General features: G+C 45.1%; 1 protein-coding gene and 1 long non-coding RNA gene across 3 annotated transcripts; one reads left to right on the forward strand and one right to left on the reverse strand.

Moving 5' to 3' along the window:
* Nucleotides 1–28,680: 28,680 nt before the first annotated feature.
* Nucleotides 28,681–32,312, reverse strand: CDKN1B (cyclin dependent kinase inhibitor 1B). 2 transcript variants are annotated; one of them, XM_052690517.1, is made up of 2 exons: nt 31,337–32,312; nt 28,681–29,820 (listed from the first exon to the last, which is right to left on the reverse strand). In XM_052690517.1, exons 1-2 carry the CDS (start codon nt 32,304–32,306, stop codon nt 29,780–29,782), a joined length of 1,011 nt encoding a protein of 336 aa, XP_052546477.1. In that variant the 5' UTR covers nt 32,307–32,312; the 3' UTR covers nt 28,681–29,779. The 2 variants fall into 2 exon arrangements, with proteins under 2 accessions (XP_052546477.1, XP_052546476.1); XM_052690516.1 differs by lacking the exon at nt 28,681–29,820 and adding an exon at nt 30,805–30,935 and having other exon boundaries at nt 31,337–32,297.
* Nucleotides 32,279–33,429, forward strand: LOC128084458 (uncharacterized). Its single transcript, XR_008208559.1, has 2 exons — nt 32,279–32,988; nt 33,162–33,429. It is a non-coding gene; the product is annotated as an uncharacterized LOC128084458 (long non-coding RNA).
* Nucleotides 33,430–72,089: the final 38,660 nt, after the last annotated feature.

Consider the following 72,089-nt stretch of genomic DNA (forward strand, 5'->3'; position numbering starts at 1 on the left):
TCCTGCCACATCCTCCTACCTGCCTGCCATTGATTTCATGCCTTTCTCCTCACTTTAGTGCCCACAGGCTTCTGCTGGAAGCACTAATGAGAGCAATGTGCAAACAAATGTGAAAAAATAATCTCTAATGCTGCAGGCTCAGAAGCCATCAGAAACCAGAGGATGTTTTCTGGCAAAACAGCAGCAATAAAAGCTATTATCTAAATAAATGATGTCTCAGGGCATACAAGCTTAGCATTAGCAAGGAGATCATGGTCTGAAGGCACTCTTACCACTGTTTCTTACCACTTTCAGGGAAATACTGACACAAGAACCTGCCATTACATTACACACTGAAGATGCTGGCTGGTATTTGGATCTGTTGACCAAAGTTCATTCAACATGCAAAATTACTGGAATCTTTGCATTTCTTCTTGTCTTTGTAAAGACGCTTGATTTTGCTAAAGAGTAGTTAAATGCTATCATCCCCATTTTACACAGGAGGTAAAAACACCTAAGAAAGGTTACACTCAAGTGACTTCTCTCTGGGCATGCAGGAAAACAGAAGTATAACAAAGCTACAAGCCTGAAACAACTCTCACCATCAGCAAAACGATGACTTTCAGCCCATCTTCTTTGACTACAGATCCCACAGGGCAGTCACAGAGATGCAGTGTCTACCTGCCCTCCTTTCAGTGACCATAAACTCCTTGCAGCCCCCATGAGCCTCCTCACTGCCCAGGAACAAGCTGATGCGTGGGGACATTAAGCTTTTAAGAATGCCACCACACAAGGTTTTCTCCCTCAGCTGCAGCCATTGGGGTCCATACAGCAAAGGATGAAAAGCTCATTGGGAAGCATGGGGGCTTCTCAGTTGTTGCCACACTTTGCACAGAGTGATTATGACAGTTGTCTAGAGGGTTGTGACCACTCTATATGACTCATACTGGAGCTGGTGAGGTGGAGGAAACCAAAACCAATGGCGCATTTGTTGCTGGCCCTGATAGACCTCCTATTGATAGCTCTATCTCACACTGGGACAGCTGCTTCAATACCAGAAATTCTTCACAGCCCCTCTAGCCCTCATGGTGCTACCAGGAAAGCTCCAGTTTCAGTTAAGAATTCAATGGCTGGCAAGTGTATAAATCATAAAAGTAGCTTTGTTCTGTAACACTTCAAACCTACTCGGTTCTCTCATATTGCTGCAGTTTGCTGGCACTTGCTGTTCAATTTATATAAGCTAAGCTGTGCAAACTCATGCCTTTCCAGCCTGTGGACAGCTTGTTATACTGCACAGAGATGCTGCTCCTTTACTCCATGCTGTGTTTTCCTGACAGCAGGGCCTTTTTGGGAGAAGCGCAGCCACTTATTTTTTGGGAGATTTTATTTCACAGGAAGCCCAGACAACTGCAGGCTTTTAATACTGATTGAAACTGAGTAAAATCAGGAGGCTACATCCGAGCTGATTACTTTCAGCAAGCTCTGTGCCTCAGCAAGGGTTGGAAAGCAAAACAAGGGCACTGGCAGCTAGATGCCAAGGAGGAGGAAGCATGCCCTTTGCAGACATAGCCTCGGGTGAAGGCTGAGCTTCAATTTGTGGATACCTCCCCAGGGCGCTGCCCTGGCAGCCAAGAGAGAGCACGGGGGCAGAAGCTGCCATGCCCCTGGTCCCACCCTGCCCCTACCCACCATTTTACCCAGGTGGGAAAGCAGTGATCCGTGGGCAAGAGGGGTGGGACCAGCCTTTCATCTGGTGTGAACTTCTGCAGTGCCTTTGATGTTCTTGGGTCTGGCACGTAGGTTGGAGTGGGAGCCCCATAATAGTAATGTGAAGCCAGTGGAACCTGCTCAGATGCTCAGATCCTCTGAAAATCTGGGGTGTGTGGGGCTGCTGAGCATGGAGATCTTTTGAATAGCATGACTTGCGGCTGTGCAGATGCTCAACCTGCAGGCATCTAATAAACGAGCAAAGAATTTGAAAGAAAAACAAAAGCTTTGGTTTTCAGCAAAATTTCCAAATTTCTTTCTGATGCAAAGCACTGAGTTCTGTCATTATTCAGAAATCTGTACTTATGCTCAGCAGTTTAAGCATTTATTCAGTCCAGTCAAAGTGTTTCCAAATAATTCTTTTTTTTAAAAAAAAAAAAAAAAACCTTAAAAATACATAGGAGGGTAGGGGTTGCACAAGCTAATTATCAGCTCCAGCTCAGCACACTTTGCCCTCTCACCTTCTTGATGTTTGAATTGCTGGACTCTCCCCTCTTGCAGGTTGTCAGAGCTGCCTGCTAGGAAGACTTTTGATTATTTTCTAGGACTCCCCAGTGCTCAGCAGTGTGGCACACATCGTTATGCTGAGTGATAAGCTGAGCTGGGACAATCAACCACCACAGCTGAGAGCCATCCATATCTGGGCTCCCATGGCCAAAGTAAGTCATCACACATGACCATGATAGAAAACTGGTTTTGTAAGTGGAATGTAAAGCCTCCATGGATCCCTAGAGTCCAGGGGATGGCTCATCTTGTGAATTTTTACCCTCCATCCCAAGGGCCAAGAGGGCCCATGGGTTGGAGTGCAATGAAAAAGAATCATTATTTGGGAACATGGATGGAAAAATTGAAGTGGCTAAGAGACATATTTCAAAGCTCAGGCTATGTATATATATTTACAGATGTGTGTCAGTGTATGTATATAAATAAGCCTCTCTTTCCATCACAGAGATGTACAAACCTACATGCCCACACACGTCCATCAATTGTCCCTTCATTAAGTGCAGCCCAGTGATACATTGCTGCCTACACTGTGACACTCCTAAGTAGAGATGGACAAAAGCCAAAGAGCTAATTTTACTTGTTTCCAATTGGGCGATGCCCGAGCTTTCATGCTTGCTGGGAGACTGCAGTCCCATAACACTGCCAGCCCTCTTGCATGCAATGTGTACATCCCATGTTGCTGACAAGTTTAAAAGTTCTCAACAACCAGACCGTTTCACCTCTCTCCCTCCATCCAGTCTACCATACCAGACATCTCACCACAATTTTTATTGCGCTATTAGTGACATGTAATGATGCACTGTTTACCAATTGCAAAATCAACACGGACAGGCCTGTTTACACCTACTGAGGAAGGTGTAGCAATTGGACTCAAACTCTCATTTACCAACGTATGTCCTGAAATCAATGAGATCCAAAGGGACTCAGAATCTCAAAAGTGTCAGTTAGGGTCACAGAAATACTCGAAGGCAAAGAAAAGGCCTAATAGGGGAGAAGAGGAAAAATAACGAAGTATCTGCCTGTAGGACATAACAAATGTTTCCTGCAGGAAATTAAAACTTTTAAGTCACTGAATGTATGGTATTGTGCATGCCCACCTAAGCCTGTGCCAGGAAGAAGAAATAAAAGATATGGGAAAGGGAAGGGAACAGGAGCTGGTACAGGAACAGTGCTTGATAACCAATGGTTTGTGCTCAAGTTTCAAACCCCTCCTCTTTCAAACCTCAGGCCGTGAGCGCTGCTACTGGGCTGTGGCAGCCAAGGCTTGTGCCAGCACTGTGGGCACTTGTAAACCATTTGAGTGGGTAACATCCTGATTCACGGGCCATCACACATTTGGGCACCCACATTTTGCACATGGAGCAAAGGGACAACACAACCACCCTGCTAATCCCAGAAATGCAAAGATCGCTTCCTTTAGGGTGGATGCAGTGGCAGTAACAGTCCATGGTAGGACTGTGAGTGAGCCAAAACCACACAGAAGAATCACTGTGTATAAGCAAGGAATCTGTAGGTGGGTAGGGAAGGGCTGGGAATAGATGCAAAGAGGATAAACACATTGCTCATGTCTCATAAACTCTAAAAGCCAAAGGAAGTTTCCCTAGGGGTAGCCCTTGATCCTTTCTGTAACCTTCCACACCAGAGTTTTTTGATGCTTTCTCCTTTCTTTTTTTTTACTTTTTAAGGATCCTCCCATTTCTAATTAACACTGCATTCTTACCACCCTACAGGATGAGGCCTTCAGTGGCATTCTCTGCATAAGGCCAACAAAATACAGAAATTTCACCCATTTGTTGCTGCTTCTCCGAGTTGGCAGGTAAAACTCTGTCTCACTAGGAGCATCCATGTTGGAATGAGCAGTCCATCAGACCCTCGGCATCTTTTGTCCCTGGTTTTTGAGCAGGAGACCTTTATTATGTGAGGTACTAGAGCCTTCCTTACCATTGTACCAGTGGCTCAGAGCATCTTCAATCTTCTTAAGTTCTTTATAGAGAGAGCAGTGAGGAGCTGGAACAGGCTGCCCAGAGAGGTTGTGGATGCCCCATCCCTGGAGGTGTTCAAGGCCAGATTGGATGGGGCCCTGGGCAGCCTGGTCTAGTATTAAATGGGAAGTTGGTGGCCCTGCATGTGGCAGGGGATTGGAGATTCATGATCCTTGAGGTCCCTTCCAACCCTGACCATTCTGTGATTCTGTGATTCTGTGACATGCTTTGGATATTACTAGCACATACTTACTGTGGGTACCCAAGCAATGCAGAAGTGTGTGGTCAACATGCATGAGCATTTGGATCACTTTGCATTCTCTGTGTCCTCCTAGCAAACACCTAGCAACAGAAAGAGAAGAGTAAAATCAAGAGTGATAAATCACATCCATACATCTTTGAGCATGTTGGGGAAAAAAAGTAGGACATCTCTTACAATAGTATTTTAAAAATTTAGCACCCTCTGACTTTGTCATCACAGCTCTATATTTTAAGAAGATGCATATTATGATCATGTGTCTAGCCCTGGCTCTAATGTGCTATGTTTATTGCTTTCTGCTTGGAAAACACCTCCGAATTTCTGAATTTTCCTTGCTGGGGATAACCTTCTGTATTCTGTGGGATTTACCTTCAGAATAACTCAGAGCACTGAAAGTCTTTTTACTTTACCATACCTCAGATAAGCTTTAGGCAGAGTCCATCTCAGTATAAACTGTATTTTTAGTATGTATTTTTGTCACTAACTAATTAAGAGTGGAGCTGTAAGTAAGAGATACCAGGCTTACTCTCTGCCAGATTAGCAGTAATCCAAATAGCACTTTGTCAGCAGCCTGAACTTTGTGTCTAAAAGGCTGAAATGAAGATGCAATGAACATCTGCCCTCTTCTTCAATAGCAGAGTAAGGCCTAAAGTGACAGGTCTCTCCATTCAGCTCAGACATTTCGACCTGAGCACATCTCTGTTCTGGAGAAAGCAGAAACTGGCCCCTGGGATTCCAAATATCAGGACTGACAAGAGCATGAACAGGCTGCACTGGGAGACCCACAAAGATTGGGATGAGGCTGGAGGAGATACTGCAGCATCCAGGCTTGGAGGAGGAGAGGAAACATTCACTGAGAGAAGAAAACATGATCCAGATCCACCACTGGGAGCGGTGCTTGCAAGCAGCAACACTGAACAGACAACCCCAGAGCCAGCAAGAATTTTTAATAACCAATTTCATTGAACCCAGATAACATGCTCATAAATAAACAAGTAAATAAAGAACAGCTCCTCTGAAGTTGCACATGAGTTTTTGTGTTAAGCATGGAGCATGGTGACAGGATCTGTCGGGATCGGTTTAACCTCATGCAGCAAACTTCACAAGGCATTAGTCAGGGAAACAAGGAGTCTTAAGCCAAGCAAGAAAGCCTCCTCCTGACAAAGTCAATGGCTACTTCTCTTCATGTGGTCCTCTTTTCCCTCTGCTCCTTCACCCACAAATCCAGTCCAAAGCCAAATATTGAATAAGACCCTGTTCAAATTATGTTTGAATGTGACGTGAGTTTGCATGTGCATACATGTGTGAGACTAAAACCTGCAGGTGGACAAGAGCTGCAGGATCAAGACCTCAGATGCCATCTGGCGTACCCTATTTCTGTCTTTCAGGAGGAAAATCTTGCTGAATGGGAGGCTTCTTTTCACCAGGGCAAAATGCTCAGGATCTACGTTTTAAAATAACTAGGAAATACTACTGAGAAGAAAGAGTACTTCTTTTTTCCTAGAGTTATGTATTTTTTACCAAGACAAATAGTTAGAACTAGGGACACATTTTAAAGACTCTTCAATCTCTCTTCTCAGTGAAGCTACAACACAATTCACTGACCCTATCAGAGTACTGCATTCCTCTTCAAAGGGGCACTGTGTGACAAAATGATAAGTATACTCAAAAGAAATAATTACTCTTGCAAATTGACAACTGTGGCAAAATGAAGCATGTAAATGACCTTCATGAAATTAGAGAGAAATAAAGCAGGAGACAATTTTGAAGGGCTTCAAGAATGCTTGTAGCTTCTTTGGCAGGTGTTTTCTCTCAGGGGTGAGTGGGACAGCGAATAATCCCAGAACATTAAAAGTAGGCAGAATATCAGAAAAGACAACATCACCTCATACTTTTACACTGCCTGCCAGGCTCAGGTAAGCATTAAACCAAAGGAGAGCATTTATCTTGGTTTACCAAATCAGTTTGTTACTACAAAAGGCATTTGCTCAGTGTTTCATCCATCGTACAACTAGAGTTTTTCTATTTCTTTTCTGTTCAGGAAAAAGCCTAAGACTCAGCTGTCTAAGGTGAGGGGATAGCAATGTGGCTTTGCTGAGGAAACAAAACTTACTTCCTTTCCTGCCCTTTTTCTCCCCGTATTTGGGGAACTCTGCTATTGTTCTTGCTTTGTCACTGGTGGGTAAATGAAGGCCTTGGGAGCCAGGATAAAGTAATCTGTGAGCCACAAGAAGCAGAGGACAGCCACCTGAAGCTCAGAGAGAAAACCAAGAGGTTTGTCTGTTCTCTCTTCTCCTGAGAGCTCCCCATCAGGAAACACAGTGCCTTGGCAGATCCCACTCATCAAGAACAAGGCCCTGACTGCACACAGCCCCAGGTCCCAGATTCACTCCCATCCTTTCATGCCTTCTGCCTCCCTTCTCTCTTTCCTCTCTTCCATTCCCACTTCCTGGTTCCCTCTTTCTAAATGGTGGCCTCTGTCCATCATCCATGGTGAAGTTTAGGAAGGCTCTGCAAAACCTACTCAGGCTCCGTATGCACTAACAAATACAGGTTCAGAAATGACTCGTACTTTGGAAATCTACAGATAAATCCTGGCTTATACTCAAAAGGGGAAGCAAATTCAGAAATGTAGGCTTCCATCAAAATCACTCTTTTTTCCACTCTATACAAATTCCTGTCCACAATATACATGGCTGGATCCAACAGAAAATTATATTTCTGTAGCAATGCCAGCCACTCCTCTCAGTCATCCATTCCAGTGCACTTTGCAAGAGGGCATCCTTGCCCAGGAATCCCCAGTGGCACTATGATTTCATCTGCAGCAATAGCAGCCATGTAAATTTTATTAATAAAGGCTTTTAGTCTTTAACTCTCTATAGAAAGAAGGGGGGGGGGAAAGAAAAAGAAAAAAAAGAAAAAGAAAACAACAATGCTGTGAAGTGGTTTGCTGTGTTCATGTTCTGCACACCATATGCACACAGGCTGGCAGGCAGGACTTTACTTGTGACGTGAGTTGTGGTCAACAGAGGAAGCTAAAAAAGGAACTCAGGGTTTCTATTAACCGAATGGGGGGATATAGCTTACTGGAATCTAGGATGTGTTACTGCTGATTTACATACTGCATAGGAGATGTGTGCCTCAGAGATATGTCACAGATCACCAAGAACAAGCCATCCTGTAAACTGAAAGCATCTTCCAAGAAATGCTGAAAATCCGAACTGCTATTGCTCAGAATATTCATGGAAGAACTACATTTGCTTTCTTCCCCCTCTGAGATGTTTCAGGCATGGTATACAATTTTGAGAAGGACCAAAAATCAACTAGACATGTTGACAACACAGAGCAACAAGGTCATGTCTCCAAATCTGGCAGAAATCCTGAGCTCTGAACCCTGAATGAGGAACAGCCTCATGCCCACTATGAACCTGGCCCTCCAAGGTCTCAAGAGACAAAATAAAGCCTTTGCTTTAAGGAATTCCTTTGACTTCCCCTTAGCAGAATTAGACTTTGGATAGATAGTAAGAACTGAGTCCTTCCAGTTTGTAAACATTTCATCATAAGAATTTTCTCTTATCCTTCTCATTGGGGTTAATTATCTCAGTAACAGCATGGTTTCTCCTGAGAATCACTGTGTTTGGAGATTGTCTTATCTGTTTGGAACAGCCACGGTTCACAATTCTCCTCTTTGGAAATCCCCTGACTTAACTGAATTTGAAAGGGAAAAAAAAGTTACAGTAGTGTTGCTTCGAAGAACTGGTGCAATTTCTGTAGCATCCTCATATCCTCTGAGTAACGCAGCACTTTCTCCTCCGTAAGAAAAAGGTAGTCATTCATTCTCACAGAAATTCTATGGTCCTGTCCAATCAACACTTTTACTGATGGCAATGAGACTGGCGTTCTTCTTTCTGAAGATGATCACAATGCTGCCAAATCTGGGATCAATATAAGCTACAATCATTTGTCATTTGTATTGGGTTATGAGTTAAACCCATGAGTTGGGCCACAGATCTCACCACCTCTCAGGCTGATCCCTGCAAGAACTTGAAAATGTTTGAGTTTTTTTTCCTCTCTGGTGAACTTACTGTCTCCATCGCTGAGGAACATTAAGATGGTCAGTAAGGTAAAATTCTCACCTCAGTTGTGTTTGGGGCATATTAGGAGCTAGGGATGAGACAAAACAACAGAGTAACCCAAGCTGCTGTCATGACGTCAACCTCAGGATGGCTGAGGAAGCAGCTTAATCTCACACTTGCACAGGAAACTCAAGGTTTGAGCTACCTCAGGCAGTGCCTCTAACCCCAGATTCAGTCCCTTATCTGCCAGGCTCTCATCTGGGTGGAATAAAGCCAGTGAGGGAAATCCTTACTCTTCTGTTTCTACCGTTTCAGGCTGTACAGACCCAAGGTTCCAGTTTTGCATTTTTCTCTAATTATACATAAAGCTGAAGACCAAGAAAACAGTTATTTCAGTGAACTTGCTAACTGCTGCCTCACTGGCCGTACAATATTAAGTAGATCACTACCTCTTTCTGTAAGTGCTTTTTATGGGAAATGGTTGGCTCATGTAATTGTCACATACAGAGAATTAAACTCCATTCCCTACAGAAAGGACAGAATATTAAACACGACACAACACACTCACATCAGTGACTTACCTAACCCTCACTGCTTTTCTGTGTAGCCTTTCCTTTGCTGCAAATTGTTGTTTCATGGCACATGCCACAAGAGTACATATGTTTTCTGCCAGCATCTCGGCCAGACTTTAATGCTCACATTCCTTTTACCTGAATTCCCTCTGCAGGGAAGTGCAGACATTAGTCTTCCCTGGCAAAGAATACTCCTGTGCAGTGCAAAGCAGTGGCCGTGCTTCACACCAGAAGCCTGTAAGCGCAAGGAAAATAACTTGTGTTATAGGACTGAGGGAGTCTGTAAAGCATGGCAGGTCCTTCAAAGCAAGAGACAGTTTCGAAATGCTAGACATTGAGATTTGCATCCCTCACTCCCTCTCCCCCCCCCCCCCCACTGAGAGAACCAAAATGAGATGAGAGCTGATCCCAGGTAGGTTGCATTGCCACAAGAATATCAGATGCATGGATATCAGGGCCAGCATGAAGAGATAAGGCCAGGAGGGAGAACTACTGAGGACTTGTCCCTCCGTTGATGGACAAAAAGATGTATAGGTCAATATCAGTGGAGGTGGGTGGATGTGACTAAGAGCTGTGTTCAGAGCCAAGCCTGGGAAAATGTGTACCAGAGGAGAGACAGCAGCAAGCTACAAGGAGCTGAGCTTGCCAAAGATGATTTTTTAACAGCCAGCTCAGAAAACAACTATGATTTTAACAACCAGCTCCACGAAATAAGCCCAAAGTGCCTTTAGCACAGCCCTCACACTAACGGCATCTGAACTGTCTCTGAAAGCCTTCCTTGACCCTGCTCTGCATTTAAAATGAATTCCAAGGAACATTATAATCTGGACAAAGCAGAACAGAATTAGATTTAGGAGAGAGCAATGAAGGTGACTGCCCAAGGCCCAAAGATGGAGGGGAGCCGCACTAATGCACATCATCAGCAGAAGTCAGCCACTTTGAGAGGCAGGCAAGGAGCTGCCTTTGCCCTATGCCCCCAGAGTTTAATGCTGGCTGTGCTGTGAGAGCAGCAGGGCCAGGTCAACATTGGTTTGTAAGGCAGGAAACAAAGACTCCACACAAGATAGCAGTGAGGTGACTTAAACATTTACAGGCTTGCTGCAGGCAGGGGGTTAGGAGAAGTCAAGTTTTGTGCAAGAAGGCAGTAAATTTCCTGTTCAGATCTGTACATTGTTTTTTTTCCCAGAAGTAAAGCTACTACTTTCAAATTCATCATTGCCCTGGTGTACAGAGCAGTGTCTGGGTGATTCACATCTGTTGCTGTGTGGCTGGCTGCAAGCATCACAGACACTTTCAGTCTAATTTTGCCATGAACAACTTTGCATGAGCAAAAAGTTTTGAAAACCTCTTAGGATCATTGCACATCTTTGTGCTCTGGGCACATCCTACCACCCGTTTCCCCTTCAGACTGAAAAAAGACGCCAAGAGGGAGGGGAGCACCACGGCCACATAGATCACTAATGTTGGTGTTGTGCTCCACCAAGAAGCTATTCTCTAGAGATGTGGAAGAAGCCTGGTAGCAAAACAAGCTCTGGGTCACATTCCAGATGGCACAAGAGTGGGCAGTACTGAGAGGAATGAGAAAAAGTGAAGACATCCTGGTTTCATTTGCAGCCACAATAACAGTTCACAGGGTGAACCTGAACCCGACCCAAATTACATTAATTTGCATCACAATGAAAACACACTGTTGCAACAGTGGTTTGTGTCCTGCCTCCTCCACCCTACATGATTTTCTGGAAAAAAAAATAATTTCTATAGCATGAAGTTTTGCTCAGTACATCACTTCCTCATTCGTCCCCAGCTACTTCTCCATCCAGGGCTATATCATCTCAGCCCTACTCTGGGGTATGAAATGCCATCCCCAAGAAGAAAGAAAGGGCTTCAAGTGCATGGGGAGGGAAAACTAAAGAGAAAACCACTCATTCTTCCCACTCAGCTTGGAGGGAGAGCACAGACTTCCCACAGGGGAAGAACATGCCTTGTGCACCCCAGCTGACTCTGAAACCTTGTCATCTGGTCTCTGGTTGGCATGCAGTTACTTCTGTGTCCTATAAGGATGTTACCCCCTTAGTCCACTCAGAAGAGAGAAAGGAAATACTCAGAAATGTGCCCAACAAGTCATGTTCTCAATAAAACATTGAACAAAATTGGCATGCAAACCTTACTTATCTTGATATATGTAAATTCATTGTGAAACTTCAGTTTAAAGAGAAAGATTGCTGTGCTAAGAGGGAAATGAGTGGCGTCGTGCCAGCCATGCTGCTCACAGGTGCCTGAGGTCCTCACCAAGCATCTCTCAGTACCTTGTACAAGTATTGGCTGAAAAGATCTTTAATGTGTGCACGATACGATGGCCACCTCTAGAGCTTGGTTCTGGGCTGGTATAAGCCAGTACAGATTATTTTGGTTACATACACAGAGGTTTACACCACTGCCACGTCCCACAGACAGAGCAGAAGAAACTTTTCTTCTGAGATTTAACAATGGGTCTTTGCTTTCCTGCTTCCAGGTATTGTGATGGAGTTGGTAAATCAGACTACAGCATGTCTCTGAGACACACGCCCTGTTTCTGCCATACCCCACTGCTTGCCAATGCTCCTTGCTACTAAGAATAGGCCACAGGTAAAACATCAGCATAGTATGGATCTGATTGGTCTTCAAATCCTTGTCCAGCAATATATTTCTTCCATAGCCTCAAAAATAATGTCAAGTCTTTGATTCTCATAGAAAACTCACACCGTTGTGTCTTTCACATCACTATACGAGGACATAAAGCATCACTGGGCGGAGATCATGCACAAAATATGATATATGAAGGTACCTTAAATGCCTACACAGCTCTTGACACAGGTTTCACGGCCCTACTGCACACTTGCAGACCCGTGACATTGGGCCACACATGCAGAGCAAAGACACAGTGAACCTTAAAGAAACTTCAGCTATCATGAGAAAATTTTGATGCAGACACAAGAAAGATACCTCCAAAAAAAACAACAAAACATAACTTAGTAGCCCTAAAGTACTGCTGTCATCTGTAAGAGATTTCTTTTGCACCTTTGTCTCAAAGCTTGCTGAGCAACACTGATGGACAAGCCTGGTCAAGGGTTGAGAAATACTTTGTCTGAGGGACACAGATGGTCAAAGTTGGCAAAATCTTTTGTCTGAAGATTTGCAGGCCAGGGAGAACAAGAGAGAGATAAGCCACAGCTTAATGACTGGGAAGCAGTCTTTTGTGTGGGCCTATCTCAAGGAAGATGGCCATCTCAGGAGGCACTCCTGCACATGACTCCCCAAGCACCTAGGAGAAGCAGAAGAAGGATAAAGAAGGGATCAACAACCATGAGGTGTGATGCCTGCCTGCTGATGGACTCTCCTGGGCCTGCTACCTGAGACCTGCCCCTTCCTCCTGGACTTGCTCTGTTGCTGTACCTGCTTGCTGCCTAAGGCTGGCCACCCTGCTGCTGCTCTCCTCGTGTGCTTTTGCCTCGGACCATTTGAACGGCATGCAGCGGAACGCTGCTGAATCTTGCTGGTGATTATCCCTGCTTTATGTAATTCTTGCTTCTTTCCTATCTTTTCTGTTGCTCTCTTTTCCTTCCCCATCACCCTAATTGGTAATAGTCTCCGGCCTCCCCTTCCCCATCTCCCTGATGATTAAGATTTGTAATAAACTGGTTGGACCAACATTTGAACCGTTGTTTCTTAATCTCACATTGGGTATACATATATCAAAGAACCTCCTCTCCCTCCTTTAAAATGGAGCAAAACACCATCCCAGCCCATCTGTATGACAGAAATACGTGTGTTTCATAAAAAATTCATAGCCATCACTGGCTATAAAACCAATATAAAGAGGACATCCTACCCAATCATTGCAAGGTCAAAGAAGGGAGGAACAAATTGGGCTGTCTCTTCAACCTTACCTGTGACGCTCCTACAGGCTCCCATTGCAAGATGCACAGCAGCTGGCCTGCTGACTATGGCATCTCCTCAAGTTCTGAGACCACGGCAAGTCACACTATCTGATCTTCCTTCCACAGCCACAGATTCTTGACTGGACTCACCAATACCACTTGCACACAGGAAGTCAGCCAGTGCTTTGATTCATACTGGGGAGCAGTGACCAAAGCAGAGACGGGATAGACACACAGTGGAGGGTCAGTGGAGGTCCCAGCTACTTTTTGCCACCAAGCTCATGGCAATGACCCTACTGCATATCTAACTTCCACAGCCATCACAGAGCCAGAAGCTGGTGCTTTACGTTCCAGGTACATGACTCCATGGCCCCCAGTGAGCATCACAGGCCCATTTGTCCCCAGATGGTGGGCTTGGCCCTGAAATTCAATAAAGGTCTTCAGAAAGATCTGAGTTCCTCATGACTTATACCGTGTTGTAGGCCCTACTGCCACCCTCAGCTGTGTTACTGGCCTCTTAATCTTGATTCATTTTATTCCAGTATTGGTCCCTACTCTGCTGATGAGACAGAGGTTATGCTTATTGGTACTCCTGTATAATAAACAAAACCCCCAAAAGAATACCACGAGCATGAGCACATATGTTGCAAAATCTGAGCGAATTCTCAGTCACCAGAAGTGTCTGATCTGCCTGTCACTACTGAGGTGCCTTCCTCTCACTAGCACCAGCTAACAGAAATGCTGTGCAGTGCTGTGTCATGTAGCCACACTACAGCCCACTACCAGCTGGCAGGTGAGAAGGGAGCATGGGATTTTATCAGTGCTGATGCCCAAATGCGGAAGCAAGCAAGCATAAATTAGGAAACTACAGCAACTCTTCTTGTGGTGTTGTGTTTCTGCTTGTGCAAAGAGGAGGAAATGTTTGTAAAGCTCATTTCCCAGAATGAATCGCCTCTGATGGAAGGAGGTCCTGTTGAACTTCCCTGTGCTCATCTCACCTCCACAGAGCTTTTCTGCCTGCACATGGGCAATGCAGGGTCACCTCTGGGGACTCTCTTTGCTGAGCTCCATTCAGTTGGAAAAAGAAAATGGATAAAAAGAGGTTTTAGAATCTGCCAAACCATCCCTTTGCCAACTCTGATAGAGTATCACTGTTGTTTTGCACTCAACTTTTACAAAAGCAAGAAAACTTCCCATTCTTATGGCACAGCCACCAGTTTCATAGGCTTCACTGACCAACATTTGCAAGGTTTTGTCCTTGTTTGCACTTTTCCTTCAAGGAAATGATAACATGGGGTAGATATCGTACAAGGCTGGTCATAGATTGTTGAACATGCAGTCTCAATAAAGGTTTTGAAAAATAACTTCCAGTGACTCACAGCCACATGACTTTGCCTAGTCTCTCATTCCTTCCTCGGTGTTATCTTATAGTCTAGTGTTGCAGTGTCAGAGCAAGGCATCTCCCAGGCCACAAGAAGTGCCTAGAAAAGCCCTGGAGATGGTGACAGCAGCAATTTTCTAGCTCACAAAGAACAAACTAATGTGTGGTGTTTTTCATGGTAACAGCTGCTTCCTCACTTATGCTGAAGAAAGTCCTGCCAAAGCTTTTCTATTTTACTTCTTACATAAGAAGTATATATATACTTATATATACTTATACTACTTATATATACATATATATATATATACACACACACATTTGTTTGTTTATTTATTTGCAGTGGCAGAAACCACTCAAATTTAAAAAAAAAAAAAAGAGGAGAGAAACCAGTCCTGGACTCCACCGTTCAGCTCAGGCAAAGAATGCTGGAGGTGGTAGCTGCCAGGATGACATAGGGATAGTGATGCATCTGACCAGGAGTCTTTGGGTAGCAAAGAGCCATGCAGCATGTAGAGAGAAGGGCGTATATTTTTCATACACACAACTTGTTGTTCAGGGTGCATACGCCCAAGCTGACGCACACAGACAGCAAAGCTGCAAATTTTGCCTGTGTGTCTCAATTAGGTGGAGCAAGGAACTCTGCCTAGCAGAGGTCACCCAACACTTTCCATAAGAAGAATGTGTTTCAGTTTGCTTCAAGTTTGCCAGATTTCAACTGTTTGGGCTGGATTTTTTCCATGCATGCTGTCTGCCCCAGGGTAAGTGTTTTTTGGGAAAGTTTCAGCAAAATGATTCAGGTTTTCTCAGCACAAGAGTAAGGAGAAAATATATTTTGACCCTATTAAGGGCTACAGATATGAAAAGAGCTCTTTGCAGGGTTCTATAATTGCTCCATGCACTGGAAAAGGAATATGGTATTTGCATGGACAAAACTGGGACTTCTGCTGGCCCTGTGTGATCTTGTTCAAATCAGAAGCATTGTAAGCTTCCCAGAAACCTCAGTTTGTGCAGGAGACTTTCCAGGGTTTGAACATTCCACCTGTGTGTTTCATCCATAAGTATGAACCATCAAGGAAACAAAAGGCATTTGAATAAGGGGATGGGATATCAATGGGCTATGAGGGGACTGTGGTCCAAGCTCTGAGCTCTGTGAGAACTTCCAGCTCACAAAAAGCAAGTTGAAACTAACCAGTTATTGCTAGAGAGGCAAAATCTCCAAACCCAATAACTTCCTTCCTGGTCATGTGCTTAGACTCTCTTTTGGGGTAGCATAGTATAGCTTGTACTCTGGTAATGGTGGCAACCAGTGCTACAAAGACAAAAAAAGGAATGGGGCTATGCCTGGAGTCAAAAAGAGCATAGACATATCCCCTGGAATAAGAAGTGATGTCTTCAGTCTCATGTCTACTCATGGCAAAACCCATCAGTCAGCAGGCTTTCCTCTGGGAATGGCTCCAGGCAGAGGTTAACCTAAAGAAAACAATCCCTGACGCCTCCCTGGCTGCCTTAGGAAATGTGCTGTGGGAAACAAACTGCATACAAAAAAAAAAAAAAATCCTAACCGGAAAGTGAAGGTGGCAAAGTCAAGCCCCCAGTAGTTAAGAATTCCAAAACTGAAGTTATCTTGTGCTTGGCTCTCTTTCCTAAGCATTTTTAAAATGCGCTCTGATGAGATGTGCTCAGGTATCAGCATATGCAATATTGTTGATGCTGCTCTGGATATTTTTTGCGAGTAAACGGAAATTAAGCACTACTCTAAATAGAGTTCAAGAAAGCAATGAGTTTCACAATTCAGCCTCAAATACCTGTATTTTAGTAAATAAATAGATAGGAAGAACAAGTATCATAAAAAGATGAGCCCCATCACCTTGCAAAGCCCCATTACCTTGACAGAGAAACGCCTAATTTATACAAAAATGTCATGGTAAGAGCAGGAAATATCACAGCAATATCATTCTTGTATATACTCTCATTTTGCTGAAGAATTAGTACAACTGTTAAGGAATGTCAGGATTCATTAAGCAGAACTGGAAGTACAGCTGATACTCTTGGGCACTTGCTGGAAACTGCAAGAATTGATGGGAACGCCTTAAATATTAGCCTTCCTCTGATCGTTTGAAATGATTTTTGCTTATTTCTCCTTCTGCAAGCTTTCCCCATCCAACCTGACTGGAAATATACAAGCTCAGCTCTCTAATTTAATAATACGTTAATTGATAACAAAGGAGGAAAACGTGATATTGGCTATATAATTCATGTTTTATGGTGTCCCTGGGAACTGACATCTCTGCTGGTAACCTAGGCACTGAGATTATGGACTGTACACCATAATTCTGCTTCTAAGAGTCATGGACATTTTATAGAGAAAAACCTTTTCATTAATGAGTCAGAGATTATGGCTGCTGAAGATATTTTTGGTCCAACCTAGAAAGACAAAATAAATAGGAGATCTTTGCAACTCTGTATTTAAAACAGGCCAAAATTCCTAAGTGGCATTTCTGCAGATGTTCCAGGCAGAGAAAAATTGATCATTTTATCTTCACTTGAATTAAAATAAGTAAGTGGGCATCTGGATTCCTATCTAGGAGAAAAGATTTACACATTTGTCACTAAGAGAGGCTTATAAGGTAGAGAATACTGTGTGCTTTATATATCCAAGTGAAATGCTGTTTTGATCTGACAGAAAAGTACCTGGTTTTCCTTTTAAATTAATCATTTCTCTGGACATGGCCCTGCTGTTGGTTATTCTTCCCTGCCTTTTGGGAACAGGTAGGTAGCCACTGCAGAGTGCTGCACTAACAATATCAGAACAACAAATCTACAAATGGCTCTCATCTTCTGCAAAATCTCAGTTTGTTTTCCCAAAAACATATGCCTTGTGCAACCATGCAGCGTGTGAGTGAGTCCATGTATCTCTGGTTATCTGTCCATTCTACCCTTCCTCTTCACCCTCCTGGAAGACTTTATGCTGTTTAGGGATATTTCCAACAAAAGTGGCAGAGTGTCTCGAAGTTGGTATGAAAGCTCCCATTTTGTGCAAGCATGTGGCCAAGTAGAAGAAAGGAACTGCCATGATAGGCCTGGTGATGGACAGGCTGGAGCAACAAGAAATTAACTTACCCTTTATTAGACATTAGAGACTACGGGACCAAGGCTAAGCAGGCAAATTTCCACCAATGACAGAAGTTGCACAGTGAGACACTTCTGCTTTTATTTTTATGCCAAAGGAACCTGCAGTGAATGTTTTGATGGAAGTCGGGATGGATCGAGAAAAGAGAAATCTAGGAAACTGCATGCTTCTTGTGCCATGACTGCACAGTTATCTAAAAAGCAACAATCTTTCTACTCCTCATTCCATCCTCACCTTGACTAATTTTGTTCTTTAATTATGACTCCTGGCAACTTTCAATACAAATGAGTATTTTTCTCCTTTAGGTAACGCATGTTCTTGGCTCCAAGGAGGAGATTTGTCTGTCAAAATGTTAGCTAATTCTTTTGTATGTTAAGTATTAATTCTATTTATCTTCAAATTATTTTCAAATACTGGAGGCATTCTTCTCTGTATTGGAATGAAACAAGTGCTTAATTTCAGGTTTTCATGTTATTCTTGCTCAGATACGAAGCCAAAAATGAGTAATTAAATTCCCATTTAAACCCCATTTCCTTAAATACACCCATTCTCTTCCCACACACAGCCTCTGTGCTAGCCATGTATTCTCTCACATAAGGCCCACAGCCTACAGGGACAGGTATAGGACACAACCTTCCTGCAGATGGCCTATAACCACATTATTATTATTCCACCACTTACCAGAGAACACTAATGCGTGTATTAATGTGCAGGAGACCAAAGGTGCTCAAAAGACTTATTTGTCCTCAGCAAGGGAAGAATTTCTTGTCCCTGAAGCAAGGGATGGAGTGAAAAGCTTACTGCCACCTAAGGACAAGACTTTGCTCTCCTCACTGACTTCCAATGACAGCCTCCACGAGTCTGGAACTACCACATCTATATTTCTAGCAAAAAGAAAGCAAAGGGTTAAACATGGAGTGATATGAGGGAAACATAGAAATAAAGGTGATTTGATTAATACATATATTCAGGGCCAAAGGCAGTACTAGCAGTCTGGCAGCATGTTTCTGTGCTGACGTGCCTCTTGGTCCTTCACTGCCTCCAATATCCACTGCCACACTCCCTTACCAAGGGCTTCTCCCTGTGAGCCAAAGAAAGGGAATTGCAACATTTCTTACTGCCAAGCCATGACTCCTCTTGAATGAACTGAATGCAACCATCACTTGCTTTCATTATGCCTAGAGGAAGAGAAGTTTTGGATAAAATAGTCACCACCAGCCAGCTCTAACCCCTGCTGAAACATCAGAGGATGTGACTTCAAAGCTTTGAGGTATTCAGTATCCCAGATCCTAAAGACGCACTTAAGGGTCTGCAAAATGGAGGCAAAACTTTGGCAAGGGGCACAGACACAGACTCTTGTGCCCGTAGCAACATCAAAACATAAGCATCAGTGAACTCCAGCATCCTTCTCTCCCAAGGCTCCAGCAAAGGCCTCCTTGGGACAAAGGGTGGACATCTGAAGAGCAACTCGCACTTCAGAAATAGTTTTCTAAACTACTTGGAGGATGAAGTCTCCATCAGCAGGAAGGCATTTCCAGCCTTGTGCCACTTCTGCTTTTTCCAACAGGCAGCCTGCCTTGTGGCACACTGAGCACCATGGTTGTGAATCCATGCTTTCAAACACTGGGGAGGAACATAACTCACAGTCCCTGTCATGATCCTGTGACTAGTGATATCCAAAAAGTGAACACAACTTTTTAACAATCAACAGTTCATTGCTACCTGCAGCAGCACACTCCATGAAGTGCAACAGTCTGAGAGTTTTTCTTCCTTTGTCTTCTCTTATTCATACTCAAAGAGCACAGTCATGAGCAAAACCTGCCACCTTACATTCCCACCCAAGCTAATCCTGGAAGAGTCTATGGAGGTCTGAACAACATCTTTCTGGGTTTTCATCGTGTTTCTCAAAGCCTGTTGGATATCACTACTAAGAATACTCAGAAGGGAAGTAAATCCTTTAGAAAACTTTGGTTTTAGTAATCTGCTCGGTGAGAGGCAACACCACCCCTAATTAGAAGTGGGGAGGGAAACAGCTTTGCCTAGAGCTTGTGCTAAGTGATAAAGGAGCTTCCTACTCAGCCAAAGAGGAAACTGGGAGCCTGAGCTCTGCCATCTGGGCCATACCCACTTCACAGCCATCCCATGCCACCCTGCAGCCTTGTCCTGTCCTTTTTAATCTTTGCTAGTGCTATCTTCAAGAGTAGCGAGTAGCTTTCCAGTATCAGCCATAAGGAACAGTCATGAATACTGCCTCATTCTGGCCATCAAAAAGCAATCATCTGCTAAAGACTTTTCATTTATTCCCTATGGTGCCAGGTTCAGATCTGTGAAAACAAGAAAACTTGCTAATATGTTTTCAGATTAAATTGACCTTTTCTTCTCTTAATAAATGTGCCTAAAAATAATAAGAGTTCAGTTCCAGGTTGAATTAAAATTGTAGAGACAATAAGGACATATTCTTGCAGAGAACATAAAGACGTGCTGGATGACTGGGAATAGTAGGTGAGCAAAGGGTAACACAAAGACATCTGAGCACTTGTAGGACTTCGTGTTTCTCTGGAATGATTCAGCCCTACCCAACAAGCTTTCCCCCCGGATTTTCATTTTTTCCTGTGCTCCAGATCAAAGGAGCGGCAGTGAGGGGCTGATGCCCCTTCTCAGGAACCGTAGGTCAGGAGGGGATTAACACAGAGCCACTTTGTTTTGCCCTCTGCTTCATCTCCACTTGTGTGTATTTTCAGAGAGAAGTGGCTGGTGGGGCAGCTGAGTCCTTCATCTTGCACACTTTCTGCCAGCAGAATCCCCTCTGAGAGGGGAATTTGCTGCTGCCAGTCTGCAGCCAAAATTGCATGGTATCCATTGATACTCATTTGCCCAGAAAAGTTCACTTCAAAGGCAACAGCTGCTCTTCAAAGAGGCAACAAATTGCAGTGAAGTGGAGAATCAATGCCTTCTCCAGACTTGGCCAGAGCTCCTGCAAGGCATCAGAGGAACCTGGGCCCAGACTGCACGGTAAAAACCCGAAGTTGAAGAAAGGTGGAGGAAGCAGGTTGTTTATAAGTTTTCTTAAACAGAACACACACACACACACACACACAACTTTTACACTTTCTTCAAAAAGCAATATGTTATTTCTAACCCATTTCTGTGGGGTTTTTTTAATTTTTTTTTTTTTTAGAAGATTAAAGATGAGACATTATTTACTTTTCCTGAGATCACACAGAAAATACCAATGGTCGTCTGTCAGTTCTGAGCATCCCTGTAAAATTATAGGTATTCAGGCTCTTGAGAGGTAATACTAAAAAAAGTGAAAACTGATTTTTTGCCCATCATCTAAGCCTATGAAGTATGCAATTCTTTGAGGCTCATGTAAAAAGAATGTAAAAAACTATACTCAGATTTTTCAACGTCATCCAGGTGTCCTCACTTCCTTTTAGTCTTTTAAGATTGCTGCCCTATGTTACCATCATGTATTACTAAAAGGCCATGTGACACAAAAGAAGTCTCCAGACAGAGAGACATTCAGGCAGCCAGGAAAAAACTCCACCATCCTGTGTTCTATTTTATACAACTGCAAAAGGGTTTGTCGTATGTGAGAAATCTACACATTTATCAACTCAAAACACACAAAAAAAACCTCAATTTACATTTCATGTTTTTCATAACTTGCTTGGCCTGCTTTTGTTCACTGTCAAAAAAAAACCCCATATATTTGCATTTAATCAAAGACTTCAAGTTCCTATTATCCCACTGTCTCTCTCCCTGCAGTCTCTTCCCCTTTCTTACATCTAGGAGAGTGGCTGTGCTTAGGACCCAAACTCTGCAAATAAAGCTCTAAGGAAGAGCTTTATCACCAGGGATTCACAGATTTGGTTCTGGGTGCTTTGATCAGGCTCTCAATGGGGAAAAAGGCCATTGTGTTGCACAGCACTTTCCCTGAGAGCATCGCACCACCCTCAGCACTGAGATTGCGCCTGAGAAGGCCTAAAAGACAAGGAACTTCTGAAACATGAGAGTCTGACATCTTACCAAATGAAATGCTGATCTGTCTATTAGTTTTATCCTCCATAGTCTCTCCACAACTACCAAATGCTGTCTCACCAAACACTTCATCTTTTTCTAAAAGGATACATGGAGTCTACAGAAATGGGAACTCAGCACACTGGACTGTTTAGCACATGAAGAGAAAGCACAAAACACGCAAGGTGAGTACTCACAATACTTGTTCTAGGCTTCACACAAAACCCATGCAGGAGGACATCCAGGAACAGGGGGAAAAAAAAAAGAAAACCAGCTCAGAAGAACATGCTCCTAGTTGAAGTAGGCTGCTGTGATGGCAGTACTGGTTGTCTGTTGAATTGTAGCAGTTAGCTCTTTTACATGCCTGGTTTGCACCTCAGTAAAGCTTCCACGAGCACATCTCATCTTTTGTCACTCTGAAGTAATATGGAACTCATAATGCAGCATGAAACTGTAGCTTCATATCAAAGAAAATTTCTCCAGATGGCACTTCTCTGCTTCATGTTAATTACCCCCCAGTGCTTTCTGTACCAGATATGCTCCATTTACTAGAAAAATGTTTCTCTTTCCTAGTCCAGCTAGGTTTGCAATACCACCCACCTCACCACAGAATCTGAGCAGGTTCCAGAACTGTATTAAGCAACACGCCTAACATCTGTCACATGTGGTTTTTCTCTCTCTCTCTTTCTCTCATCCTCCTGCCCAGTGAAGGTCTATGAGTTCAGTAGCTTGTTTCACTTGGCAAAGTATAGTTTTATTTTTAAAGGTGCTTATGGATGTTCTTTAGAAAGTCAGCACCAGGAAGCATATCCTAAACAGAGAGCAGAAGGAAATATGCCTTACATTCTCCTTGGAGGGAATTTCTGCTGTGTGGTCTTGCACCAGTCCTTCAGAAGCCCTCTGTCTCCTGGAAAACAAGCTTACAAGTTCACCTGGATCTGAAGATCAGTTCTGAATATGATCTATGATCTTCAGAAAGGAACTCAGATTATTATTTTCTTTTGTAGCCAGAAGGTGCTTAACATTGTGCGCCCAGAATATAAATATAAAAACCATGAGCCTTGATGCAGTTCTCCTGCTCCAAGCCACTGAGATCACAAACAGAAGGCAGATGTTCATCAGAAGAAGCACTGATTCCTTAAATCCCATTAAACCACCTGTACATGATCAAACAGTATAGCCGTCTGGGACACACTTGCTAATTGCTGAGTATGAATGAGGAGCATACTATCTGCTCCATATCCACCCAAAAACAAATGGACCCAGAATATTTGTGCTGAACAAATTAGCTGCAGTAGAATTGCCAGGTCATGGTCTGATGATTGAGCACCAAGTGAGAAGGCCTGGCTAACCCAGGGAACTCAAGAGTAAGCAATGCACCTGAATGACTGGAAGGGATGAAGTCTGGATCCACCCCTCCTCACCCTCATTTAAGAGCCAACAGCCAAGGGAGTGGTATCTCTTTGGACAGTGACTGCATTCCTCTCAAGTTGTCACTTGTTTTTGGAATGGGTGAGCCAATTCTTCTTCTTTGTTACCTGCTGTTGTTTCACGGCGCTTGTCTCTCATTAGAAGGCACCGTCATAATCTTCTTCCACCATATGTTAGCTAAGCAAAATTGGTATGATTGGTATGGTTGACCTTAGACTAGAGCCACACTTTAGAGTGTAAGGTAAGACATGACATATTGGTACCAAGAGACGTTGCTTAACAAATAAAGAGGTGCAAATACAGATAAGAAGAGGTAGCCAGAAGGGCACTAAGTAGCAGGAGCAGGAAACTGGAGGGAGCAAGTGCATGCTTTTACCTTGTCTTTTAAATGAGCATGGCAGAGGGCTTAACTATCTGCTTGTAGCTTTCCGCCCCCTAGGATTTCAACTTATTTTTCAAGCTTCTTTTCTCATTGGAACCTCAAAGATTTATACAGAGAAAGGAAGGAACAAAGAAGGGAAGGGGAGAAAAAAAAAAGCCAACACAGCATTTCAAATACTCAACTTAGAAGGAGCCCCACGTTCTAGTTACTGGCCAAAAGAATTCTGGAGAATAAACAGTGAATTTTTCACTCTTTTTCATATGATGCAACAGCTCAGAAGGACCCAGGTAAGCCAATAACTCATCACTCAGGACATTCCAGAGAGAAAACAAACTTTGGTCCCTCGGGGAAAGCAATAGATGTCTTCAAAACAGTGAGGCCCTAACCATGCAATCATTGGCAAAAGGGAAACAGTAAAGGAGAGTGTAAGAGAAGGACGTGAAAACTGGTGACGGAGCAACTTCTTCGAGTGAGTTTTGAAAGAAAGTGCTTTTGCTGTGGAGGTCTCTCAGCATGCTGAGAGAATCTACTACTCCAAGCTGCCCAGGGATGCTAAGCAGGTTTTCTGCCTTTTCACCCTACACACTACATTACTTTCCTACAAAAATACTGCAACATGGTAGATGTCTGTGATGTCTCCATGAAGAAGGCCGCTTGACAGACAAACACAAAACTATAGGCCATCAGCACTACTCTACCTTCTGTTTTCCCTAACTACACAGCTTGCAGGTCATTTGTGGAGCAGACTTAGCTGGCCAGAAGTGTGAGATGAAATCTGGAAGGTAGAGCCTGGGCTGTGCTGTTGGAGATTCCGTGACACCATCTTGCAAGCCTCCTTGCTGTAAGATAGATGGCAGTTTCCCTTCACAAGGCTATTAGGTTTTGCTTTGATGCAAAGCCAGAAGAAGACAGTACCAGCTTCCAGGCAGCAATTTTGTGGCAGTGCTGCTAAACTGCTCCTTCTCCCACCTACTGTGCTGTTAAGAGCTGTTGGTGCAGTTCCGTAATGAGCTAGACCAGAAATCTTTCCAGCTGAAAAGGAAAAAAAAAAACAACAAAGCATCAAAGCAGAGAAAGTGGGAAATCTCTGCCAGCTCCATTCCCTGATCCAGTTCCTCATGTAACTTTCCTGGCAGGATGAGATGAGTGGGCTGGATGAGGAAGGAAAGGGATGCCTAAGTCCGTGTGTAGGCTGTACCAGCTGTGAAACTACTGCCTACATTGCATTAGGTGAAACTGGAAGGTCAGGATTTCAAGGCCTTCCACTCCCAGACTGCTATGACTTGCCCAGCTCCACCTGCTTGCAAACACCAAGCCCTCTTTTGCAGTACTTATGCTCAAATACAGGTGGCTTTGCTGGAAGAAGAAAAAAAAAAAGAAAAAAAAAAAAAAACAACATTGAATTCAACCTAGTTATTCCTCAAGCCAAGAAGACAAGCATCCCCTAACTGCTAACCCTAGGCATGGCCTCAGGTAGGAGCTGACCTCCGTTCAATTGTCTGGCAGCAGGGGCAGGTTGCTAAATGCTGACCCAAAAGGGACAGCTGGCAAAGCCATCCTGCTGCCTGTTGGGAGAAAGGACAGAAAGGGAATAAAAGGCAACTGAAATCAATGAAGCAGATGAAAACAGCCCGGTGTCTTGTCTTGTGGTACCAACAAGCCTCTAACTCTCTCCCATGCTTCAATGCCCATGCTTCACCCCTTCCAAAAGAAATAAGCCAGTTTTCTTACTGCATTAAGCACTGTTACCAATCAGGTTGCTGGAGTCCTAAGTGACTCTCTACATGCTGTGCTTTTTTTTTTTTTTTTTTTTTTTTTTTTTAAGTGGGAAAACACAAGAGGTTTGTTTTTCAGTTTTCCTTGAGAGTGACCCCCGAGGTCATTTTCAGAGTAGGTATGGCGAGAGCAAGCGAGAAACCCCTTGCAGCACCTCGGCTGCAGGCAGACGCACAGACAGAGCCCGGCAGCGGCTCCTCGAGTGCAGCCAGTAGAGGTCTCTCCTCCCCTGAGCCTCCCTTCGCAAATAATAACCTGCCCATAGAGGTGAGTTCACATGTGTCTTCCCTTCTGAATCCGATCTCCAAGCAGAATGACATTAATAAAGAGGGAAGCTGGTGGCTCAAATAGGAACTCAAGAGGAAAGAAAAGGAGAGGAAAAAAAAATCATAAGAGAAAGATTGAAGTCTGCTACATTGCAAAGCCTAAAGCATCAACTCCAGGCTTCCCATCTGGCAGGAAAAATGCACAGCACATTCAGCCCTGGAGCTCTGGCCTTCTTTCCACATGGATAGCCTCCTACGGAGCTCTTCCACCCTGCCCCATCAGCAAGGTGCAGGGACCCTGCTTGGCACATCAAGTCCCCACATTCAGTCTGTGTGGAGTCAGTCCTAACAGCAAGCCCTTTTCAACTTGTAGTTTTGGCCTCCACGTGAGGGCCTCTCTCACACTTATCTACTGTCTATACCACACAACCTTGGCCATAAGCCTTGGGACAGGCACCCATGCAGCAGTGACATTGTAGGGCTGGAAGTTGACCCTCTAACAAGTGGCAAAGTTTCCTGCTTATCACAGCACCCTGTAACAAGAGCTGGGAAAGGGGCAGCTCCCACTTCGTTTCCACCTCCTGCCAGTCAGCAGGATTTTTGCCTGCACCGCAAGGCACAGGCCTTTGCCTCTTGCTTTTGTTGCTCTGAGAGTCCAGGCAGGCACTCCGCCAAATCTGGGCTCTCCAACACATCTGGGACACCCGACGAAATCAGGGCATCTGACAAAATCAGAGATCCTCACTGCATCTGGGCATCCTAACACATCTGAACTGCAGCTCCAGGATGACAGAGGAAGATGGGGGGGCAAAGCTCTGGGGCTCTTTCACTTGTCAGAGCTAATTTTGCCTCATGGGTAACCTCCTTTAAGAGGATTTTTCTAACTGCTCCCTGTTGTATTTTGCTTCTTCAGGCAGTAGTAGAGGAAGAGTGGGTGGTCTGATGCTGATTTAGGCAGCTGCACTTTTTGTATTCAGCCAAAACAACATAGGAAAACATACATTTCCCCCACCTTTTAAGTAAACTAGTCATGAGTTTTTATTTTCAATTTAAAAAAAAAAAAAAAAGTACTTTTTCTTTTTTTTTTTCTTTTTGAAGAAATGCACACTGGATGGAGGAGGAAGCCCAGCTGGATGACACTGCGAGTGCCGTGCAGATACAGACTGGCCAGTTTGAAAATACCTCTCTTCAGCTCAGTAAGCATACCAGATGTTGGTGGGGAAAAGAAGAAATAGAATAAGGAAGAGAATGTTTTCAAGGATTTACCAGCAAAATCAAACCAGAAAACATCTCATCTCAAGACTGGGCAAAACACCTTACACAATATAATGGAATTACTGTATTGTAAACCTGACAAGGCATTTTGTTTTTGTCATTCTACAGTAAATATTTTCATTGGATGCATATTAAAAAAAAAAAAAGATACAATCAAAAAAGTAACAAGAGAATAATAGATTACTTTTTAAATGCAGAAAAAGAAGTATTTTAAAATGAAAAGATGAAAACATCAAAACAAAAAGATGCTGAAGGTAAATGCGTTGGTGTTTCTGAAGGGGGATATTCTCTTTTGAAAACTACAAAGTTCTTTTTCTCCAGGTTTTGTCATCTGGAGCTTCCCAGAAGCACGGATAGAGACGGGCATCTGAAGACTTCGCGTTGCCCCACACCCGACACCCTGTTCCCGCCGCGGAGGCACGCAGAGCGGACCGTCAGACGGGGGGGAGGGGAGGGGGTGGTTGCGCGCGCTTGCGTGCGCGCTCCCGCGGGGCAGCAGGGCAGCCGCGCCTATTGCATCAGTCGGGCCGGGCCGGGCCGGGCCCAGCACGCCGCGCCCCGTCCGCGCCCGCCTCCCCCTTGCCGTGCCGGGAGCGGCGCTGTTGGAGCGGAGCAGCGGGGCAAGGTTGCCTCCAGCCGCCCGAAGAGGAAAGGCTGCGACGGGGCAGAGGCGGGGAGGAATAAAATGATATTTTAAAATAATAATTAAAAAAAAAAAAAAAAACAAAAAACAGTTGCTCCTCGGCCCGGCTGAGCCCTGCGTTACTCGCGCTACCTTAAATCCGCCCCCTCCCCCCCGCTCCGCCCGCTTCCTCCTGCGGAGGTTCCGCCGCCAAGCCCCTCCACAACAACAAGCCGGGCGGGGGGAGAGGGGCTGTCCCCTCCCCCGGTCCCGCCAAACGGGAAGGGCGAGGGGACTGGCAGAGAGCGGGGCGGAAAGCCCCATCACCTATCAAAAAAAAAAATAAAAACCCTAAAAAAAAAGAAACTGAGGCGGCGGACTTGCTTGCAGCAGCTCCCCCGAGCACTTTGTTTGTCTTGGGGGGAAAAAATACTCGTTAGTCCCCGGGAAGCTCCGGCTCTGCGCTCTCCTCGGCCGGGGACAAAGCCGAGTGGCCGTCCCGTCCCTCCCCGCCTCAGCACAGCGTTTTCGGGAGGTTCCAACGCGAGGGCGAGCCCAAGCGCCACCGCGATCAACAGCCGGATCGAGTTGCAGAGCGGGGGGAACTCGGAGAAGACTCGCCCAGGGCTTCCCCCACCCCCCGCCCCTTTCCATCGCGCTGCGCTCATTTTCGCACGATGAAAATCCTCTCCTTCGCTGTGTTCCAGGGGAGGGGGGGGTGCACCCGCACCTTGCCAGCGCAAATGCCGGGCTCGCCCCGATCTGTGGCAGCCGGGGGAGTCCGCGGAGAGGGAGACGGGCTGGGCCGGGGGCTGCCCGCAGCGGTGCTCGGGCGGCGGGGCCAGACGCCATCTTGCTTAGCGCCGAGGCGGCGGGAGAGGGTGGGACGCGGCGCTTGGTCGGCGCCAGGCCGCGGGCCGGCAGGCCCCGGGCCCAGACCTCGGGTTTGGGCGCCTGGCGGCGCGGAAGCAGCCGTACTCTGGGCTGGAGGGGGGGGGGGGTGTAAGCTTTGGCTCTGGCCTACCCGGAACGAGGGGTTGATGGGGACCAAGAGCACGGTACCGGCCCACTGGGCTCGGGGTTGAGGTGTTTCCCTCGGGTCTACACCAAAACAACAGCGTCTCGAGCTGCTTCACAGTTACGTAAAATAGAAAAAAAACAAATGATCAATTGTGATGGGGGGACGTTCCACAACTTAGAACTGAAGAGGACACGTTCATCCCAACTCTCATTGAGAACTAGCACAGCACCGAGGGCTGCATCCCTCCACCTGTGCCAGGCCGACACGCCAGGCAGCCCCCTGCGAGCTGCACACACACACTCAGGAAGGACATGGCTCTTACAGATGGCACTTCTCTTTATTGATTGCTCGCCGTGAAACAACATCGATCCGTATTTCTGCTTTTTTTTTTTTTTTTTTTTCCCCAAACATTACAAAAAATATGGAATTGGCTCAGTCTGCAATCCTTTAAGCACAGCCATATTATCAGGAAGGAAGGAAAAAAAAAAAAAAAAAAAGAAAAAAAAACCTCTAAGAAGTCTACCAAATAGAGCATTTACAAATGCACAAAAACACGCCGCTTTGGCTTTATGGGGAAAAATACTGTTTTCTAGATTAAAAAAAAATCTTTTAAACATAAATAAGTTAGTATAATTTCTCAGTGTCTTTACAGAGTTATGTACACAGGTACACTTCAAACTTTCTTTTTTTATTTTTACATACAGGTACACAGGCAATGTAGAAATACTGTTTAAAGATGTAGTATCCCCTTCCCTCACGTAAGGACGAAAGGATGTGGGCCAGGTCAGAAAACAGCAACACTGGAGATACCCTTCCAAAAATAAAAAATAATAAATCCAGCGATGTAGCAAATGGGGTGAATTTGTGAGAGTGTAGAGGCATTCCAATTTCATACAGGGATTTAAGGTGGGGGATCACCCCGCCTCCCACCCCTTCAGCCCAGCACAGAGGGGAGGGCTCTGATGGCGGCCTGCAGGCATCTGCTGTGAGCAGCACTACCACCGTGGTGCGAGGAAAAAATAAAAACACAGGGGACCCACTTAAAGGGACAATACATCTTTAAGGAATAAAAAGCCTACACTGCTTCTCTTCATTTCTTTGCTTGCTAGATGGCGAAAGCAAGTTTCGATCGGTCACCTTCTTCCTCTCCCCCCCTTCCCAAAACGTTTATGTGCTACATAAGGTAAAAACTATATACACAGGTAGTACAATGAAGCAAATAAGGAAACACCTAATTGCACAATGCTACATCCGATGCTTTTAGAGGCAGGTCTTTTAAGAGTGTCTAAATTTTTAGTGTTATTGTCTGCTTTTTTTTTGTTTTGCTGTCGTTGTTTTTCAGTGCTTGCACAGGGTCCCCATCCCACGGAGACCGACGATATGTATTCATCTCTACTACAACTTTATATCTTCCTGGCTTCACCGCCCCCCGATGAGCAAGGAAACGCGAGTCCTCCGCCCTGCAACGGGAAGAAGACAGGGAGAAGACATTAGAGAAGCTGAAAGCGACGCACTCCCTTCCCCGGGCGCCACCGGTCCGAGCCGACGCCGCTCCCCGCGGCGGGCAGGCCTACCCCGGGCAGGGCCCTGCGGCGTCCCGGCCCCGCGGCGCTCTTAGCCCGGCCGCTCCCGTCGGGGCTGCGCCGCCCCAGGGCCGTCGGCCGCCTCCGCTCGGAGCCCGCGGGGCCGGGCAGCCGCCGAGCCGCGGAGCTGCCCCCGCCCCAAAGGAGCGGGCGGTGGTGCGGCATTTGCATAGAAGCGAGGGCTGACGCGCTCCGCCGCGGCTCCCCCCAGCAGGAGTAATTTGTTGCAACTTCTGCTTTACAGCTTAATCTCTTCGGCACAATCGCGAACCGCGTTTGCGAACCTCCCCGCTAACCTCGGCCCCGAAACCGCCGGCGCGATGTACCACCTCCCTCCGCCCCAGCCCTCGCGCTGAAACAAAACAACAACAAGAACACCACACACGGCTGCCATTAACCCGCTCCCTTCCCTGGAAACTGAGCCAGCGCCTAAAACTAAACCACAACAACCGGGGAGGGGGTGAGGGGGGGAGAAAAAAATAAAATAAAATAAAATAAAATAAAATAAAATAAAATAAAATAAAATAAAATAAAATAAAATAAAAGAACGGAGAACCACCTCGTCTTACTCAGACCGAAAGGCTCCCGAACAGCCCGGCTTTTACGACCCTAGAGCTCCGCTAGGCTGCAGCTCCCTGCCAAGGTGGGACAGTGGCAATAGCGCCGAGGTGGGGCAGCCCCCCCAGACCCCCGCCCCGCGTCGAGCCCCATCCCTCGGCCGGCACGGCCCCAGGAGCTCGGGGAGAAGAGCGGGGCCACCTGGCCACCTGGTCACTGCGGCCCCAGCAGCCGGCCCCCAGCAGGAGACCCTCGCGGCTTCCCCCACGGCATCCTAACGCCCAGAGCCCGAAGGGAACCTACTTAGGGAGTTTACGTTTGATGTCGTCTCGGGCTCGATTTCTTGGGTGTTTGCTCCACTGAACTGGCACTGGGGGAGTCTTCTGAAACCTCCTCTTCTGTTGTGTTGGCTCTTTTATTTTGAGGAGAGGAATCTAGGAGGGGAAAATTAAAAACAGGGGGGGAGGGGGGAGAACACTGGTTTAAAATATTGTCCCGCAAGGTGCTCGCTCGGCACCAGGGGGGGGAGGCGCGACGGGGCCGGGGCTTATTCCCGCACATCCCCGCATCCCTACGTCAGCTACCGGGCTACGCGAAGGTGGGCACGGGCAGGCTTCTCTCTCGGCAAGAGATGCGCGTTTTAGTTTCGCCCCAAGTCTGGCGATGGAGCCTCCCCTCCTCTCCTCCGAGAGGGGTGCCGAGGGACGCGAGGCTCTCACCCCCGGCCCCCACCGACCGCGGAGCTCCCGGTGCTGCGCACGGCACCGGGGCCGTTCCGGCGGGAGGAGGCGGGTGCCGGGCCCGGCGCGCGGCGCTGCCCGCGGGGTTACGTTACCGTCGGCGGCGGGTCTTTTCCTCTGCCCGGCGCACTGCTCTGCAAAGTCCGTCTGACTGCCAGCAACATCAGTCTTTCGGCCTACACAGTGAGTGTCCTCTGAGATTCCCTGAGAAGCGGCGCAAATCGCGGTTTGGCAATTCCCGTTTACATCCAGGCTCTGACGGCCGACGGACCTGCAAACGGCTTTGGGTAGCCTCGGCGGTCTGAAGTAGAAATCGGGCGAGCTCCCCTTCTCCACGGCTTGCCACTCGTACCTGCCTTCCAGCGGCTTGTGGTTCTGGAAATCGAAATTCCACTTCCTCTGGCATGCCTCTTCCATTTCCTTGCGGTGCTTCTTCAAGTCCCTGTTTAACTCTTCGTGGTTTACCGGCCCGAAGAGGTTCCTGCAGGCCGACGGCTTCGGGTACTCCGACTGCCGCGCCTCCATGCGCTCCAGGGTAGGGCTCCCATTAGAAATGCGGACGTTTGACATCTCCCCCTCCCTTTCTGCCGTCACCGATGGCGGTGGGTTTTCTCGCGGCTCTCCCCGCTCTTCCTCTCCGCTTCTTACCCGCGGCCGCTCGCAGGTTCCCCTCCGCGGTCTCTCTCCGTACGGCCCCCTCTCTGCGGCCCCGCCTCGGCCCGCGGAGGAGAGGCGGCAGCGCGCAATTGCATAAGCGCCGGGCCGGCCGAACCCCGACAGCCGCCGCCGGGCAGCCCGGGCGGCTCCGGAGGGGAGCAGCCGAGCGGGGAGCGGCGCTGCCCTCCGCGGCCCCGGGGGCGCCCTCGCGCTGCTGTCCGCACGGCCCCACCGCTGCCCGCACGGCCCCGCCGCTCTCCCCACGGCCACGTCGTACGGGCGGAGAGGGAAAAAAAACAAGCCGAGACGAGCCCTTTTCTCAGTTCCCAATATGGCGATTGAAGGGAGGTTGACGAAGGAGAAAATGATTGACAGGACGAGTCTATTTAAACAGCGGAGCCGAGCCATTGGTTACGGCGGACGGCACCGCCCCGTCGGCACGGCCATACCTCGCAGCCGCCGCCGGCTCTAAAGGTGGCCCTGGCCGGCGGCCGCCCCTTGGCGGGCGGGGAGAGTGTGGGGGGCACGGCACGGCACGGCACGGCGCTCTGCACCGCTCCGCGCACGTGAACCCGCCTCCCGCTGCGGAGTCAAGTATGGTGAAAGTTGTGCAAGTCGAGGGGGCTAGCTGCATTTTGACTCGTTATGGCCATCGCTCTGCTTTCACCGGGTCTGGAAGTCAGAGCGGGCCGGGAGCTGCAACCCAGCTGGGGCGAGGGAGTGGGTCGCTGCCCCGCAACCCCGTCGTGCTGCCCGCAGAGGGAAAAGGAGAGAGTGAGGAGAGGCTCCTGCTGCCCTGCCGGCAGGGGGGGCCCAGGTGTGGAAGTAGCTGTAAGAATTCTCAGCAGGGACCTGTGTTCTGAGTTAGCAGGGGAAAGCAAATAAAAGCCTTCAAGTTTGTGCAGTTTGTGTGTTTTGCAGATTAGTTGAGTCAGGAGTCATGGACAGGGTTTTCTGAGCCATTCCTCTGATTCCTACAGCAGGTCCGCTGGAGTTAAGAGCAGTCCAGTGTTCTCCTCCTAGCCCTCCTTGTTCCCACTCCTTTCTACAGCCAGCATCCCTTACTCAGGACAGCCCCACAGGACATAAGGTCTGTTTTCAGATCCTGGAGGTCTGGGACTTCCCCAGGGCCCAGGTTACCTGGGGGCTACATACCAAAGTGGCTGGCCTGGCACCCTCTGCAAAGTGCAACTGTCCCAAATCTTGAGGCCTTGAAGATAGGGAGCTTTTGCCATGTCTGTACTCACACACGTTTTGCTTCAGGCCTTGCAGTTGTGACCGGCCACCAAAACTTACCCTGCAGTTGCTGTTTTGGACTGGGGCCTCACCTGTGCAGGCATTGGAAAGGGAACAGAATCAGCATGCAGTGCTTATCCCCAGGGCACAATTGTCTGTGGGCCTCCTTCCCTGAGGCAGCAGCCCCCCACCTTGCTCAGCCTGCTCTCCTGGGTCAGCCTGGTCTTGTCAGCCCTGAATTCAAAAAGTGATGTGTGCAGCCAAAGAGAAAAATAAAAATGTTTGAAAAACACAAGGTTGAAATAAAATGTTAGCCCTGTTATTTTTGCTTCACAGAACTTTTACCACAAGTTGTTTTCCAGCTCCTCTCAGCAACCACAAGATCTACCAATTCACAGAGAATTGAAGCTGACATCCCCATGTCTGCATCTTAGGTGTTTGTTGTTGGGTTTCTTTGTTTTGTTTTGTTTTTTGAAGTAGTAACTCTGTGGGGAAAAAAGGAAAAAAAACCAAAACTGTGCGAGCTGGCAAAGTGGGACTTGTTCATCTGCTTCATTTGAGGACTTCGTTTTCTCTTCCCCAGGCTTTCCTGCCTTTAACTTAGCTATCATTAAGGTAGTGCCATTTCAGAATTCTCCACTTCTCATGTGAGGTGTGGGACACTCGGGTTGTTTTCTTAGCTGTGCACAACTGGGTACATAGCAGGAAAGCAGTCTGTTGAGCAGCTCCCCCATAACCTGCTGAAACCATCTGAGATAGGGAATTCCTACTGCTCTGCCTTGCTGGGAACCACTGCCTGATTCCTGTAACCAGAATCCTTGATGGCAGGATTATGACACAGTGCAAAACCATGCCAATAATAATAAATTATTATGATTGGTAATAATAGGAAGCAAACACTGGAAAATACAGCGTAGCCTGACGGATAAACACCCGCAGACATGATGGCAGCTGAAAAGAGCACTGATTTATCTCCCTGTAGCGCTTGGAAAAGAAAGAGAAGAAAAAAGAAAAAGAAAAAGAAAAAAAAAGTTCCTCTCGGGCAAAAACCTTTCTGCTTTGGTCGCTTCGTGCTGCCCCCGGGACCAGCAGTTTCAGCGTGCCAACCCTCCCCAACCCCGCCCCCGTCATTGTCAAACCACCTTAAATCGCTGCGGCCGCGAAGGAGAAAGGCTGTGTCTGCAGCGACCTTGCCATGATCTAAAGTGTTTTGTTTACAGTCAGCTCTCCCCCTCCCCCCCCCGCCCCGCTGGCCATAGCAAATGGTGAGAGAGGCAGGCGCGCCTGCCCGTAGTAAGCAGCGAAGCGTGAAAAAAAAAAAAAAAAAACTACTACTGGATCCTGGAGGAGAAATGTGGCAAGACCAGAGCGCCATCGCCTTGCAAAAAGCAGACACGGCAGCCGGGCGGGGAGAAGGGTTTGTGGGGAGCTCCTCCCCAGCGCTTAATACAGTTGGCATGTGGAGCGGCGAGACTGTCTGAGCCGTAAACACAGAGGGTGGGGGTTACCCGGGCTATTCAACATACAGTTGGGAACAAAGTTTTCAGCGTTCCCTTATAAATCGAGAATAATACCTGGGCTGCTCAACGGCGTGCATCCTCCTGCGCTGAGGATGAAGAAAGCAGGGCCGTGGCATAACCCATGGAAAGCCAGAAGCTCTCACCTCCCTCAGCTCTCCCTGAGCCGATGCTGTTTCCCTAACAACCCCCGTTTTTCCTAGCACACCCATAAATTCTCGGGAGGTTTGGGGTTGGAGGCGCAGGCCCTAAGAACCGAGCCGGAGCCTTCGAGGCGGCTCCCCTCCTCCGCAGCGCCCCGAGAGGCCGTGGCCAAGCCGAGCCGAAGGCTTTGCGAGACCTGTGTCAACTCTAGAGGGAGCCTAAGGACAGGGATCGGCCCGGCGTGCCCGGCTCCCCGCCAGCCTGACGTACAGGGCGAAGGAACTGAGCTGCTCCCGAGGCAGGTGAGGCTGGCAGCGTCCTGAAGGCAGCAACGATGCTCCCCTCTTGGCAATGGACTCTTCCACTTTCTGGGGGCAATGAACAGAATGTCCGCGTACACTCCTGTGTTTAGCTGTCCCAGCAAGCAATACTGTCGTGGAGAGGAAGTTTAAATCAATAGAACAGTTTCTTTCTGTACACTAGCCTAATTTCTCCAAACAAAACACACCATATAAACAAAATTTGCAAACTGGTGTAGCTCCATATATACGTCACCTATTGCTTATCACTTTGCTCAAACAGCAAATTGCTCACAGGAGAATCTTAACTGGAGAATTCTCGTGACAGCTGAAGAGTCTCCTAGCTTCCATTTCTTCTTTTGCCCTTCTTTTCCCCTGCCCTTTTCCCTTCCCTTCCCTTCCCTTCCCTTCCCTTCCCTTCCCTTCCCTTCCCTTCTTTTCCTCCTCTGCTAGCCATGCCAATCATATAAAATACTCTGAGGTAATAATAAATTGGGCAAAGCCCTCCAGACTCATGTTGAAACTAAAGAAATATTATTTCCACGGAAGCTGTACCTCAGGCTGGCCAGCAGCAGCTCGTACTCTGGGGACCTCATCCTGGTGAGGGGCAGCACCCCTGCACCCATGCTACAGAGAGGCAGCAGCACTCTCAGAGGTGCTTGGAACATTACCTGCTTCATGTCTGTAAAGTGCTCTGAGGGTGGAAAGTGCTCAGCAAGAGCTAAGTAGTAATAATAATGATGGACTATTTTTTGTTACTGTGAGGTCCAACAGTTTTCCAGCTACTTGCTCAGCAACCTATGCCTTTAAGAAAATTTCTCAACAGATGAATTATATTCAGAGGAAATGAGTTGTTCTGTTTTTCTACAAAGCCTGAAGTGAACCTTTCTGGGAAGGGGATGATATTTTGTAGCAATGTTTTCTCAAGTACAATTCTTCAGGTTCCCAAGTGATGACACATTGTACAGCAACTCTCCTGGCACACCATGTTCATCTACGAGAGGGGACACTGGCCCCATTTTTTAAAGCCATCCGTTAAATAAAAACACCCTATGTCATATGTTATGTTCCTCCAAAATGTTTAAAGTTTTTTGTGTATGAAATCATATGGTGCCGGGATTCTTTTTTTTTTTTTTTTCCAGAATACAGCACTAACCTCCAGCTCAGTTACTGAACATTGTTGGAAGAGCTTGCTATTTTTTCTTAGCGTGTGTTTTGTTTTCACTTGGTGTGATCCCAACTTTATGCAATAGGCTTTTTTAGAAATACAGAACTATGTAAATGTGATGCTTACAACTGACCACAAAGAGGCCACTCACACACACACACGCACACATACACACACAAAGTAACGATTTTTAGGCATTCTAGGTGTCACTTACATGAGATTCTAGCCCAACATCCCCCTCCTCCTCCCATGGACTATCAATTGCCCTACGATCAAGAGATCTACAAACATCTTCTTAATACAAACAGAGGAACTGGTCTGAGTACTTTCTAAATCCTCTAAGGGAGCTGACCCATCTCAAGTCACTGATCATAATCAGGACTTTGGATTTGTGTTCCAATTCTGACTTCCATGGGTCAGGTCCTGTCACGTATATATTTCTCCCTTCCTGCTTTTTCTGTTGCTTAGAGTTTAAGCTGCTGGAAATGCTCTGTTCCTGGTACAGGAGGACTTCAATCTCAGTCAAGGTCTCTAGATGCTAAGGTAATTAGAAATATAAAAGTGCTGATTACATTTCAAGCTTATCACATGTTGTTGGTGTTAGTAATCCCTAGCAAGTGAATTGTACAGCCCCAACGTGGAAAAGCCATTAATGTATAACAGCACAATTTTATCACAGAGAAAGACAGTAAGTGGATCCTGCAAGACTGGCAACAAGAAAATTTGTGTAAGGCAGGTGGTAAGCACTTCAAGATAAAAGGAAAAGGACCTTGTCATACTAGGTACCCCATACTGGAACCACAGTCTGGGGGAAAAAATCATTTCCTTTATGATGACTCTCTCATAAGCAACCCGCACAACAGATTCAAAAAAATTCCTTCTCTTCTCCCAGCCCTCTAGGAGTTAAGTATGTCTCATTGCAGAGGCCTAACCTGCTGTGGTTTTTGACTTGATAGCTGTCTTGTTACTTCCTTTGTTCTGACTGCCAGCAGCTAAATTGGGACTTCTGCTCAAAGACAAGTACCTAAAGGCACCATTATGAAAGGTTTGTCACCTTGTTATCTCTAATTTTCAGAGCAACTTCTGCTCAGGACGAAGTCAGCATTGCCAGTAATGTATTGCATGTAGTATATATACGTAATACCTTTACTGAATGTCAGAGATGAAGCATAGCTGTTACTGTGAGAGGCCAACCTGAAGAACGGTCCTTTCACTCTGGACATTGACAGTTCATGTACCCAGACTGACCACCTGCTCTTTGTGTGGTGCTCTGAGAAGAGCAAGAAACTTGAACTGTTTCTCTTCAGTGTGGGGGATGATGCACAGGATCCATGTGCCAGTATTCCTCAAAAAGAGCAGCCTAGCTCAAATCATATCACGAGGCTTCCACTTACTTTCTGTGCTTGAGCTTTGTAAAGAATCCCATATTCCATCTCTTTGCCACTGCTGCAAGAAGTGTAAATAAACAGATTTTGTTTCATGTTCCTACTCACAAACACACCTTGCTTTAGAGGAGGTGACATTCGCAGAGAATTTTTTCACCTATTGTATGAAGCTTCACCTTTTAGTTGCCATGAAAACTATGTGTTTCCGTGCCATGCCACAGCTCTTTAGAACTTATTTTCATCACACACGCACAGGATTTCCAAATCGTATTGAAACAAATTGGAGCTGCACGTGTTTTCCATCAAGTCAGGCCCTGAGCATATACACAACTGACATTCTCTTCCTAAAGGCTCTAATAAAGGAGAATAGAAAAGCATTATTCAATGTATGTATTTTTTTCTTTCACTGTTGCCCCTCACCCTAAGTCTGCAACAGATAGGTGGGAAATCACAGAAGCAGCAAAAGCCCTGGTTTCACTCAGTACCTGCTCCTCAGATCTCCATACTAACAACCTAAACAAAGTTATCCCCTTTGTGGTGGTTTCTAGTTCTTGAAAGCTATGTGTAACCTCTTATAATTTCTTTGCCCTTCTCACCCCCTTCCCCCATCCCCCCAAAAAATACATATATATATATGTGTGTGTGTATATATATATATATATATATATATGCATATGTTATTTGTTTATTTACTAAGAGAGAGAGAGATTATCTCTGTCTTTCTAACATATATACACAAGCTCTCACATGGCTTTGTGGATGTTTGAACATATCTTTAAGCCGTGGGCACCCCAGTGTTTCAGAATAGCCATAAGAACCTGTAAGCCTCCTCAGGCTAGTAGGAGCCCTTTCAAGTTCCTTGCAAGTCTTTAGATCATTAGTGCTTGCTAGACCTTTCCATCAGGTCTCTTTATTTTCTGCTGTGGTTGACCTGCTCAGCCCAAGTTAGAAACAGAAAGTCCAACTCTAAACAATCAACAATTCCAAGAAGCTAGTCAGCCACCCACCAGGACAAATAAAGCCTGCTGAGAACTCAGGGCCAACTTCTCAAAGGCATTCAGGTGTCTACAACACCTTTGAAATGCCTAATGGTCCAGAAGATGATTGGCAGTAAGCCATCTTGGGGTGCCTAGTTGAGCCTAGGCTGTAATGACTACACAGTTCTGAGGTGCGTGGTTGCTTCGGGGTTTTAAAAGTGATGAGGTTTTCAAAACAGTTCTGTTTAATGTCTTCTCCCTTCTGAAACTCCTCCTTACACACAGGTATCAAGAACTCATCTTTCTAGAAATGAAAGTCTCAATAGAAGACTTTACAAAGCCAATTAACAGCTGAAATTCTATTCTGAAGAGTGACTCGAGCACTAGGACATGTGAACTTCATAATCATGCAGAATTCCAAACTCACATTCCCAATAACAATTTCAGCAAAACTGTGTAGCTACATCATTATTATTATTTTTTTTTCTGCATGTGAAAAAGGTTTTGATTTAATTGAGTTGATTTTAGGTTGTATTAGCTCCTCTGTGAGTACTCTTAATAACATTTTACAATATCCATTTATTTCTCCTTATTAATAGTTTCTTACTTGAAACGGTGATCTAGTAGAATCTTCCAATAGAACAATAATATCTGCTCCAGCTTTCTTGTCTCTCTACAAATTATCGGTAGAAAAAGTTGATAATTCTAACAAACTGTTACTCTTTTGTACATTCAAAATTGGACATCTGCAGCTTGAGTCTTGGAGACTGCTTGCTTCTGCACAGCTATGCAGTTTTTGTTTTTAATTAATAAGTAATTTAATTATTTCCCCTCTTTAGCCTTTAACAACTGATAACAGCATATACTTCAGAAAGTCAAGCATGGTACTTTCTTTTCCACAGGAGGTACTTAGCTCCAGGCCTGGAAAAGGGCCAGAGCACACAGGGACACTGTTCCACAGTAACATTTTGTACCTTATTAAAACAAAACAAAAAAAAACACCAAACCCAACAACAGCCAACTCTCACATGAATAAAATGCTTGTCTTCTCCTCCCTCTCTTAATACACAAATATTCATTTATTCATTATACTTTCTGTACAAACGCTGGCACACATGCATATTCACACTGCCTTCTGCTGAAACTTTCTAGTGAACAAATGATGTGCTAAGATGTCTTGTATTATTTTTATGAGTTTAGTTTGGCTTACATCAGCTACCACCAAAGCTTCCTCATCTCCAGGGCTCTGGGGGCAAGGGCTTTCTGGGTGATCAATCAGTGGTTTGGATTACTTCAGTTTAGGGGTGCTTCACTAAGAAAATCTGTGGAAATTCATCACTTTTAAGGTGTCTCATATCAGGCATCTTAGACCAAGAGGCTGCCAAGTCACTCTGGAAAATAGTGGCCTGGAAGACTGCAACAATCTACGCAAATATACCACAATCCAATTAAACCAGCAGACTTCACAATTATTTGCAGACTTTCATAACCCACGGCAGCAAGCAGATACAGACCATATTGCACAAGAGTTGTCACAAGCAAGCATGTCCCACAGCCTGGCAGATATCTCCTGGGGCATGGTGGAGGCATGCTGGAGCGTGGGGAGGGGCACACTGCAAGCTGCTGGGCCTGCAGGCCATGAAGGCCCAGTTGCCTACCACTCCTTGCAACTTCGTACACAACCCAACTTCACTACAGTGGCAGAACCACAGATGGGCAGAGATTGGCAGGAACCTCTGCATCCATCTAGTCCAAATCCTTGTCAAGCAGAGCCACCCAGGACACATCACAAGGCCAATTTAAGAGGCTGCCACCTTTTATCTTGCACCGCTCACTCCCAATTCAGCCCAAAAAGATGCTTTTACAGCTGTGCTGCAAACACTTGCACTTTCACATCTGAGGAGGAGGAAAATAGATTGCAAAATGTGATCTTTTCTAAAGAAAGAATGGCCATTCTAAGCTCAAGCATAGTCCAAGGACTATATCTCTGACCTGTCTCAGCATAGAGCTGCACTAATATTTGTGATAGAGCAGAGGAGTACGTATTTGGAGAACAGTGAAGAGAACACGTCTGTGCAACCTCTGATCTGGGAGCCAAGCAGTTTTCACTAGCAAAGATGCCACTGCACTCTGCAATGTGGGCAGATGTGAGGAGGAGATTCTCTGAAGCTTAGACTGAGCACAGATCCCACTAGGCAGTTTATAGGAAATACTGAGATGAAAAGCACTGGCCTGAGGTCTGTTGCCCTGAAGGCCTCTGGCAGCCATCAGCCATGGTGAGCATGAAGCTCTATGCAGGCCACAAAACCCACTGGACGAGACAAGGGAGGTGAAATTTCATCAACACATTTGGGATACCTAGCTGAGCCATTCAGGCATCTGGCTCTAGGCTTCAAGGACGTGCTTACTTCACAGAATCACAGAATTGTTGGAAGGGACCTCTAGAGATCATTGACACCAGCCCCCCTGCCAAAGCAGGTTCCCTACACCAGGTCGCACAAGTAGGCACCCAGGCGAGACTTGAATATCTCCAGAGAAGGAGATTCCACAACCCCCGTGGGCAGAATGACAGAATGATTGGGGATGGAAGTCACTCGTGTTCCTTTGGTCCAACTCCTGCTCAAGCCAGGCCACCTGAAGCATTTCTTCTCAAGATCCACCACTGTGAAAGTGCCCAATCTCTCCATTTTGAGAAAGAGGAGGAATCAAACCTTTCAGATCGTGGCCATATCCTCTCCCATATCACAGAGCTCATACAGCACTCCCACTGTAGATCACATCTGCATCACACCCACCATGCTCTCCTGGGTCACATACAGTCAGTCTTTCTCATTGTCTTTGGCGTTGTTTCTTGTTCAGAGACTGAAATTGAAATTTGGGTATTTTTTACACCAAAATAATCTCTGTTTCTTTATACCATGCAAAAATGAATTTTTTTTTCACCAAAGAATTATGGAGATAAGGACAATGATGTTCAAGTAATGTACTATAAGCATTTCCCTAGAAACAAGGGAAAAATGGGCATGAAAATTAATGAAAAAAAGAGAAAGGAGGAATCAGAAAAGTTAAACAGAATTGTTCCTTCTCTATTTGGTTTACACAGTTAAAGCTGTGTTAAGTTCCTTTTAATCCAAGGAATTGGGTTTATCTCTTCTTGCTGATACACCCCTTTTTTTATTATTTGTTTATTTATTTATTTATTCCTTTGAAGTCTCATCTTGCCAGCTCCTTCATTATTTTCTGGGAACAAGCTGAACTTTTCTGGTAAGTGAAAGATCCCAAACACTGCCAGTTAACAGCCCCTGGAAGTGCCATTAGCACTGGCTCATCACTTCTGCAGCAGTTTCTGGTGGTCTGTGAAAATGATAATGGTCACAAACCACCTAATTTTAGCTGCCTAATTTGGAATTGCTAGTGTCAGCCTCTAACCTTCGCAAAAACGGAGCTCTGTCAGAGTGCAAGGCATCCCTCTTACCTCTGACACCAATTCGGGTGATGAATCATCCTCTGGACAGTCCTGTGTCTCCTCACAGTCTACTGAGAGCACCTACACACCTCGTTCTGGCTGGGTGCAAATTTCCAGTCCATCAAAGTTAAGAAAGATGAGTCCTACCCATTGTGCTGGCATCTCCCCATGGTTTCCATTTGCAGCAGTACTGTAACAGATGCTGAGAATACATTAAATGCTTTCCTAATGTCACATTCCCATGTCTGCAGTTATGGTAATTGCCTCAGCGAAGTTTTGCAATTGCAAACTAGCAGGAAGCCATCTGCAAAAGAATCTGTCTATTAAGATGTGGCCCTTACTCTGAAAGTGCTTGAAAAGCCCTAGTTCATTTCTTGGGCTAAAGATATAAAAGAAAAGTAAAGGTCAGACTCCTGCAGCAATATGGAAAGTGTCCAGAATGCACTCTAGTGATCCAAAGAATAGACTGACTTTTGCTTAAGGACTGGACTAATTAAATATTGCTAACTACATCTGAATAGAATTAAGTCTAATTCAAGGCCCTTTCTAAGCTCCAGGCAATGTAAGCCTGTCCTAAAAAAAGAAATTACCAACTGCTGACAACAGGTGTCAGCAACAGAAGAGGCTGAATCAGTGCTGAATGTGAATTAACTACAAGTGTAGACAAGGACAACGTTCTGTACTACTTCCACTGGCAAAGATCTCATTTGGAAATAGGGAGAAACATGAGGACCAGGACAGATATGAACCAAGGCAGTTCCGAGTACTGCTGTCCTTGACAGTGTTTGCAGATAACCAGCACAGCTCCAACATTTGTGGTGCAGATAAGGTTTGTTTCTGCACCACCCATGCCAAAAAGTACCGTAGGTTCCTGTATGAGTTCTGGGCGGTGGTCAAGGGGACTTTTCAAAGTGCATTTGTTTCCTTCCTCTTATTTCTTCTTCCAGCCCTGCAGTCATCAAACTGGATTTACTTCTTTTTTTTTCTTTTTTTTTTTCTTACACAGTTCCACAGCCCAATTTCCACATACCTCTCCTTCCCCATGTTCTCAGGAGTGTACACACTGCATGCCACACTATGCATCCATGCCAAGTCCAGCAGGGTCTTTCAGCAGAAAAGCTACTTGGTGCTAAGTTATTTGGTAAGCAAGGCGAGCAGAAAGCAGAACAGAACCTTCTCCCGCAGCCTTTTCCCTGGCAGTCATGTTGCTATAATTTCCTTCTGGCTCCCACACCACTGTCTCTCTTGTCATGTTTCTTTAGTAACATCCCTTGTCTCTTCTCCCCCTTGCTCTTTTACTTTTTACATTAAAATATACATTTAAATATTTTGTTTCCATGCCCTTTCTCAGTAATTTATCCCATATGTGTACATGACTCTTCACATGAAATGCTTTTGCTCAAGTACTTCTTTGCAGACAGTTTTTTGTTTTGGTTTTATTTTTAATGTAGTTTTTTGCTGCCGTGATCCTTTTCTCCACTGCTTTCAAAAACTCGCCTGTTTATCCCTTTTCTGACTCCATAATTGTCCACTGGATGCAGCCTCTCATCTGATGTTCCCTGTTCATATACTGTTTTTCTCCACCTACAGAAAGATCAAGAAAAACAGGTTTGCAGATGGTATTTATTAACAGAGCAAAAGCAGCAGGTTTAAATTCCTCTGGGCTTGTTTTTGTTTTGGTAAAGAGAAATGGTAAGGGCAGGTCTGATGGCTCAGGACACACAGCCAGGCTCACAGCCTGAGCTGAGCACAACACCTGTTTTTCTATGGGCTTGGGGAGAGAGAAGGGAGCAAATTCAGATGTAGTGAAAGTGAGGACAGTCTCACCCATTTCAAAAGAGTCTCATCCATTTACAACCATTCCAAATTAACATCTCTATTTTAATTCACCTCTGTACCTTCTATTAGAGTAATTTCACCTCTGAGTCCCATTATGAAATAAAATTTCTGCCAGAGGCTATGGACCAAGCTCACAGGATGTCTCCATTTATTAGTCTTCAGCAGTTTCACATAGGCTAGATTTCCTACAAGGAAAGGAAAGGAAATTTCTGCTCCTGATTTGTGACAAAGCTGGATTCCATTTTAGAGTCCAGAATAAAAGCCTTTAGATCTGTATCAAGAGAAATGATTGTGATCAACTTTCCACTAACAACACTAGGCTTAAATATTATGTCCCAACGATGAATGTGCTTAACATTGAGTTTAGAAAGCTTGAAAGAATAAAAGAGAAATGATGTAATTGTCATAAACTGGCATAATTATTGGTATCACTGTGGAACAGATGCAGCCATCTTCTGGACATCCCAATCAAAAAGACTTAACTCACCTATTTGATGCATTAGATCCATTTTCCTCTTTTTTTTTTTTTTCAGAGCTATGCATATCTAACTGAAGAGTGACCAGTAAGATTCACAGAAAGAACAAAGCTGTTGCCTCCTAATTGATATGCTTTGGAAAGGATGAGTCTGAACTTATTTAGGTCTGGTCTCATTCACTCTGACCGAAAGAGTTAACTGTGAGTCTAACAGTAGAAAACTTTTCTAAGTTTTATGCTATATTTTATTGTCTTTTTAGTTTGTTTGATTAGTTAGATATTTTTTGTCTGTTGGTTTGTTTTAATACAGTATATCAGATAAATCAGTGTTTATCAACAGGAATTCTACTGAAGAGATGGAAATTTGTGTACTGAGATCATGCCTTCTCACATCTCCACCACTATTAGACAAAGACCTAAATGTACAGGGAAATAAATCCCTATTTGTTTCAAAATCCACTGCCAGGTCTGTAGTTCACCTTCTGTCATAAACCCCGTGAGGTTAAACACTTGCTTATGCTCTTTCCTCCTGATGTGGAGTGCTGAACATCCCAGAGACCATTCACATCAATTGCTCAGGGCTCTCTGGTTTTGAAAGAATGGTGGAGTTTTCTACGATGAATGTTCCTGTTCCTAGCAAATGTTTATACATGCCATGCTAATGATGATTGTACTGAGCCTGAGAGTACCGGTCAGTCGAAAGGTCTATCTAGATGAATTTCCTGTCTCTGACACTGGATAAAAGCAAATGCCTAATGAAGAATGTAGCAACAGAAAAAGTATATTGTGCTATTTCCCAGAAGTATTCTCCCAAACTTTAATGGATTGAGACTCAGGAATTTGCTGGTGTTTTTGTGTGTAATAAAGCAGGATGGATTTCCCTTCTGCAAACTTGCTCAATCACCACTTGAGCCTATGTAAACTCTTAACACTCACAATATCTGTTGGTGTGGAGTCCCAGGGCTCCACTATCCCTGATAGGAAGAACTACTCACTCTTGGTTATTGTGAGTTTTCTCCCTAAAAGTCTCCTTCTTCTGTACTGGAACAGACAGTGAAGAACCGCCCCCTCCAAGACATATATGAGCTTACAATTTGCTGCCACAAATGTCCTCACTCAGTCCTCTCCCAAGCTATAGAATTAGAGAAGCTTAAAAGGTCTGGCTTAATTAACATTTGCTCATAAGTAAACTGCTCCATGCCACGGATCACCTGTGTCATCCTTCTCTGAATGTCTTCCAGTTCTGCAAGTCTTTTTGAGTAGGAAGAGTAGAACTGCCCATGGATGTGGCCATGCCACAGATTGGTATGGGAGCAAAGTGAAGATTTCTGTTCATTTCTTAGTATAAGCAGGCCCAACCTGCGCCCAGCAGGTCGCAAAATGTGGCCCACTCCCCACCCCTCTGATTAAAGGTGGCAGATCTTCCCCATGGACTCGGAGTGGCCACAGGCTCACACCCATCACTCAACAACAGTCAAACTTTCAGAGTGCTATTAATGCTGTGTTGACTGAAAACAGGGCGCAGGAAGGGCAGTGCTGCCTCAAGTGATGGCACATAACTGTATGCATTTTGAGACACTGCCTAAACACAGGGCTCTGAATAGCAGTATTTATGCAGCCATGCTTTCTGCTTTGGAAAAAGAAATTGTAAACACAGTCATAGAATCACAGAATCTTTAGAGTTGGAAGGGACCTTTCAAGGTCATCTTAGTTCAACTCTCCTGCAATTAATGGGCACATCTACAGCTTGATCAGGTGCTCAGAGCCTGGTCCAGCCTGGCCTTGAATGTCTCCAGGGATGGGGCATCCACCACCTCTCGGGGCAATCAGTTCCAGTGCCTCACCATTCTCCATGTAAACAGATTTTCCTTATATCTCCCCTCTTTCAGTTTGAAATAATTTTCCCTTTTCCTATCACCACAGACCTGGCTAAAGCATCTGTCACCTTCTTTCTTTTAGCCTTCCCTTTAGATGTCAAAAGGTTCTACAAAACTGAGGACTCTACAAAACTTTCTTTTTTCCAGGATGAACAGCCCCAGCTCCCTCAGCCTGTCTTCATAGGGAAGGAGTCCCACCTCTTGGATTGTTTTTGGGGCCCTTCTCTGGATGCTTCCCAACAGGTCCACATCTCTCCTGTACTGAGAACTCCACATCTGGATGTAGTACTCCAGGTGAGGTCTCACCAGTGCAGAGTAGAAGGGTAGGATCACATCCCTCGACCTGCTAGCTGTACTTCTTTGGATGCACTCCAGGATACGCTTGCCTTTCTGGTCTCTGATGGCACATTGCTGGCACATGTCCAGCTTCCCATCCACAAGTGCTCCAAGTCTTTTTCAGCTTGGCCAAGCTCAATCCTTTCATCATTCCCCAGCTTGTACTGGTAGTGAGAGTTGCTGTGACCCAGGTGCAAGGCCTTGCATTTGGCTTTGTTGACCCTCATGAGATTCTCCTGGGCCCAGTGCTGAAGCCTATCTAGGTCTATCTGGATGATATCCTGTCCCTTGGGTGTGTTGACTGCACCCCACAGCTTGGGGTTTCAAGACTGCCAAAAAAAAATTTTTTTAAATCATCAATTTACATTTACAAGGCCATTTTCAGTTGATATAAATACACAACTTGCAAGTTTTCAAATGGAATATATACAATTGCAATCAGATATTCAACACAATAATCTGATCATGTCTCTTTACTGGACTTTCATAATCCCTGTCTTAGCAGAGAAAAATATCCTCCGCTTCATAATCACACCTTATTCATATCATTGCTTTTTGGCAGATCACACATTCTGAACAATTGTTGTTAGGGATGAAGTACACAAACAGTAAAATTTCATCAGAAATCTCTGATGAACACTTTGAGGCCACACTGAGAACTGCAACCAGTGCCATTGAATCAGACTCGTGTGTTGGTTTCACAAGGTCAAATATCACACTAGTTTTATGCTTTTTTTCCTCACTCCTTTTTTTAGTGCTTTATGAAAAAAATATCTAAAATTAGAATGTTTTGTTACTTATTTGTTAATGATATTGTATATTTTGTGAGGGCTGCTCCAAAAATAAATTTTTTTTTCCTATTTTATTATGTTGGCCAGCAATGACAGAGGCAGATATTGGTGGTACAGCAGTCGAGGCTGAACCTTCCCACCAATATTCTGTTATATTTTGTTGCCATGTGACAGACGGCAGCAGAGGGGCAATCAGACAAAATGGCATCTGACATGGAAGGAAGTTCATCTGAAGTAAATGTATGTCATTTAATTCCTCCATGTGGAAAGAAATTTTACCTACCGACATTCACCAATGCTTTCTTAATTGTTACTGAGATGAAACAGTGAATATGAACACAGAGAGGTGGTGGGCGGTGTGTTTCAGAAGCAGTGAGAGTGGGTCAGATTGTTATGAGCATGGCATGCAGGCTCTTGTTCATTACTGGTGAAAATGCATAGCTAATGATGGTGACAATGTTGAAAAACGTGTTTTGTAGCTGAGAATTTGCTCTAACAAATAATGTTATTGTGCTCTTTGTATCTGTTGTCATTTCCATGGAAATATATTACTTTTGGAGTGACCTATGTATATACGGCCTACAACAATTTCTATTCACTAAATATGGCTCAGGCAAGCCATAAGCTTGGACACCCATGCCTTAGTAACTTACTACAAAACCCTAAAATGAGATGAGCTTTGAGCTCTGTGCCTCTCTGAGGTGGTTCACTGTTTTACAACCCATGACTGATTTCCTTTGCATAGTGGCAAGCCCACTGCTTCATGCATAAGGCAAGACTGCTTTTTCTTCTATGTATCACTCTATATTTATCCACAGTTAAACTAAAAATGTATCCATGCTGCACATTCAGACTGAGTAGAGGCCAATGCTTTTGGCTAACAACCCCTTCTGCCTTGTGGCTGTTGTTCTGACATCACTAGCAGTCATGCACAGAGTCTATGACAGGGTTGGCCTGGGTTCTTTCCACCTGATTTTGCCTCCTGCTCTGTTCTGACACAAAGCTGCACAACCCCAGTTTGAGGAAACTTGCCCAGCTTTCTGCTGGCATGGAGAAGTGGTGCTGACACAGCAATAGCAGAGAGGCAACAGACTATCTGCTCCTTACTGTACTTCAGTTTTTCCATATCCTCTTCTCAGCCCTGTGCTTCTGCACAGGCTGAAGGGCCGCATTTCAACTAGGTATCAGGCCAGAGGCATGGAGGCAATATGCTCAGACCTGGGGCAACAGTGGAGATCAAGGCAAGTAGAGGCAGGACCTCATACTCAAACACCCACTTGCCTGACCCTTACACGTAGCCTTGTGCCTGCAGACAAGAAAAAACAATCACTGTAGGCTGTAAATTGTAACGGCAATTGAAGGTCCATGGATTCTCCACTCCCCTCTGATGTGTGCTGTAAGAAACAAATGGCAGTGGCTGGAAATCTAACAACATTTAAACCCTTGTCCCATTACTTTGCCATTATGGTCACCAATTTACTTATTCTCATTAAACACTTAAAACTTTTATTGCCATTCAAATTCCTTGTGTCCAGGGGTAAAATGCACAAAAAGCAGGCTGACTGTACCAGAGACCACTCAGTTTCTAGGGGGCTCTATGACCCCCATTCAGCACCCCTTACCTATCTATTTAGACAGCAAGGCTTGCAGAGAGAAACCAGAAATATAACCACATATATGGAAAATCTAGCATGTTTTTAAAAGCTTTCATATTTAGTCATACCAAAAAGAGACACCAAGATAGGATCCAAAGCATTTGGGATTTGTTTTTAATTTGTGTCATGGGCACACACTTTATTTATGTGCAGAGTGACTACTCAGTTAATTTTTCAGTGCACATAAACATGACCTACTTGGTATGAAATTCCTTTTCATGTGAATGTAAAACACAAGTAATGAAAGAAAACCTAGATATTGTAAGATATTTTGTCTGTACCATTTCATAGTGAATCTGATAAAAAACAAACAGAACACAAATCTGTATTAAATTAAAAGCATCTCCACCACACTCCTTCCACCCCAACTCACTAAGTCATTAAAGTGATTTGGTGGAATAAATGTAAGCTTGGAAAATCAGTTTATTGTTAAAACACAGGATTTAAAAAAATGCAATTGGCAAAGCATAAACCCTCACTGACCTCATCGGGACCAAATGTGACTCTCATTTCTTAAGCCTTGTAGGTCAGAGCTCAGGAACTCGGAACCAGAATGTAAATCACCTTATGCGTGCATGTCAGGAGCCTTGTCATCTAAAGCCCAGTCCCTGCAAAACTATAATAAATGAAAAAAAAAAAAAAAAAAAAAAGGAGAAAAATAACCTAATCCATTTTTGTCTATCTATATTACTGGCATCTATGCTTTGCCATGCATTGTCAGTCTGAATTCGGGGGGATTAACAGTAGGATGATGATAAAATGTAGGTGTTTATAAAGATTCTTATACTGCCTTCATTGTACAAGTCCAGATGTGCTTTACTATGAATAATAGGATGAGAAAACAGTAAGACAAAATGTGGCAGAATGTGACTTGAAAAAATTTAGATTTGTCAAGTTTTGTGAAGAGCCAGAAGTTGAGAGCAGAGGTCTTGTGATTGATTGCTAGCTTGATGCTGGCAATGCCCCTTGAAAAAGCTCATGTAACACAGTGCTAAATATTTTCTAATGACAGAAAACTAATGCAAGAAATCAAGAAACACTCTGTGGCCTAGAGACGTAATGTTGAAAATGACAAATAAATCTACCATATTTAAAAGATCATGGCAGGTGAAGTTCCCGCTGACTGGAAAAGGGGAAACATAATCCCACTTTCAAAATAGGAAAGAAAAAAAGAAGATCCAGGAACTACAAGCCAATCAGTGTCACCTCTGCACCTGGCAAGATCATGGAATAGATCCTCCTGAAGGCTCTACTAAGGTGTGTGGAAAAGAAAGATGATGTGATTGGTGGTAACCAACATGGCTTCCCCAGGGGTAAGTCATGCCTGACAAACTCGGTGGCCTTCTATGATGGAGTTACAGTGTCAGTGGATAAAGGAACAGCAACTGATGTCATCTACCTGGACTTGTGCAAAGCATTTGACACTGTCCTGCATGACTCCTGGTCGCTATATTGGAGAAAAATGGATTTGATTGATGAACCACTCACTAGATAAGGAATTGGCTGGATGGTTGCGCTAAGACGGATCAATGGATCAAAGACCATGTATGTGAGACAGGCGACAAGTGAGGTACCTCAGGGACTGGAGTTGGGACTGGTGCTATTTAACATCGCTGTAGGCAACTTGGACAGTGGAATCAAGTGCACCCTCAGCAAGTTTGCAGATGACCCCAAGCTGAGTGGTGCATCTGATGTGCTAGAGGGAAGGAATGCTATCCAGAGGGACCTGGACAGGCTTGAGAGGTGGGCCCATGCCACCTTCATGAAGTTCAGCAAGGCCAAGTGCAAGGTCCTGCACTTGGATCAGGGCAATCCCAAGCACAAATACAGGTTGGGCAGAGAATGTCTTGAAAGCAGTTCTGAGGAGAAAGATTTGGGGGGTGTTAGCTGATGAAAGACTCAACATGAGCAGGCAATGTGTGCTTGCAACCCAGAAGCCCAAGTGTATTCTGGGTTGCATCAAGAGAAGTATGACTAGCAGGTGGAGGCAGGTGACTCTGCCCCTCTACTCCACTGGTGAGACCTCACCTGGAGCTCTGCTTCCAGTTCTGGGGCCTTCAACACAAGAAGGACACAAAAATGTTGCAGCAGATCCAGAGGAGGGTCATGAAATTGATCAGAGGATTGGAGCACCTCTCCAGAAGGACAGGCTGAGAGAGTTGGAGCTCTTCAGCTCAGAGAAGAGAAGGCTCAGGGGGAACCTTATAGCAGCCTTCCAGTACCTGAAGGGGGCATACAGGAAATATGGAAATTTTTATAAGGGCATGTGGCAACAGAATGAGAGGAAATGGTTTTAAACTGGAAGAGAGTAAATATTAGACTAAATATTAGGAAGAAATTATTTACTGGGAGTGTGGTGAGACACTGGAACAGGTTGCCCAGAAACACTGAATTCTCCCATCCTGGAGGTGTTCAAGGCCAGGCTAGATGGGATTTTGAGCAACCTGGTCTAGTGGGAGGTGTCCTTGCCTATAGAAAGGGGTTTGGAAGTAGATTATCTTAAAGCCCTTCCAACTGAAACCATTCTATAAAAAAGGATAAGAAATCTGGTTCTATTAAGTACTAGTTTGAGTTACGTTTAAACCACTGAGAGCTTTCATCAATTTCAGAAGGAGCTGGATCAGGCCTCTGAAGGAAGAATGCCCTCTTGACAAATTTCTGTGGCCTAAGGCCCTGTCCAAGTCTAAGACCCATTTCTGGGTCTAAACACAGCACATCTTAAAGTAAAGCACGTGCCTCTGACATTAGAGAGGAGAAAAGGAGAAAAGCCCCGCTGAGAGCTGTCTTAAGGAGCCTGTAACAGAGCTCTGCACATTGCCACAGATGGAGACTATCTCAGCTGTCACCTCGGGTCCCACAGCAGCATAAATGAAGTTTCTCCCCATTGTTTCTTGGGGTCCCTGACACTAGGTGTCACTCTGAACTGGGGGAGACAGGGGGAAAAATAACAGGAAAAATGAAGGCCAGGAAGGTGAAGTTTCCACCTCAAAGCTGGTGCAGAGATGAGCCCCTGCATTATAATGCTGTAGTGCTGCTTCTTTAGTCACCCTCTGCTGCAGAAATGCCAGGGCTGTGTGTACATGTATTATTACAGAATTGGAGAGGCTGTTTAAGTGGCAGTTCCAACTGAAATAAAGTGATTCGGGAAACAAGAGAAGAGACATGGACCGATACTGTCTATATTTCTGAAGTACCAGCAGGCTTTTCCCTTCCATGCAACAGAAGGGAGAACTCAGCTGAGATTTCTGAACACAGATGTCAGGAGAAATGCTCTTGAACATTGTCAGATAAAAGTCTACAGTTGTTTCCTCTTAAGCCACACCTAAGAATTGAATGAAAATACATTTTCCAATATATTTTCCACCTCTGTCCCCATTTCTCCCCACACAACTGCAGAAGCATCTGGCCATCCAGATTTGCAATGTGCTGAGGAAAGCATACGTCTATTTTTGAATAATTCTGAAACATCTTCCTTACTCTTCACTTTCTTTTTTTTTTTTTTTTCCTGTATTCCCTTGTGAATGTCCTCATCATCCCTTGACAGCTATTGTGTATTGAGCCACTCATGACCCAACTGCAAGGCAATTCCTGGAAGTCCAGGAATCCTAACCTGGAGAAGCACTTAACACACGAGGGGAAAATCATTCCCTTGACCTAAGGAGCAATTGAGTCTTTGGTCAGCCTTAGGCCTGCAGTATTACAGTCAAACTACTCTGTCCAGAACCTCAAATGGGGGTTCTCAGAAAAGTATCAAACAGTTTGATAATATCTATTGTATGCACAGGGAACAAGGACAACAATGAGGTGAAGGAGGAACAAGTTCGCATGAGACTCTTGCTGTTTACTAAAAATACAGCCAACATGATGCTTCTGATATTTTTGTTTGCAGTTCTGAGCCAAATGGAGGAAGTGCAGATGGCTGAGAAGATATAAAAAAAACTTCTGTTTTTTTCCTCCTTGTGACATATTGTGTAACTGCAGCCCTGGAGAGACCTGGTAGTGAGGAGTATCAGGTCAGGGCCTGCCTGCCTTCCCCTGGTGTTTACCAGGGTAAACATAATGCTGCTCCCCTCACCACCCCACTGCTTCCTCCCTGAGAGGCCATAGTTTAGGATGAAGATATAATCTACTTTTACCATTAAGCCTTTTTTTTTTAAATAGTACATTTTGTGAAGTAATATACCTGCTTTCCTGCACATGCAGCAGAAAATGGATGACCGTGCAAGAAAACAAGGATTTCAGTAATAAAGCCTTCATCCTCCATATAAGTAGGATATATGCAAGAAAAAAGAATGACTTGGTTTCTCTAGACCAGCCAGGCAGGGATGAAGGTCTTCACACTTGGTGAGGGAGCTCATGTGTGAAAACCTTGGGGTTAATAACAGTATCTAGATGTCAGGCAGAGAGAGCCCTGAAGTCCTAAAGGTGAATAGTTCTGTCGTCCTTCACAAAATGCCTGAGCCTGACCTTCCTATCCAGGTTTTCTTCGGGAAGTCACTTCCCTACCATTAACTTCACAATACAGTGGGACTAACAGCTAACTCCCAGAAATACTCAGGGATTTAATGCCAGCCATGTTTGGTATGTCATCTGAAATTCATACAAAAAATTAAGCACTGCAGGAACGCTAAATGCTGTGATGCACTTGAGGCTTGTGTGGCAACTAGATTTCAGGCCTTGCTGTCGGATGCTGTGCTGTTCACACTGACTTAGAAAAACTCACCATCCACTGTGAGGTGAGGCAGCTCTGTTTACCCACTAACGCACAGGGAACAGAAACTGGGATGTCTAAGTGACTTGTCCGAGGTCACCCAGTGACTCCTCAGCCCCAGTGCCCTAGTAACTAGGCCTTCCTGCTCTTGCCTACAAAGGCTTGACTCACTCCAGTCCATTGCGGCTGCATTGCACAAGGGCAAATTTCAAATACAGTCAAGTGAGATCATTTCTACCAGTGGAATTCCCAGTGTAGATACTGACTCTTTATCTTGACCTGTTCATACAGGACTGGACTCTGGCTCTGTTACCTCCCTTCATGTGATTCAGGTTTTAGGCTTCTGTTCTGCACCGGGTTGGTGGTAACAAGAGCAAAGTACAGTCCTGAGGTAGTCACCCATGTACAGCTAGTCATTCAAAGGCACAAAGGTCTGTTGTACATGTGCTTTACAAGGAGTCCTGCAATAAACAGGTCACATCACATCCTTTCCACAGTGGGTACAAGTGATTCATTGAGTCCCCTTTTCCACTGCTCCTCACACAGCACATGCTGCAAAATGCTGCCTTAAGCTGAGCGAACCATAAGTCACACATGGTTCATGACAGATGGCTGCTTAACTAAAAGAACTGGTCATCAGCTGATACTGAATTGCAACTATGTTTTAGTAAGCTCACTGAGTAAAGAGACTCTTCTTTGATTTCAAATCACCTGTAACTGTCTCAAATTTCCATTGTAAAGCCTTCCTGGCACAATAATGCCATTATTCACATATGCATTGAATACTGAATGTGGCCAGGTGGGGCTTATACCGTTACCTTTTGTGTTTGCTTGGATACTAAACGGAGTCATGCAATCTTTACATCCAATCGAGATACAAATGCAATTGAAGTATAAAACCCTATATTGCTCCACGGAATCAGAATTCAGCTCCTACGTACTCTTTTTTCTGCCTGCAGGCACCTAGCATCCTCTTGTGCACAGTGTCATTGTTCTAGCATATGTCCTCTTGAAAATTCATGTTTCTCTGTACTGAGGGTAAGTTTGGGGTAAAAAGCTCTCCATTGCAGGTGCAGGAAATCGGGAAAGGAAGGTAAGGGACTAGCATGGCTGAATTGGGATCTGCTGCTCAAAGTGAAGAGCAAGAAGAAAATGCACAGACAATGGAAGCAGGGGCAGGTATAGGCATGCTGCTAGGTTGTGTGGGAATCGAGTCAGGAAGGCCAAGGCCCAGCTGGAACTAGGCTTGGAAAAGGGTGCAAAGAAGAACAAGAAAGGCTTCTACAGATTCTTCAGCCAGAAGAGGAAAATCAAAGAAGAATTCCCCTAGTAAGCAATACAGGCAGGCTGGTAACGACAGGGAGAAGGGTAAGGTACTCAGCAAATCTTTTCCTCATTCTTCGCTGGCAAAAGCTCTTCACACACTCCTCCAGGGGTTCAGTCAGAAGATCTGTAAATGAAGATCAGGTTCACAACCATATGAGGAACCTGAACATCCCTAAGTCTATGGTTCACAATGAGATGCATCCCAGAGTCCTGAGGGAACTGGCTGATACAGTTACCACTGATGCTTGAAAAGTCATGCCAGTCAGGTGAAGTCCTTTGCGACTGGAAAAAAGACAATGTCACATCATTTTTATTAATAGAAAGGACAATTCAGGAATGTACCAATATATAGCCTCACCTTTGTGCCAATAAAGATCATAGAACAGATCATCCTGGAAGCTGTGCTAAGGCACATGGAATAGAAGGACATGATATGACACAACAAGCATGGCTTCATCAAGGGCAATCCCGCCTGACCAACTTAGTTGCCTATGATAGAGTAACTGCATCAGTGGACAAGGAAGAGCCACTGATGTCATCTATCTGGAATTCAGTAAGGCTTTTGACATGGTACCCCATAATATTATTCTCTCCAAATCAGAAAGATATGGATTTCATGGGTGGACAGTTTGGTGGAGACAAGGAACTGGTTGCAAGACCATACCCAAGGAGCGGTGGGCAATGGGTTAATGTCCAGATGGGGATCAGTGACAAATGTTGTCTCTCAGGTGTCAATACTGGGACCACTGCTCTTTGATATCTTAATCAATGACATCGATAGTGGGATCGAGCCTGTGGATGACACCAAGCTGTCTGTACAGCCAACATGCCCATGGGATGGAATGCCACCCAGACAGGCTCTTTCAGTGGGTCAGAAGAACCTCATGAGAGACAACAAAGCCTAGTAAAAAGGTCCTGCACATGGGTTGCAGCAACCCCTGCTATCAATACAAGCTGAAAGACAAAAGGTTCAAAAACAGGACTTGGGGATATTGGTGGATGGCAAGCTGAATGTGAGCCAGCAATGTGCCCTCAGAGACCAAACAGGCAAACGTATCCTGGGATGCATCAAAGGAAACAAGGTCAGCAGGTCTAGGGAGCTGACTCTGCCCTTCTACTCTGCACTGGTGAGACCTCACCTGGAGTACTGCATCCAGATGTGGAGTCCTCAGTACAGGAGAGACATGGAGCTGTTGGAGCGTGTCCAGAGGAGGGCCTCAAAATGATCCAAGAGGTGGAACACCTTCCCCATGAAGACAGGCTGAGAGAGCTGGGGCTGTTCAGTCTGGAGAAGAGAAAGCTGTGTGGAGATGTAATAGCAGCCTTTCTAAAGGTGAGCTGTAAGAAAGAAGGAGACAGACTCTTTCACAGGGTCTGTTGTGAAAGAACAAGGGGAAATCTCTTCAAACTGAAAGAGAGCAGATTTAGACTAGATATAAGGAAGATGTTTTTAACAGTAAGGGTAGTGAAGCATTGAAATAGGTTGCCAAGAGTGGGTGGATGCCCCATCCCTAGTGGCATTCAACGTCAGGCTGGGTTAGCCTCTGAGCAGTCTTGTCTAACTGTAGATGTAGATGTCTTGTTCACTGCAGGGGAGTTAGACTTGATGACCTTTAAAGGCCTTCCAACTCAAACAATTCTATGATTCTATGGACCACTGGGCTTCTGTGGGAGGCTCCTACTGGTAATGGGCCTTGGAAACCAGGTATACAGTATTTTGCAAGCCATTCTGCTTCCTTTTGGGATTTGCCCAAGCTCAGACAGCAGGTAAGCAATGAGCATTTCAAACTAAGGCAAGAACTTTTTGAGTTTTTGTCAGCAGCACTTTCAGAGCACATCTGACACACTGACTTACTGGATACGTGCCACACAAATTAAAAACTTATGTGCAGTCAATAACTGTTCCAATTAAGTTAAGAGTCTAAAGTCCTCAGATTTGAACTTGTTAAGTGTTCCAGGTGGAAAAAGAGAATATTTTTAGTGACAACTGGGCAGACAACTGTATTTGCGGGGCAGATAGAGATGTTTTCATCCAGGACATGATAGTGGATGAATGTAGATCAAAATCTCAGATCTAAGAATCTAAATTGTATTTATGATTGATTTCTTAAATCTTTTGGAGGTCTGATGGGAGACTTCAACTTCCCTGACATATGTTGGAAATATAATATAGCGCAGAGGAAGCAGTCCAGAAGGTTTCTAGACTGCGTGGAAGACTGCTTCCTTATGCAACTTGTAGGAGAGCCTACCAGCGGCAGAGCCCTGCTGGATCTGGTCTTCGCTAACAGAGAAGGACTGGTGGGAGAAGCGAAGGTTGGGGACTGTCTTGGAAAGAGTGACCACAGAAATGTAGAATTCTCCATTCTTGGGGATGTCAAAAGAGTGGCCAGCAGAACTACCTTCTTGAACTTCCAGAGGGCAGACTTTGACCTGTTCAGGGAGCTTGTAGCGCGGGTCCCTTGGGAGTTGCTTCTCAAGGGTAAAGGGGCACAGGAAGCCTGGACGCTCCTCAAGACCAAAATCTTGAAGGCACAAGAACAGGCTGTCCCTGAGTGCCGTAAGGCGAGCCGCAGGGGAAGGCGTCCGGTGTGGATGAGCCGGGAACTACTGTTGAGACTCAAGGAGAAAAAGAGAGTCTACATCCTCTGGAAGAGGGGGCAGGCTGCTCGGGGAGATTACAAAGAAGTAGCTAAGGTATGCAGGGAGGAAGTTAGGAGGGCGAAAGCCCAACTTGAGCTCAGGTTGGCCACTGCAGTAAAAGAAAATAAAAAATCCTTTTATAAATATATCAATGGGAAAAGAAGAATCAAAGATAATTCTCATCCTATACTTGATGCAACAGGGAACGTGGTCACTGAGGACAAGGAGAGGGCTGAGATCCTCAATGCCTTCTTTACATCTGCCTTTAATAGTCAGATCAGTTATCCTCTGGGCTTTTTATGCTCCGATCTGGAAGCCTGGGACACAGCACAGAATACGCCCCCAGCAATTCCAGTGGAAACAGTCAGAGAGCTCTTCCTCTGTCTGGACTGTCACAAGTCCATGGGACCAGATGGGCTGCACCCTCGGGTGCTGAGGGAGCTGGCGGGGGTGATTGCCGAGCCCCTCTCAGCCATCTATCAACTCTCCTGGTTAACTGGAGAGGTCCCAGAGGATTGGAGGTTTGCTGATGTGACTCCCATCTTCAAGAAGGGCCGCAGGGAGGATCCGGGGAACTATAGGCCTGTCAGCCTTACCTCAGTACCAGGGAAGGTTATGGAGCAAATTATCTTGGACGAGATTGCACAGCATATACGCAGTGTCCAGGGGATCAGGCCCAGCCAGCACAGGTTTGTGAAAGGCAGGTCGTGCTTGACCAACCTCATCACTTTCTACAACTGGGTGACTAGTCTGATAGGTGAGGGAAGGGCTGTTGATGTAGTCTTCCTAGACTTCAGCAAAGCCTTTGACACAGTCCCTCACAGGCTTCTTCTGGGGAAACTGGCTGCCCGTGGTCTGAACAGATATACACTTCTTTGGGTAAGGAACTGGCTACAGGGCCGTGCCCAGCGGGTCGTGGTGAATGGAGTGAAGTCCAGCTGGCGACCCATTTCAAGTGGTGTCCCCCAGGGGTCGGTACTGGGGCCGATCTTGTTTAATATCTTTATTGATGACCTGGATGAGGGGATTGAGTGCACCTTCAGCAAGTTTGCAGATGATACCAAGCTGGGAGGTGGTGCTGATCTGCCTGAGGGTAGGGAGGCCCTTCAGAGGGATTTAGACAGGCTGAACCGCTGGGCTGAGGTGAATGGGATGAGGTTCAACAAGGCCAAGTGTCGGGTCCTCCATTTTGGCCACAACAACCCCATGCAGCGTTACACTCTTGGGGATGAGTGGCTGGATGAGTATGAAGAGGAAAGGGACCTGGGGGGTGTTGGTTGATGCTCGGCTGAACATGAGCCAACAGTGTGCTCAGGTGGCCAAGAGGGCCAACGACATACTGGCCTGCATCAGAAATAGTGTGGCCAGCAGGAGCAGGGAGGTGATCATCCCCCCTGTACTCAGCACTGGTGAGGCCGCACCTCGAGTATTGTGTTCAGTTTTGGGCCCCTCACTACAGGAAAGTTGTTGAGGTCCTGGAGCGTGTTCAGAGAAGGGCAACAAAACTGGTGAGGGGTCTGCAGCACAAGTCTTATGAGGAGTGGCTGAGGGAGCTGGATTGTTCAGTCTGGAGAAGAGGAGGCTCAGGGGAGACCTCATTGCACTGTACAACTTCCTGAAGGGAGGTTGTGGTGAAGAGGGATCTGGCCTCTTCTCCCAGGCAACGAGCAGGACACGGGGCAGTGGCCGCAAGTTGTATCAGAGGAGGTTCAGGTTGGACATAAGGAAGAACTTCTTCTCTCAGAGAGTGGTCAGGCACTGGAATGGCTGCCCAGGGAGGTGGTGGAGTCACCATCCCTGGCAGTGTTCAAGACGCGTCTGGATGACGTGCTGCATGATATGGTTTAGTGCTAGTGGTGGCAATGGTGATGAGGAGACAGTTGGACTTATAGGTCGTTTCCAACCTTGTGATTCTTGTGATTCTTGTGAAGAGCACTGAATGGATTGCTATATATATATATATGTATGGTGTGATGCCCGAGGAAGCATTCTAGACTTCCAGCATGTCAACTAGGTGATCAAAATTATTGACATTTATGAGATCTTTTCTTTCCAAGACCACCAGTGTATGCTCAGAGAAATGACTCACTTTAGTTTGAGGTGCAACATCCGCTCTCAATGCAGGTTTTTCTCAGTATGAGACAGAAAAGGCATGGGTCAGCAAGGGAGGATTTTTTTTTTAGCAACAGGGAAGTCTTAAGCTTGACAATCTTGTAGTAAACACAAATTAGCAAGGAAGTCACTGTTCAGACACTGCAGCTTAGAGGCAGCAGATACTAAAGAGTAATTGTGGGGATTTCCCTTGTATCTTGTATACTGAACTGTAGCTATAATTAGATCATTCAGATATTATCTTCCTAACAGAGAAAATTCCTCATCTCCGAAATGCCTGCTACAGCTGATCCTTGAAGTTCCCCTATATATTTACTTAAACAAAACCAAAGACCTGAACTGTGTTGCTTTTGCTGAGGCAAAATTTCTGGTTTCTTGGGAAGCCTAGTCCAGGTACATAGGTTGCTCTGAAAGTAATGTCTCCTATTTATTTCCATTGAAACTATAACAGATGCAAAGAGCATCATGACATTATACGATAGAGCAAATTCTCTGCTACAAAATGCTGGCTTTCAATATAGTCACCACCATCAGCCAATTTGCACAGATGAGCTGATCAAGTCGCTCTTCATTTCTGGTGTGACAGCTATGCCTGGCAATCCGGAATGTGCCTTGTCTTTCACTGTTGTCACTGCTGAAACATACCACCCACAATCTCACATCCATCTCCCAACATAATAAAATAGGAGGTATTACTTTTGGAGCAGACCTCATAAAATGTATATTATAGGTAGTATATATAACTGACAAAACTTATGTTAATTTCCAATATTTTATATTCAAACATTTTTAAAAAAGGAGTAAATGCATAAAACTAGCGGGATATTTATCCTTGTTTTGGTGAAACTAATGCATCAGTCTGGTTTGATGGAAGTGGCTGCAATTCTTAGCGAGTACTCAAGGTCCCTTGTCAGAGATTTTTGATGAAATTTTCCTCTTCCTGTGTATCACTCTTGAAAATAGTTTTTCACAAATGTGCATACTGCCAACAAGTGACGATATAAATAAGGCATGATTGTGAGGTGAGGGATATTTCTCTCTACTGAGAGAGGTCTTATGAAAGTCTGGTAGTCTGATCATATTTTTGAGTTGCATATCTGATTGCAACTTGAGATTCCATTTGAAAATTTACAGGTAATGTAATGTCTGAAAATGGAGTTACAAATATACCAAAAAATAGATGATTTTTTCAGCAAACTTGAAACCTATTCTCAGATTCCTTTATCAAAACAGAAAGCACAGATGCACATTTTTCGCTGTTCACAAGACTGTGTTTAGCCAATGTATCAAAATGCATAAATGAATAAATGCAAATGCATAAAATCACTTACCATAATTTGAGTTAGCACTGCACTGTGCCCATGTCCTGGTTTCAGCCCAGGCAGTGCCAGTCACATACCGATGTTTGGATATTGCAGAATGGTAGTGCATTCCAGAGGCTGGGCCAGGCCACTTGATGGTGAAGAGCTTCTGCCTTGATGGTGAGGGGCAGGAAGTAGCTGCAAGACACTCCGGGCCAGGTTGGACATGCCTATCCAAGTTTTTTATGAACTTCAGTGTAAGGTAATCACGTGCTTTTAATTGACTACAAATATACACAGGTGTTGGCAAGCTTGGAGCCAACTCATTTACCATAATTAATGAAATTGGTCAGAAGAATCATGGTCAAACCAGAACATACAACAATGAAGAAGTCTTTCACATTTGTTTCGTACAAAGGTAGAAGAGTCCTACAATGCAAAGCTGTGGAGAATCAAGTTGATTTGATTCTCCTGTATTTCTCTATGTCAGATTTTTCAGGTGTCTTCAAGAGCAAAGAGGAAGTATCATAAGATCGTGTGGCAGGGAATATTCGATGCCTCCAGGTGTACGATACAGTGATTCAGGAGTGGGCAGACAGGAAGTTTGCCATCATCATCTCCGTGGGATAATGGTATGGAAAGTCCCTGTTGTGCCTAAATACACGAGGAATGCCCCTGACTGTTAGGGACTGTGTGCCAATGTGTGAATGTCAGTGTCTGAAATACTACATGCTGAACCAACCTAACTGCTTATCGTTGCAGTATGCTAAATTCTGATTTATTCTACCATTAAAATGTGAAAAATCAGTTTGATCATCTAAAGGCTGAAAAATTTAAGAAAACAGAGTAATTATGGCCAGCCTGAAAACATACTGGTACAAACTTACATATATCATTCCAGTGTTTATAATGCAGGTTTCCCGCTTACTGGTGCAAATAGCTCTAACCTCTCTGAGTTAAAAAACGGCATTTAGTAAGGTTTAGATTAGAGCTCTGATATTTTACACCAAGTACTGAGGTAAATGGAAAAGTGGTAACTTTTTCCCAAATGCCCAAGAAATTCAGATTTGATTGGAGTTCTGAGCAAAGCTCTGGGCTGATTTGACATAAACCAGGTTTGCTTAAATGGCCTAAGCAGCAAGTGCTCCAGCAACAGCCTGGAGTGCATTTGGAACTGCACATGCTGGCAGATCACCAGCAATGTGACAGCTGCTCTCACCGGTCCAAGGAAGGCCTAATAGAAAGACCAAGTCTCTTTTTTTTTTGGTCTCTTGGTACAGAGGAAAATTCAAAATAAGACGTTTTCCTCAATGCAGCAGCACACAGCCTTCCTCTCTCACCAGCCAGGCAAACCCCTTTTCTTAAATGTCTGCTGAAACTGTCAGATAGACCTTAAATCTTACCTCTTTCCTAACTGATTTATGAAAAGAGTGAATGAGCTTGTCTGGAAGATAGCTACCCAGATGCTGGCCAAGGAACAGGGCTACAGAGTAAGTGAAAATGACTTGAAGCAACCCCTGTGGATTCCATTCGCATTTCTGTTCCGGGGTAAAGTCTGTCTTCATGTTATTGTGATGAAATCAGTGGGTATGTGAAGCATTTATTAGCAGTCACCTTAAACGATTTTGACGTTTTTTCCTTTGTAAGGAAACAATATTGAAACCTCCATGATCTAGTATTTCTCAAGCATATGAAAATTAGCTAAAAATGTCCACCAGCAAATGGTTGAGAGTATAGGTAATAGAGTGATGCCTACGTTCCCTGCAAACCAGATCTTCTGCGGAAATGAGCTCAGGCCATTATGGGTGAGATGAGTGAGATGACAGTGTGCTGTCCTCTGGGAAACAGGCTAACTCAATTTCAGACAGAAGGAGACTGAATGACCCAGCAAAGGTTTTAGTGCCTGCGGAAACTGGGAGCAGGATGGGGAACCTAGCTATGAAGGAGGTCTTTGAACAGGACCTCAGCTGTCCTCTGCCCGCAGAAGATCTGGAGCTTTGGTATGTTGTGTAAATTTACAAATTGGCAGGTTGTTTTCTGATTACCCATCCTCTCTGCACGTATATGCAGCTCAATTTGTAATGTATGAGGCCTGCTCCAAAAGTAATACCTCCTGTTTTATTATGTTGGCCAGTGACAGCAGCGGCAAATGTTCATGGTATGGCAGTAGACAGTGAACCTTCACACCAATATTCCATTATATTTTGTTGCCATGTGACAGCAGCAGAGGAGCAGTCTGACAAAATGGCATCTGACATGGAAGCGTGTCTGAAGCAAAGGTGTGTGACTGAATTCCTCCATGCAGAAAAAAATGGCATCCGTTGACATTCATTGATGCTTGCTGTATGTTTATGGAGACCAAATGATGGATGTGAGCACAATGAGGTGGTGGGTGTTATGTTTCAGCAGTGACAACAGTGAAAGACAAACCACATTCCAGATGGCCACACATAGCTGTTACACCAGAAATGAAGAGCGTCTTGATCAGCACATCTGTGCAAATTGGCTGACGGTGGTGACTATATTGAAAGCCAGCATTTTGTAGCAGAGAATTTGCTCTATCATATAATGTCATGGTGCTCTTTGCATCTGTTATAGTTTCAATGGAAATAAATAGGAGATATTACTTTCAGAGCAACTGATACATATCTCTGTCTCTTGTATTTTCACTTGTAAAAAAAATAATCTTTCCATCCTTGCTCCAAATTCAGAATTTACTGTATTTCTTTATCACTGACATTCATTTTAAAAGATTTAGAAATTAAAGTCTGCACACAATACATATTTTTTAAATTCAAATAAATCATGGTATTAGAAAGCTCTTTAAAACTGACTCTGAAAAAAGAAAGACTAGGTTGATTCACAAACCAAGTAGGTGTAGATGACTTGCAGAGTGTGCATAGACATCTATTCATCTAGGAGTGTGATTTTTTGTATTAACGACGAGTTGAAGGATTTTTAAGTTACATGAGATATAAACGTACCCAAAAGCATATTTGGAGGTACCACTGTACACATTATCCACCTGCTTAATAAAATGATTTCAAGTAGCAGAACAAGCTGGCTATGATCTCTCAGGTCTACGATGTTTTACCAAGGACTAATCCCCATGTCTTCAGTTATGGCACCTGTTGTCAGAGCAATCTGACAAACCACACCCAGTCCACCTGATGCATTGCTGCTCAGCCCTTGACATGGCTTTGCAACTGGTTCTGCCCCAATGACAGCAGTGGCTCCCCACCCAGGTGGCTCTATTTGCAGAAAGCTGAGAGGGGATAGTGGAGATTTCCTCAATCCTCTTGGGACACACATGCCATTCAAGCAAGGGATCCCATGCATGGGATGAAGAGCTAGCTGAAGCCCTGCTGGAGCTGGAGCTGGTGCCCAAGGAGAAGCCATTCTCTTTAGATGGTATGAGGGAGCCAACCCTAGGAAAGGGACTCTCAGCCCCTGTCATCCTTCTTCCTCTTTCAAAACTGGGTCAACTATCAGGCCACAGGCCCCAACTCCCAACACTGCCACATTTGGTCACCATCAGACATACTCAGAATGACCTCCTGATGTCACAAATCACCTCACAGCCTTTTGTTCTGAGGACTATAAAGAGGGGGACACTGCATCCAGAACTCCAGTCAGGGAACAAGAGACACCAGCTGCAACTTTGAGCTTGATAGCCAAGTGCTTTTTTTTGCCAAGGAAGCAGGATGGTTTGCCCTTCTGCAAAGAAGAGGCAACTAATGGGGGAGCTCCATATCTTCAAGCCCACCTGAGAGAGATAAGGAGCCCATGCAGGTGGACCCAGAGCCAGAGAAAGAGCTGGTGGAAGAGGAGCCACCTCAGTCAGAACACAACCATCACCAGACCATCGCTCTCAGGCAATGTAGGAGAAATTCCAGACTCAAACTCCACTCCTACCATTGCAGGGGCATGGCTGTCCTGTCCTCCCACAGATAGCTACCTTGACGTCAGCAGTAAAACTCCTGTCCTGTTCCTGGAAGTTTACCATTAGCTGGAAGAGCCCAAACTTTTGCACCACCTCCAGGCTCACAAGGGACATTCATTTCCTGGGAATTCTTCTTTTGACAGCCAAGATTCCTATGAATCCATTCTTCCCATCCCCAACACCGTCTATCACCAAGATCTGTCATCTCTTCTTCATCAAGAGGAAGAAGGGAGGGCAGGGTCTGGCAGCCTCTGAACTGCAGTGCCAGCAGAGGGATTTCAGCTCCTGGGGCCATGAGGAGCTGTCAAAGATGTTACAGAGGTGGCAGTTCAGGACTTTTTTTCAAGATTGGACTATACATATTTATACATACATATATATATATATAATATATATAATTATATATATATATATTTTTTTTTTAAGGAATGGAATGGAATGGAATGGAATGGAATGGAATAGAATAGAATAGAATAGAATAGAATAGAATAGAATAGAATAGAATAGAATAGAATAGAATAGAATAGAATAGAATAGAGTAGAGTAGAGTAGAGTAGAGTAGAGTAGAGTAGAGTAGAGTAGAGTAGAAAAACCCAAACCCACAAAAATAATCAAAACAACAAATGTTCCTCTGTTGTTTTCGAACTTGAGAGACTGCACTCTGTGAAATCTGTGGATTTCAGTGTCTCCTCTTGGTCTCCCCAGTATGAGAAAGACATTGCCATGGGGGGTGACCACCCAGCCCAGGGCCATAGGTCTGGGGAGGAGCCAGGGCACCTGGCATCCCAGGGCAGGTTGAGGGAGCTGCCTTTGATCAGCATTAAGGAAAGATGTAAGAGGGGATTCTGAGTGTTACCAACAGCTGCTGGTAGGAGCACAGAAGAAAATGAGGCCTGGCTTTCCTCAAAGGTGGTGGACTTGGTGGTGGGAGAATGAAAGGCATCCATCAGGCCCACACTCCCAGCTGGGCAAAAGGAAAAGACTGTCACTATGAGGATGCTCAGACATGGAACTGGTGCCCAGTCTTTCCAGGGTATTCAGTCTTGACTCATCTTGGCTGAACACAGCACCTTTCCTGTGAAGAATGGCAGCAAGATATAGTATCATAGTATTACAGAATCATCAAGGTTGGAAAAGACCTCAAGATTATCCAGTCCAATCATTCACCTACCACCAATATTTCCCCACTAATCGATGTCCCTCTATACAACATCTAAATGATTCTTGAACACCTCCATGATCAGTGACTCAACCACCTCCCTGGGCAACCCATTCCAGTGCCTGACCACTCTTTCAGAGAAGAAATTTATCCTAATATCCAACCTGAATCTCCCTGGTGCAAATTGAGGCCATTCTAGTCCTACTACTAGGTATGCAGAAGAGGCTGACCATCCACCTCGACACAGCTTCCTTTCAGGTAGCTGTAGAGAGCAGTAAGGACTCCCCTGAGCCTCCCCTTCTCCGAAATGAACAATCCGGTTCCCTCAGCCACTCTTCATAAGACTTGTGCTCCAGTTCCCTCACCAGCTTTGTTGCCCTCCTTTGGACGTGCTCCACAGCCTCAATGTATTTCTTGCAGGGAAGGGCCCAAACTGAAAACAGTACTTGATGTGCAGACTCACCAGAGCTGAGTACAGAGGAATGATTACCTCCCTTCTCCTGCTGGCAACACTATTTCTGATACAAGCCAGGATGCCATTGGCCATCTTGGCCACCTGTGCACACTGCTGGCTCATGTTTAGCCGAGCATCAACAAACACCCCCAGGTTCATTTCTTCCACACAGCCTTCCATCCACTCTGCCCCAAGCCTGTCACGTTTCCTGGGGATGTTGTGAAAAAAGTGCAGGACCCAATACTTGGTCTCGATGAACTTCTTTCCACTGGCCTCAGCCCAGTGATCCAGCCTATCCAGATCCCTCTGCAGGGCCTTTCTACTCTCAGGCAGATCAACACTTCCTCCCAGCTTGATGTCATCTTCAGACTTACTGAGGATACACTCAATGCCCTTATCCAGGTCACCAATAAAAGTATCAAATAGCACAGGTCCCAGTACCTACCAGTGGAGAACACCACCTGTGACCAGTCATCACCTGGATTTAACTCCATTCACCACCACTCTCTAAGCTTGGTCCTCCTGCCAGTTCTATACCCAGCAAAGAGTGTACCTGCTTAAGCCACGGGCTGCCAGCTTCTGCAGGGCAATACTGTGGGAGACAGTGTCAAAAACCTTGCTGAAGTCAAGTCTAGGTGGACCACATCAACAGCCTTTCCCTCATCCACCAGGTGGGTCACTTGATCACAGAAGATCAGGTTGGTATACAGGACCTGCCTTTCACGAACCCATGCTGGCTGGACCTGATCCCCCAGTTGTCCTGCACATGCCATGTGATCTCACTCAAGATCATCTGCTCCAAAACCTTTTCTGGCACGGAGGTGAGGCTGGCAGGCCTGTAGCTCTTTAGATCCTCCCTATGATCCTTCTTGTATATGAGAGTCACATTGGCAAGCCTCCAATCCTTAGAGATCTCTCTGGTTGACCAGGAATACTGGCAGATGACAGAAAGTAACTTGGTAACGACCTCTGCTAACTCCCACAGCACCTTTAGGTGGATTCCATCTGGCCCCATGGTCTTGTGACAGTGCAGGTGGAGTAGTAGGTCTCTGTTTCTCCCTGAATCATGGCAAGGTTGTGGGAATTGTTTATTGCAGCATTTTGATACACAGAAGAAGCTTATAAGAAAGACGGAGACTTTTTCTCAGGGCCGGTAGTGGAAGGGGGGACAATTTAAACTGAAAGAAGGTAAATTTAGATTATGTGTAAGGAAGAACTCCTTCACTATGGGAGTGGTGAAACAGTGGAACAGGCTGCCCTGAGAAGCTGTGGATCCTCCATCAGTGGGAGTGGTTGGGAGGGGCACTGGAGAAACCTCATCTAGTGAAAGGTGTCCCTGCTCATGGGAGAGGGGTATTAGAGCATAAATCATGCAGCACAAATCACTCTGTGTGCAGTGAATTTAACCCAAAAAACCAACAAGCAGTTCTCTAAAGATTTTATTTGTTCAGCGACTTTTCTAAAACCAGCAGGTCATAAAGAGAGAAAAGACACTATGAAGCAGCTGAGAGGAGACACCTGCCCCAGTTTGTCCAGTGGAAAATTTGTAGTTGGTATTACCACCTTGTCTCGCTCCAACTCACAGAAGGGAGAGGAAGTTCTTTGATATATGCATATCTGATGTGAGATTAAGAAACAACGGTTCAAATGTTGGTCTGACCAGTTTATTACAAATCTTAATCATCAGAGAGATGGGGAAGGGGAGGCCGGAGACTATTACCAATTAGGGTGATGGGGAAGGGAAAGAGAGCAATAGAAAAGATAGGAAAGAAGCAAGAATTACATAAAGCAGGGATAGTCACCAGCAAGATCCAGCAGCGTTCCGCTGCACGCCGTTACAATGGTCCAAGGCAAAAGCACACGAGGAGAGCAGCAGCAGAGTGGCCAGCCTTAGGCAGTAAGCAGGTACAGCGACAGAGCAAGTCCAGGAGGAAGGGGCAGGTCTCAGGTAGCAGGCCCAGGAGAGTCCATCAGCAGGCAGGCATCACTCTGTGAGGCATCTGATGTCAGACACCAATCCTCATGGTTGTTGATCCCTTCTTTATCCTTCTTCTTCTGCCAGCGTGGCTTGGTAAGAGTCATGTGCAGTACCCCCTGAGATGGCCATCTTCCTTGAGATAAGCCCACACTAAATATTCCTTCCCTAAGGTGTGGCTTATCTCTCTCTTGTTCTCGCTGGCCTGCAAATCTTCAGACAAAAGACTTTGCCAACTTACCAGGACTTGCCTGTACTTGTCCATCTATGTCCCTCAGACACAGGATTTCTCAGCCTTTGCCTAGGACTCGTCCATCAGTGCTCCTCAGCAAGTTTGAGACAATGGTGCAATAAATAATCTCTTACACTCCTGCATCTGTACAAGGCACAAAAGCAAAACACTGGAAGCATCCAGGAAAAGGGGGTGCATTGCAACCCTCTGACGCCATGGTAGTACAGGCACAGTAATCCACCAAGAGATACACCAACACAATTTCCTTAGTTCTACAAGAGTCTGTACAATTTCTTGGCACACTGTTTGCAGTTTAGTCACTGCACAGGAAACAGAAAGTGTTTGACACTATTTCCCACAGCCTTCTCTAGGAGACACTGACTGCTCACAGCTTGGACAGGTGTAGAGTTTACTGGGCAAAGAACTGGCTGGGTGGCCAGGCTGAAAGTGTCACAGTAAATGGAGTGCAATCCAATTGGTGGCTGGTCACCTCTGGCTCTTCCCAGGACCGAGTGCTGGGACCATCTTTGTTTAACAGTGAATGACTGAGTGCATCCTCAGTAAGTTTGCAGGAACCACCATGTTGGGCAGGATTGCTGATCTAACTGAGGACAGAAAGGCTCTGGAGAGGGGTATGGATAGGCTACATCAGTGGGCTGCGTCTAATCACAACAATACGATTAAACTGAACCCATTAACATTCATCAACACTTGCTGAATGTACTTATGGAGACAGTGGTTGTGAGCACAGTGAGGTGGTAGGTGGTGCAGCTTAGCAGTAGTGACAGTGGTATGAAAGACAAACTACATTCCAGATGACCACACATCTGGATTTTCACAAGCAGAGCATACAGGCGCTTGTTTGTTGCTGGTGAAAACACAAAGCTAACGGTGGTGACTCTGCTGAAAAACAGTGTTCCGTAGCTGAGAACGCTGTGTTATTGTGTTCTTTGTATTAATAGTAGTTTCCATGGAAATAAACAGGAGGCATTACTTTCAGAGCGACATTTAAGAGGAGAAAAGTCTTAGGACAGATTCATTTAGTCACAGACCTCTAGTGAATACCACCAGTAAACAATCTCTCAGTGTTTTAGGTGGCTGTGTCATACTTTCAGAAGTGATTTGGGTCCACATTTTGAAGGGATTTAGTTATGTAAGGACACAACTAACAGTAAGATGTCTGCTTGAACTCTTCAGACTAGATATCTGGGACATCTAGTCAAAAGACATCCATCAATAAGCTCCACATTCACGCAACCGAAAGGCTGCTGGTTCAGGATCCTTAGAGAGTTACAATTGAATGTTTTGAAAACTCTAAGACCAGTATGCTATTTATGCTATTTTATCCCTGGCACTGGAAGCTACAAGTCAACCAAAAAGTGGGAAAGACCAGGTAGCAACTCCAGTTGCTCTAAAGTGCACTTTCCAGTATCAACCCTTGTGTGATTCTGTGCCTCTTTGCTTCTGTGACATGCATCAATTTGTGTGCAGGACCCAGAACAGGGATGGCTGGTGAAAAGAGTATGACGAAGAAAGAAAAGCCTGTAAAGCTCAGGAGACTGGTATCAAGAAGGCTACAGGGCAGAGCTAGGAGAGTTACAGGGAAAATTCAGCAACAAGTATTAAGGCATGAATGGAAAGGACGATCTAGAGTAAGAACAGCTGCAGAGCTGAAAGGCAGGACTGAAGGCTCCCTTGCATCTCAGGTACCCAGCTGTAGCAAGAAGGATTGATAGGTATTCCCAGGATCTGCCTTGAGTTGAAAGAGGCTGTGGCCTGGGACATACTTTGTTTAACCACATACAATGGCATAGACAATTAAAACCCCTCCTCCATATGAATTCAATTTTCTTCAAATGGTAGAAAATAACAAAGAAAATGCCCAAACAGAGTTTCAGCTAATGCCTTCCTGTTTCTGTCTAAAGTGTATTCCTTTATTCAGGTGACAGTAGAACAAACACAAGCAGGGAAGGCAAGAGCCGTACCTACGAGGGGCACGTTTTCTGTAAGCAATGCTTACCAAACAAAGATCTCTACAAAGGTCTGTGCCTGTGTCTAACTGTCATTTTTCAGCTGTGTGATATATCCAACATTAGACTCCTTAAGTAATGGAATAGAAAGAAAACAGCTGCACACATCAGTTTACAATGAGATTGAGGAGAAACATGTTCTGATTAACACCCCAGGAGATGTTCCTCCCATCCATACAGTGCCAGAGCTAGCAAGACTTAAATTTGCCAATGTCATCAGAGTATCCAGGAAGAAAATTCTCTAACTCCAATGAGGCATTAGAAGTTTTTGCCTTTCACCTACCCTGGAAAAACGATAGCAGAAAATAAAACTCCAGACTGTTGGACAGAAAGAGCAGGTAGAAGAATGTAACACGACATGGGCACCTCTTGCCCTTCATCAGCATGTGCTATGAAAAATACTAGTAAATTTCTGACAGACAGATATAAAATCCCAGCTGGAACTGGGAAAGAGCATTCTGTTTTACATCAAGAAGCCTTAATGTTCCACTGCCTAAGAGAAGCCCAGCCCATACTGCTAGGGAATGAGCTGACACTGAGCTAGAGCACAAGCATCCATCCAGCTCCTCCCTCCTCCTGCTCAGATATCAGACTTGGCAGCACCAGGGACATGGCTTGGGCCAAGCTTCAGCACAGACCCTCTCCCTGTAACACTACAATAGGTTTAGAGAAGAGGGGAGAAGCTCATCTGTCTCTGTGGCTGGCAAGTTCTCTTCTCCATCAAATCTCTTTCTTCACTGCACCTTCTATAAGGACTTTATTTTTTATTATTGTAATAAGAGAAAAATAAAGTCAAAAATAAAAAAGTCCCTCTTATTTCCCTAAATTTCCAAATAAAGCAAAAGACAGGCATAAATACAAGCTGGGAAACCAAACTTCCCTCTGGCTAAGCATAATATGAATTCACCAGTACACTTCCCCTGCACACACACAACTCTATTTATAAAAACCCTGTGCCTGAGTTGCTCCCAAGAGCAGAAGCAGAAATGGTGACATAAGGACGAGAACTGTGTTCCCCTTTCTAATATTTTTGGTGTGTTCCTCCCACTCTTTTTCCCTTTCCTTCAAAGAAAACTGTTTTGTTGTTGAAAACCAGTGGCACCACCACTCCCCTCCCAGCTCTCAGACTTGGCTGTGCCTGCA

This window comes from Tympanuchus pallidicinctus, unplaced genomic scaffold, assembly GCF_026119805.1.
Source record: "Tympanuchus pallidicinctus isolate F22 unplaced genomic scaffold, pur_lepc_1.0 scaffold27, whole genome shotgun sequence".
Taxonomy (NCBI): domain Eukaryota; kingdom Metazoa; phylum Chordata; class Aves; order Galliformes; family Phasianidae; genus Tympanuchus; species Tympanuchus pallidicinctus.

Bases quoted from the DNA above. Each gene is read 5' to 3' on its own strand.
- CDKN1B (XM_052690517.1), bottom strand. From the start codon at position 32,306: ATGGCTCGGCTCCGCTGTTTAAATAGACTCGTCCTGTCAATCATTTTC. The intron at 29,821-31,336 runs GTAACGTAACCC...TTCCCGTTGCAG, and splicing joins GAAAAGACCCGCCGCCGACG to GGCGGAGGACTCGCGTTTCC.